At 42.5% G+C, this 72,089-nt stretch overlaps 1 protein-coding gene across 1 annotated transcript; it reads right to left on the bottom strand.

Moving 5' to 3' along the window:
* Nucleotides 1–41,268: 41,268 nt before the first annotated feature.
* Nucleotides 41,269–59,111, bottom strand: timm29 (translocase of inner mitochondrial membrane 29). Its single transcript, XM_061771992.1, has 2 exons — nt 58,879–59,111; nt 41,269–42,315 (listed from the first exon to the last, which is right to left on the bottom strand). The coding sequence occupies exons 1-2, from the start codon at nt 59,030–59,032 to the stop codon at nt 41,708–41,710; spliced, it is 762 nt and encodes a 253-aa protein (XP_061627976.1). The 5' UTR covers nt 59,033–59,111; the 3' UTR covers nt 41,269–41,707.
* Between the last annotated feature and the right edge of the window lie 12,978 nt (nt 59,112–72,089).

Below are 72,089 nucleotides of genomic sequence, written 5' to 3'. Positions count from 1 at the left end.
TGCGGGAAAACGTGCAACACGTCACGTAACGTCATTGCCCCAGACGGCCTCGTTTATAAATACTTCGCCTTTTTTCGATATTGTAGTTAGTTGTTGTGTGCATTTTAGTTATGGATAGTAAAGAATATAATGTGTTTCGTCTGTTTTATTAGTCATTACTAAAACAAAGGCTGAAAATTGGTCAACACTTATGACATGCACCGTGACTGAATCAAGTGTCTTGGTTATTGACTTGCCTCATGTTCCCATGCACTGCAGTTTCTTCATGATAAACATCTGTCACCTGAGCATAAATAGCATATTACTATTCAAAAGCATATGAAGCTCTGGTTCCCGTGAACAAAAAATAAAACTATTGGCAGATAAATCAAAGTAACTGTAATTTGACGACTCTACTATAAAAAGTAACGCGTTAGATTACTTATGATGTCATCGGACCACATTTTTTGAGTGACTCGTTTCTTTGTAACGCGTTACTGGCATCACTGTTTGGAACATCCTGTCACATTCTTGCTTGATGTACAGCTTCAGCTGTTCAACAGTCCGGGGTCTCCGTTGTTGTATTTTACGCTTCATAATACGCCACACGTTTTCAATGGGAGACAGGTCTGGACTGCAGGCAGGCCAGTCTAGCACCCGCACTCTTTTACTACGAAGCCACGCTGTTGTATCACGTGCAGAATGTGGTTTGGCATTGTCTTGCTGAAATGAGCAGGGGCGTCCATGAAAAAAGACGTTGCTTGGATGGCATCATATGTTTCTCCAAAACCTGTATGTACCTTTCAGCATTAATGGTGCCTTCACAGATGTGTAAGTTACCCATGCCATTGGCACTAACACAGCCCCATACCATCACAGATGCTTGCTTTTGAACTTTGCGTCCACAACAGTCCGAATGGTTCTTTTCCTCTTTGGCCCGGTGGACACGATGCCCACAATTTCCAAAAACAATTTGGAATGTGGACTCGTCGGACCACGGAACACTTTTCCACTTTGCATCAGTCCATCTTAGGAGCTCGGGCCCAGAGAAGCCGGCGGCGTTTCTGGGTGTTGTTGATAAATGGCTTTTGCTTTGCATAGTAGAGTTTCAAGTTGCACTTACAGATGTAGCGCCGAACTGTATTTACCGACATTGGTTTTCTGAAGTGTTCCTGCGCCCATGTGGTGATATCCTTTACACAATGACCTCAGTTTTTGATGAGGGATCAAAGGTCACGGGGATTCAATGCTGGTTTTCGCCCTTGCCGCTTACATGCAGTGATTTCTCCATATTCTCTGAACCTTTTGATGATATTATGGACCGTAGATGATAAAATCCCTAAATTCCTTGCAATTGTACGTTGAGGAACATTGTCCTTAAACTGTTCGACTATTTTCTCACGCACTTGTTCACAGAGGTGGACCTCGCCCCATCTTTGCTTGTGAATGACTGAGCAATTCAGGGAAGCTCCTTTTATACCCAATCATGGTAACCACCTGTTCCCAATTAGCCTGTTCGCCTGTGGGATGTTCAAACAGGTGTGTGATGAGCATTCCTCAACTTTCTCAGTCTTTTCTGCCACCTGTCCCAGCTTTTTTGGAGCGCGTTGCAGCTATAAAATTCTTAGTTATATATATGATTATTTGCTAAAAACAATAAAGTTTATCAGTTTGAACATTAAATATCTTGTCTTTGTAGTGTATTCAATTAAATATAGGTTGAACATGATTTTCAAATCATTGTATTCTGTTTTTATTTAACACACGTCCCAACTTCATTGGAATTGGGGTTGTACATTTAAAATAAGATTCATATCTAAAAACCTGTTTTCATGATAAATTTCACTTGTTTTTACTTAAAATAGAAAACCTGTGGTGGTTTTTTTAAAAAAAATTGTTTTTGCTCATAAAAACAAAACTTTCTCTGCTCCATGGACTGACTAATATTCTTGGCAAGATTCAGTTTTTGCAATGAGTGCATGCAGAATTGAGCTTACTTGCACCATTTGCATTTTTATTCATTCATTTTCATGTTTACAAATTAAAATGTTAAACATTTTGTTACTATTGCAATATATTGCGGCACGGTGGCTGGTTAGAGCGTCAGCCTCACAGTTCTGAGGACCCGGGTTCAATCCCCGGCCCCGCCTGTGTGGAGTTTGCATGGTCTCCCCGTGCCTGCGTGGGTTTTCTCCGGGCACTCCGGTTTCCTCCCACATCCCAAAAACATGCATTAATTGGAGACTCTAAATTGCCCGTAGGCATGACTGTGAGTGCGAATGGTTGTTGGTTTCTATGTGCCCTGCGATTGGCTGGCAACCAGTTCAGGGTGTATCCTGCCTCCTGCCCGATGACACCTGGGATAGGCTCCAGCACGCCCGTGACCCTAGTGAGGAGAAGCGGCTCAGAAAATGGATGGATGGATGCAATATATTTATCAAAAATGCTGTTTACGGGTTTTAGCATTTATCATGCTAATCTGTACAATGTAATGATGCTGTTGTAAATAAATGGCACTTTAATGAAACGTCAATGAAGTACTGTCATTGTTTGGATATATCAAAGTATGACATAAAAAAGACCAATATTTAAATATTAAAACAGTTTTGGTACAAATCTGGACCACATCTGGTCTGGAGCTGATCAGGATCGAATTTCTGGTGGAGCGGACATGCCACGCAAAAGATGCCACCCGGCACCCCAGCCTCGCACTACCGCCGGTCCCTGCCGAGGTAGACGTTAAGTCCAGAGTCACACGCAGACTCTAAATGGATCAACACCATAAACTATCTTCAACAAGACACAGACATTTGCTTTGCCATGCCGACGCTAAGTGAATCACGGCTGTCTGGCCCTTCAAAGTGGAGACCCAAGGATGCCGAGTTCGCCCCCCGACGCTAAGTTAATTAACTCCCCACCAGTCGAAGGATTGTACCCACAAAAGCGCCTCCACCTGCCTCTTGGGAGTTGGAACAGGCAACAGCGACACCCACGGGCGAAGGAACGACACTACAGACATGGGTTCATAAGAGTCTATAACTCGACTGGGAGTTAATATTTTAAGAACTTTACATGAACGCCACTAATGACTGTATTGCTGCAAACTTGAATGTCTAACGTCGAATACGTTAACTGAACCAGATGTAATGTTCTCCACACCACACAACATTTGAAACACAACATTACAGGTATAACAGAGGATGAGCGTGGAACAATGCAGGGTGAGGAGATGGTCTCGTTATCTTAAATCCAATAATTGATATTTTATTCCACTGGTTTTAAACCACAAAATAATCCTAAAATGGAAAAATAACGGCAAAAGGCAGTCCACCCCCTCGGAGTTTGCGAAGGTGGTAGAAAAGGAGGGGGGTTAAACCCCCCCTTTTTGACCCGCTCCGGGCATAAAAGGGGCCGGAGCTGGGATCAGAAAAAAAGAAGCTTTTGGGAGTTTTCGTCTCACCCCGACCAACTCGCCGACGACCGGGCCAGGCAGGACGCCCACCTCACCCGAGGTGGCAAGGACACATCGGACGATCCCCGGCTGCAGCTTCCTGCAAGTGTTCCGAGCCACCCTGCTTGGGGGGGCGAACTCAGTCTGAGGGAATGGAGGCGGACGCAACGCAACCGCTCCGAACTTCTGGCAAACAGAGACACCCGAGAGACGTCCTGCCTGAGAACTCGTTGGCCTCCTGATTTTCCTCCTTTTTTCCTTCCTCCCATCAAATCCACCTGTTCCCGGTGCAGACCGGACCGCCTGAACACTCGGGAGCATGACTCGCCTGCCTAAAACGTGTTACAGACACGTAAATCAACATTGCGGTCTTCTAAAAGTACGGATTAGTGCATATTTGGGTTTATATTAATGAGACCAGGAGTCCTCAGCTATACGCATTCAATACACACCCATTCTGCTCATCTCACGTCACAAATCCCTTCCTTCACCAATGTTCGTCTGTACTTTGTTTGTTTTGTGTTTGTCTGTGTTTTGCCCTTTTTATTATTCAATTTTCTATAACATTCACCACTTGCATTAATTATGTGTCTGTTTGCGTTCGGAACGAAACCTCTATAAAGCCTAGAACTCAAGGTTTCTAACATGTAACCACCTTCCGATAAGAGACTGATTAAAAAGGTTTGTCGTCATTTCGCCTCAAGTTAAACTTGTAAAAAATGACGTGGTGCCCCTCATATATATCAAATATCTTGATTTATAACGCTGTAATTTTAAATTACGATAACCCGGAAGTGACACGTCCAACTCATCGTTTCCTTCTAAATTAAGCACAATTCTTACAAATCCCATAAATGCTACAGAGTGGTGAGTGAGGAGTGAGGAGATACTAAGTTTTATTCCTAACCCAAACAGAAAAAAAACTCCCGATATTTTCCAATTAACCAAGACGGCAGCCGCCATCTTGGCAGGGTCATGTCTAGACACGTCCCCTGCTATCTAGATTATGGCTATGTTGTCTAGGTGTGAGCACATTCTGTTACCATAGCGACCAAGGTCCAAGCACTTAGTAACGAGAGAAATGAAGGTTAGCCCTAGTGAAACTAGTTTTGTTGGATTGCAAATGTTATTTGGATATCCGTTTTATGCGCTGCATGCTTTGAACTCTGGAGAGATTCCCCATGTAAAGTTCTGTTGAAAAGGCTTTCGAGGATCGCGAACGGGTCACAAATCCTGTGCGTTCGCACGGTCCTCGTCTTCTTCCCGCTATGCTCTGGAGTTGCTAACCAGACTAGCTATATGCCCGTTGGGGTTTTGAGAATTTTATTCTGAGTTTTGTTGTGTAAATAGGAGGAAGTCACTGGTGTTGAAGGATGGTATCTCTCCGCCAGCCCTTCGCGTGTTCGTTGAATTTCGGAGGATGAGAATGTTAGGGTCCGAATCAGAGACTGGAAATGAACTTCTTTAAGATCTTTATTGCAGAATATTCTGGGTACAAATGTTCTACAGGCAAAGGCTGCAGCTGCACAAAATGTGCTCAAATGTGCGCTTTCTCAGCGTTCAGTGCGAGATTATATACAATGTTCAGGGAGGTGTTTAAAGCTTGAGCAGGGTGGATCCAAGGTCACAGCATTATCTCTTCTTGGGACAAAACATACTGTTTTGCGGCTGACATGTAGTTTTCACAGTTACGTGATTATCAGAACATTTTAATACTGAGGTTAGGTTACACAACATAACAGTGCACAAATAAGTCTATGTATGATCATGACATCAGTATATCACGTGCGAGGACCTTCAATCCCCCTTTCGGACTCGAAAGAGTCCGACACCAGGATATGTTAAATAGTGTGTAAGAGAATGTACGATTACAAAAATATGCCCGCGGGGTCATCGAGCATCTCAGGGGATTCCCCTGAAGACAGGAGTGGCATCATCTGGGCGGGGTTATTAACATCTCTTTTTTCGATAGCTGCTGTAATGAGTCGCTGGCTAAGAGAGCCCAAGCAAGGAATGCAACAACATCCACATGTTGTGAGAAAAGCAGCAAACACAGCAATAGAAATAAAAATAGAAGATACCAGAGCCTTATACCGTCCAAAAACACTCATCCAATTATCCCAATTAGAAGTATCTACCCCTGAATGTACTTTCATTTTTTTGTTTAATGTTCTGAGCCCTTCAATTTCAGAGGTTAGGCTGCCATCAGAAGCTGTGTTATTAGGAATAAAAGTGCAACATTGTTCGCCAAACATGGAGCATTTTTCTGCCTGGAGCATATCTAAAGCTGTGCGATTTTGGAAAGCCATCAGAGAGGTGGCGGCCAGTTGACCATGTACCGCTTCAAATCCGCTTTGTGTCCAATTTCCTAAGCGTTGCACATTGTAATGTATGTAATTAATTCTATCTGTGTTTTTATCTATAGTACACCACCAACAAAATGTGGATTCAAATCCTGCGGCTAACTCTCTTGAGATGTTAATATAATAAAAAGGGTTGTGATGTAACAACAAATTGAAACATTTTCCACTTGCGGGCCATTGTTGGGTGGTGTTTTTTCAGGATTGTTGCTAGAGAGCGCTGTCAGCTTCTTCAGGACCTGGGGTTAGACTACCCGGTCCTAGGTTGAGTCACCGGGATTATTCTGCCCGTGTACCGTGATCTCAACCTTTGATGAGTGATGTCGTCACTGGGATGGGATCTGGTCTGGCGTTGACGTGCAGTCAGTACTTGGGGCAATGATGATCTGTCGGGACGGGGTCTTTGCTGGTCGTGTAGAGGTGAGGTGGTACCACGTCTCCCCCTATCCTTGTAGTCGGACAGCAGACGATGTTCTCTCCGTCACTTTATGAGGATCTGTCCACCTGGGTTCAGACCACTTTCTTTTGATTACTTTCAACCATACAAATTCACTTTCATGCATTACCAAAGGAGCATCGGGTTGTTTGGCAGTTAGTTGCGAAAAAGCAAGCGTTAGTTGTTTGAGCTCCGGAGGGCCGGACACATCTGTTGTCTCCAGTAGAGCTGTTGGAGCCGGAAACGGTCTGTTAGTATGACATTCAAATGGAGTCCAGCCTTTGGCTGAATTGAGTGACATTCGTACATTCATCAAAGCCAAAGGAAGGGCTTGTAGCCAATTGAGATTTTAAGTAGCTAAAGCTTTGGCCAATTTTTCCGTAATGTTCCGATTCATTCTTTCTACTTGTCCTTGGGACTGTGGGTGATATACTGAACCAAATGTGTGTTTCAGTCCCAGGGCTTCCTGCAAATGTTTGTTTTTAAAATGGGTCAAATTATCAGACCTTATTTTATTTGGGAACCCATGAGATGGAATATAATGGTTAACCAAATGTTTAACCACTATGTTTGCCGTTTCTGTTTTGCAGGGATAGGCTTCAGGCCAACCGGAGAAGGAATCCACTATCACTAGTAGATACCTGTAACCGGACACACTTTTAATCATGTCTGTAAAATCCATCGAAACCACCTGCCCAGGTGCCGTCACGTCCGGATCGTGAGTTCCCTGGGGTGGTTTCGTGGTAGGCATGCTGTTATATCTGCTACAGACACTGCAATCCTGTAGTTCATTTTTAACAATTGCTCTCATGAAAGGATGCCACCAGGTGTGGAGTCGTCTCAGTGTTTCTTCCACGCCTACATGGCATGCTCCATGAGATTCGCTTATCAACAGTTTTAATTCCTTCTGAGGTAGTATACATTTTCCTCCTTTTCTCCAAATACCTTTCTCATCTCTCTCACCCCCTTTTGATTTCCACATACTCCTTTCTTCGGGACTCCCTTGTTCCTGCCATATTTTAACTGTCTCTTCTGTTACTTCCTGTCTGTCTTTTAATTCTGTTTCACTTACAACTAGTTGTGAGGTGAGAAGATAACCAGCCGCTGCTTTCACCGCTTTATCCGCTGCATCATTTCCTGCTGATACAAAATCATCCTTTTTAGTGTGTCCTTTACATTTTAAGACTGCCACTGCTTTGGGCATCATTAATGCTTCTTTCAATTTTAATATTTCTTGATAATGTTTTATGGGGACTCCCGTTGCAGTCATGAGATTTCTTTGCCATTCGGCCATGGCTGTATGTACAACTACATGAGCATATGCCGAGTCAGTGTAAATGTTGGTCGTTTTGTCTTGGGCCAGCTGGAGAGCGGCTGTTACTGCCGTTATCTCTGCTCTTTGGGCAGATTGTTGCCCTTTGAGTTTTTCCACTTCTATTGTTACAAATCCTGTATCAGTTAGTTTTGTTACAGAAAACCATGACTGAAGCCCTTGTTCTCCTTTAAAACAGCATCCGTACGTGAATAGTATCAAGTCAGGATTTTGCAAGGGCATGTCATATAGATCTTCCCTAAGTGTGTTATCTGTTATGATTCGTTGGGTACAGCAATGAGGCTGTCCTTCAAAAAGCCCTTCAGCCATGTTAATGCCCTCGTGTGTAAAAAGTATATGTGGCTGTGTGAGTATTACCTCAATTTTCCTTTGTCTTCCTCCTGTCATGGTGAAAACATAGCTTGTCACGTACTGTACTGTACTGTGAGAAGTGCGTACTGTCAATGGATGATGTAAGACAATGTGTGAGGTTTTCTGAATGAGTCGAGCTAATGCAGAGGCAAACGCCGCGCATACTGGATGTCGCTTTTCGTATTTTTCAAGTGGCGTAGAGGCATATAGACAAATTCGTCTTTCTCCTGATTCCCCCTTCTGATAAAGGGCAGCAGATACACTGCTGGTCTTTTCAGAAACATCCAGGAAAAACATTCTGTTGTAATCAGGAATAGCCAATGCGGCAGCTGAGGACAAGTGTTGTTTGAGGTTTACAAAAGAGTTTTCCGCTTCAGAGGTCCAAGTGAGGATATGTGACAATTTTTTCATGCCTTCAATGTTAACCATTTGGCGAAGAGGATGTGTAAGTTCTGCAAAGTCCAGGACATGATGGCGTGAGTAGTTGCACAGTCCTAAGAAGGCGAGCATTTGTTTGACATTGACAGGTTTCGGGTGGTGTAAGATGTCATCTTTCTGTGAGGGAGACATCCCTGTGCCTTTGCATGAAATAAGGCATCCCAAAAAGGAAACTTGTGGCCTTGCAATTTGTAGTTTGCTTTTGGAGCACTTAAGTCCTACTGACGCTAGATGAGACAAGAGTTGCTGGGTGGCTCGAAGACATAAGGACTCGGAAGAGGCGGCCAACAATATGTCATCTACATATTGTATTAAGAGCACACCTTCCGGAAGTTGAAGTGGTGATAAAAGTTGTCTGAGATGATCATTGAACAGTCCTGATGACAGAACAAAGCCTTGTGGAAGTCGGTTGTAAGAATAGTATTCATTATTCCAAGTAAATGCAAAGTATTGCTTCATAGATGGATCAAGAGGAATGCAGAAAAATGCATTAGACAGATCAATGCAAGTAAAATGGGTGTGAGACGGAGAGAGCTGAGACAGGGCTGAGTGCGGATTGGGTACTGGAAGTGTTGGTGTCAAGACCGCTGCATTTATTGCCCTAAGGTCATGTACCATTCGGAATTTTCCAGTATTTTTCTTTTCAACTGGTAGAATGGGTGTATTATACTCTGACTCACGTATTTTGCACAATACTCCTGCTTTTAGCAAGCCTTCAATGGTTTCTGTAATGCCTATTCGACCTGCTTCCTTCATTGGATACTGTGGTATCCAAATAGGATCAGGCTTCATTTTGAATTTCACCGGCTGTACTTGACACAATCCTACGTCTGTTGGGTCTGTAGACCACAAATGTAGAGGCAAAGATTGTACCATAGGATTGGCGAACTCACTGTTAGTTGTTTCTCGTCCATGATGTCTGTCCAACAAGCAATGCTCCAGGGTTGATGTTGGTGTATACGATGCTGACTGTATCCAGTATGCATCGAGAGACCGAGAATATAGCAATGTGTCGTGAAAAGTTGGCTGCCAATCAATAGCCTGTGTGCAGCCTAGGACGAACGGACCCAAATCCTTTGCAGTATGCTGTGGTGATACCATCAAGGACACATGAGGATGACATGGTGGCACAGTGGGATCTGATGGATGAGTCATCATATACCATTTTTGTTGTTCAGGTGTTAGTGAAATTGAAAAAGCCACACCTGGTTTTCCCACGAACAGGTCACCCATTTGTAGTTCCCAGATGTTGCCTTCTACATTTTGGAAAGCCTCGCTGTACACCTCATCTCCCGTCCTGTCATAGTACAGAGTGCAATGCATACAATCAGAAACCATATCTTAGGGTCTGAGGTGACGAACCCACAGCGACCATTGAGTCCAAAAGGTCTCTGCTTCCGTCCATCAGGGTGAGTCAGTGTCCATTTTCGCCCAGTAGATGTCGGCGGTGGCACACGTCATGCTTGGTAGTCGTCGCTCTGAGTCCTGCATGTAGATGTTTGATGTGTCGTCACCGGAACAACAGTAGGTGTGTCCATCAGGAAACTGTAATATCAGTCCATCCGGGCTGCACAGTATTGTTGGAGCTGTTTTGATGAGAAGATCCTTTCCCCACAGGTTGACAGGGCAATTGGGCGCATACACAAACGAGTGTAAAAGAGTTTGTGTAAAACACTGAGTATGTACGGGTGTAGTCATGTGCAGGATGGTTTCTTCACCCCGGAATCCAACAAGTGAAATGCCTTTTGCAGTAAGGGAACTTTCAGGTGGTAATGTTATAACGGTTGAATGTCTGGCTCCCGTATCGACCATAAAAGGTAAAATAGTTCCTCCTACCGTCAGTCCGATCATTGGTTCCTGCAGACCGTGGCATGTGGATTCGGGCCCCATCATTGCGGATACTGGCCCCCAGACGGTGGCAGCTGCTGTTGGTTTGGCACTTGAGGGTAAGACTGCTGCTGCTGCGGCGGATATTGTTGAGTCATATCCTGCTGCTGTTGCTGTCCGTATCCTCTTCCTCTTTGCTGGCCATAACCACGCCTGTTGAATCCTCTAGGCGGGCCCCTTGTTCCTCTGCCTCTGGCCTCCAGGGGACGCGCTCGGCAGTCTATTGCCCAGTGTCCATTACGACCACAGTTGAAGCATTGATTTCTGCCAGCAAACACTACACCTCGACCCATGAATGGCCCTGTTTGATACATCACGCACTCAGAAACAACATTAGGTAGCGAGGCCCCAACGGAAGCCACAGGTGTGATTTTAATATATTCTTCTTGTTTTTTGAGACTTTGTAGTTGCATTATAACTAATTGCGATTCGGTGGTTCTGTGTTTCTCATGCTTTGACTCTTTTTCTTTTGCATGTCTCCTCAAGTGGTGTGTCAGATGTGACAACCAGCGAACATGATCTGCTCCGGGAAGGTCCGGATTCGCCTCCATGGCTTGCACCACAGACTTGGGAACGCCCTTCAGCACTGCTGCACTAAATACTTGAGAGCACGGTCAATATATGCCGCTGCTTCCTCATCTGTTCTAGGAGCAAATACTAAGTCGGAGATGACTAGATCAGGAATGGGAAACAATGCATTTAGTGCAGTGAACAATGTTAAGTAATACTCTCTTGTGAGTGCCTCATTGTCCATTATACTTATCAGACCAGAATTCTTCATCAGTGTTTCCAGTTGGGAGAGAGGACACGCATGTGTCAACAATGCGCGCATGTCTCCTGCTGTTAAAATCTGTCCTGTGACAGGCCTTTATACCGATCTCAGCCAGTTCTCTCCTCCATTCTGCATTGGCGGAAGTTTCTGCATCAAAACACTTAGATCAGAAGGAGAAAGAGGTTTATAAAACATGGCAGTGGCTCCAGTAGCCGGATCAACCTTGGCCAGCATTGGAGCTTGGACAACAGGTTGAGAGTGTGTCATTGGTCGCAGTGGAGTGGATTCAGCAAAAGGGGGCGCACTTTTATTTTCTTGTGTCTGTTGTAACAGGGAGTGTTCCTGACAAAGTCTGCACTTGGCACTTTAAGTCAGCCACCTGATTTTGCAAATATGCGATGTGATAACTGACTGCATGGGGAGGCCCCTTCTGAGCTTCCTCTGCTGCTATCTCCTGTTCCCTTTGTCTGAATATTTTATCTCGTTCCGCTTTTTCACGCTGCATCTGTTCTGTTATTTCAGCGTTAACAGTTTTCTCAAAACGGGAGGCCCGGGCTAAAAGCTGCTCTCTTACCTTTTGTGGCACTTCAGGGTGTCTATTTAATTCCATCGTAAACGCTCCTATTTGGTGTAACTTTTTATTTTTTTATTTTTTTTAAATACAAATATATAATTTCCTTTTTTTTTTACATATAAAAAATCAAGCACGAAGCAGGCTCAAATTATTACAAATGTTATTCAGAAAGAAAAGGGGACAGATCTATTTGGCTTTGTTGCTGTCCAAAAGTGACAACTGACAGTTAAGACGTATACTTTTTTTTTTATTTTTTTAAACTCACTCTCTCGACATCCTTCATCAGTGTAACTAAACAGGCAGCAGTTGATAATGGAGGGAACCAGCCATTCTCACAGCATTCATTCATCCATTTCTTTCCCTGTCTATCTTTTTCAGACAATCCTCCCACACATACATCACATGCATTCTTTACTTGCTCTCTTAACAGTATTTTTTGACCATGGTCTGGAATGACACGCAAGTCGAACCATTCCGATTCTCGATTGAATTCCCCTTCCATTTTTCAGCTGTTTTTTCTTCTTAAGTACTTATTTTTTGTGGATCCACAATATACCTTTATTTCTCATTTCAAAGACACTTGCTTAATAGCCAAACGAAAGCGTCCGAGCCTTAATTTCGCAAAAGTGGTCGAAACTCTTTTCTTAAACAAAAGTACTTGACATTAAATCCAAACAAAAGTACTCGAACCTTAATTTATCAAAACCACTCGATACTTATTCTTCTTATTCTCACCGGTATTTTGTACAGAATTTCCTATACAAGGGTTTACGGACTTTAGGATTTCACTTTAACATGAAACAAGTCAACCTTATATACCAAATTCCACTCGATACTTATTCTTCTTATTCTCACCGGTATTTTGTACAGAATTTCCTATACAAGGGTTTACGGACTTTAGGATTTCACTTTAACATGAAACAAGTCAACCTTATATACCAAATTCCACTCGGTACTTATTCTTCTTCTCTTATCTCTTTGTTACTTGTTTCACCGGTATTTTGTACATAATTTATTATACAAGGATTTACGGACTTTAGGATTTCACTGTAACATGAAACAAGTCAACCTTATATACCAAATTATGTTATTTAAAGTTCATCCAGTCAAACATTCAATTTAGATTCCAATAGAACATAAATTCTTGCCTTGTATCAGTCGACAGACAGAAGATCAATTGGGAGGATAAATGTCCTCTTACCTTACATTCGTGTGGGCCCGATGTTCTGTCTGTCGCCCAACACCTCAGCCCGAAATCACGTCGGGGTCACCAATTGTTGAAGGATGGTATCTCTCCGCCAGTCCTTCGCGTGTTCATTGAATTTTGGAGGATGAGAATGTTGGGGTCCGAATCAGAGACTGGAAATGAACTTCTTTAAGATCTTTATTGCAGAATATTCTGGGTACAAATGTTCTACAGGCAAAGGCTGCAGCTGCACAAAATGTGCTCAAATGTGCGCTTTCTCAGCGTTCAGTGCGAGATTATATACAGTGTTCAGGGCGGTGTTTAAAGCTTGAGCAGGGTGGATCCAAGGTCACAGCATTATCTCTTCTTGGGACAAAACATCCTGTTTTGCGGCTGACATGCAGTTTTCACAGTTACGTGATTATCAGAACATTTTAATACTGAGGTTAGGTTACACAACATAACAGTGCACAAATAAGTCTATGTATGATCATGACATCAGTATATCACGTGCGAGGGCCTTCACTGGTCACAAAAATGTGAAAAATACCGAAAATCCCGTTACATGTCAGTCGAACTCTGAGCTAGAGCACTAGCTCTTTGTGTGTGGAAAAAAAAAAAAAAACACACACACGTGGGACCCACGACGGTCACCATTTTCGCTTTGTGTTAAAATCACAAGCCTCTCACTGAACGCCATTTGGTCATTTATAGACTCAAGGCTTCGTAATTCGTCTTCCTTATTGGAGAGACGTGACGTTGCCAGCTTGGTTTCTTCTTTTGTGGCGTGATCCCTAGCATAAGCTCCGGGTTGTCGTAGAGTCCCCCTCGTGGACATTCGCTCCATCACGCAACTTCCGGCTGTGTGACTGGAAACTTGCGCTGACTAGCTCCGGCTCAAGCCGCTAGTAAGCCATTACCGATCGCGTGCTAAGGCATTGTGTTCATCTGGGGTCGTTGCTTTTGAAACAATAAACATAGGCTTTCATAATAAGCACCGCCGTGTGCTTTTTGCGTGCTGATAAGCTTCGCACACCGCCTTGCATCACCTGTTGCCTAGGCAACCGAACAACCCCGAGAGCTTGCCTTAATTCATGATAGTTGGAAAGAGCGTTTGTAAATTTAAAGCCTCCGTTTTCGCTCGTTTTCGAAACGCTGACGCCGCGATCGTTCTTTAAAGCTTTATGCCTGTTATTTTTAAACAGTTTTGGGATTTACAACGTGAGACTTAACTACTTTCACCACCGGAACGCGGTGGTACTTCTATACAGCAACACCACCACCTTGCGCCAGTAAGCGTGCACAACACCTGTCGAATTAAACTGACAACCGCTTACAGTAACCACAGTTAATTAACGGATTTCTTTTACAAAGTGGAGTTTATTAATTAATAGCTTTGCTGTTTTAATCACTCTGGTTTTAATTTTTTTTTTTTAAAGAAAAAGGAAAACTTGATTTGATTTAACATTTTCCGAAAAACATTTTTCTTTTTTGAAAACATTTGTTTTGGAATTATTTTTTTAAAATTTATTTTAATGATAATTTTTTTTAATCAAATTAATTTTAAATGCTTTTGAAAAAAAACAATTTATTTAGAATTTTTCTCTCTTTAAATCGCTTCTTGTTTTGATGCCTCTTCACTTGGCTTAAAAGCCACACCCGTACTGGCCATACAAGCAACCAATTAATTCACAAGTCTAATCATGTCTAATCATAAGTACATTTGACTTTTACCCAAAGTTAAATGAAACTTATGTGAATCAGTTGAACTCCTAAACGCTTCACCAATTGAATTGACTTGCAGTGATAGCCATCACACACCGGCAAATCAAGTTGCTTAACTAAATTACAACTAATAATAATTTATTTACCCAAACTAAATAAATTAATTGGTTAAACTAGTTTAAAATTTAGTCGACAAGCTGATTCGCCCACTCCACCAAGTGCCCAACTATTATAAATCACCAATTGAATTGCCAACGCTCACGCAGCAATTTAATTCAATCAAATAAATGGACACCGTCAGCACTTTTGCGCTACTCGATCACTGCTTCTATGCACATTCTCAAACACCTTTAAAGTACGTGATCAACCCTCACACCACAATTTGCGAATGCAATTGAAGTGTTTAACACATAAGTATATCGCCTATATTGTGCCTCTATTCCAAACTTGACGCACTGCTCAAACGAGCCTTCATTACAAACAAGTTAGTTGCGTACCTAGTACAAACTACTGCACGCGTAACGCAAATCATGGCGGAACTTCCAGAAAGTCACAGTCAATACGACAATCTTGACACACTGAAAGAGCTCTTCAGCAATTTAACTAGGGACCTTGTCCCGGGCTATGCAGAGTCTGTCAAAAATGCTGGCCTCAAAGTCCTCAATGATAACATTGCACAACTTATGAGTGACGCCGAGCACAAAACCTTAAAAGATAAAAATCCAAGATCGAACTCTTGGCTGCATGGTGCTGAACATGGGGGCCCAACTCAAATGGAGCGACCGCGAGGACGCTCTGGTGAAACGAGCAACTATTCTGCTGCGGCAAGCTTCCGGTGACATTCAGCGGCTCACCGAATGCACCGACACACTCAAAGCGGAACGCTCCAAAGAGATGGAACAGTCATACCTGCTCCAGGTATGACTCTAAGAGACTTAGACAAAGTGGCGCGCAACATTCTGAAGGAACCTGAATTTTATAATCACCTATTACTCTTGAGGTTCCATGTGTGTTCGTTTTGAAAGAACTACAATTATAACGACGTGTTAAAAGTCAACCAATTTATTCCAAATTAAACCTTCTTTCTAACTGTTCCTCCAGCTGCTCCCTGCTTTCACAGCAGATCACGATGTCATCTGCAAACATCATGGTCCACGGGGATTCCAGTCTAACCTCATCTGTCAGCCTATCCATCACCACTGCAAAAAGGAAGGGGCTCAGGGCTGATCCCTGATGCAGTCCCACCTCCACCTTAAATTCGTCTGTCACCCCTACAGCACACCTCACCGCTGTTCTGCTGCCCTCGTACATGTCCTGTATTTTTCTAACATACTTCTCTGCCACTCCAGACTTCCGCATGCGGTACCACAGTTCCTCTCTGGGTACTCTGTCATAGGCTTTCTCTAGAGCTACAAAGACACAATGTAGCTCCTTCTGACCTTCTCTGTACTTTTCCATCAACATCCTCAAGGCAAATAATGCATCTGTGGTACTCTTTCTAGGCATGAAACCATACTGTTGCTCCACTACTCTTTCCCATAACTTCATTGTGTGGCTCATCAACTTTATTCCTCAATAGTTCCCACAGCTCTGCACATCACCTTTGTTATTATTAAATATGGGCACCAGCACACTTTTCCTCCATTCCTCAGGCAACTTCTCACGCACTAGAATTCTACTGAACAGGCTGGTCAAAAACACCACAGACACCTCTCCTAGATGCTTCCACACCTCCACAGGAATGTCATCAGGACCAACTGCCTTTCCATTTTTCATCCTCTTTCATGCCTTTCTAACTTCCCCCTTACTAATCATTGCCACTTCCTGGTCCACCACACTTGCCTCTTCTACTCTCCCTTCTCTCTCATTTTCCTCATTCATCAACTTCTCGAAGTATTATTTCCATCTAGCTAGCACACTACTGGCACCAGTCAACATATTTCCATCTCTATCCTTAATCACCCTAACCTGCTACACATCATTCCCATCTCTATCCCTCTGTCTGGCCAGCCTGTATAGATCCTTTTCTCCTTCTTTAGTGTCCAACCTGCCATACATGTCATCATATGCATCTTGTTTGGCCTTTGCCACCTCTACCTTTGCCCTGTGTCGCATCTCAATGTATTCCTTTCGCCTCTCCTCGGTCCTCTTAGTGTCCCACTTCTTCTTAGCTAACCTTTTTCCTTGTATGATTTTCTGTACTGTGAGGTTCCACCACCAAGTCTCCTTCTCTCCTTTCCTGCCAGAAGATACACCAAGTCCTCTCCTGCCTGCCTCTCTGATCACCTTGGCTGCAGTGGTCCAGTCTTCTGGAAGCTCCTCCCGTCCACCGAGAGCCTGTCTCACCTCTTCCCGAAAAGAGGCACAACCCTCGTCCTGTCTCAGCTTCCATCACACGGTTGTCTTCTCTGCCTTTGTCTTCCGAATCTTCCTCTTCACCACCAGAGTCTCTTACATACCACCATCCTATGCTGTCTAGCCACACTCTCCCCTTCCACTACCTATGTTCATGCCTCTTCTGGAAAAAAGTGTTCACTACAGTCATTTGCATCCTTGTTGCAAAGTCTACCACCATCTGTCCCTCCAAGTTCCTTTCCTGGATGCCATACTTACCCATCACTTCTTCATCACCCCTATTACCTTCACCAACATGTCCATTACAATCTGCACCAATTACGACTCTCTCTCTGTCTGGGATGCTCAGAACTACTTTGTCTAGCTCCTTTCAGAATTTCTCTTTCACCTCTAGGTCACATCCTACCTGTGGGGCATAGCCACTAATCACATTACACACAACACCCTCAATTTCAAGTTTCAGCCTCATCACTCGATCTGATACTCTTTTCACCTCCAAGACATTCTTAGCCAACTCTTCTTTTAAAATAACCCAGACTCCATTTCTCTTCCCATCTACACCATGGTAAAATAATTTAAACCCTGCCCCTAAACTTATAGCCTTACTGCCTTTCCACCTTGTCTCCTGGACACACAATATATCATCCTTTCTCCTAATCATCATATCAACTAACTCCCGAGATTTTCTGTCATAGTCCCAACATTCAAAGTCCCCACATTCAGTTCTAGGCCCTGTGCTTTCCTCTTCTCTTTCTGCCGAAGAACCCGCTTTCCACCTCTTCTTTTTCTTTGACTTTGACCCACAGTAACTGAATTTCCAACGGCGCCCTGCAGGTTGACGGCGCCGGTGGCGGACGTTGTTAACCCGGGCCACGACCGATCCGGTATGGAATTCTTTGGATGAATGCTCATATTTGTTTGGCAAAGTTTTAAGCCGGATGCCCTTCCTGACGCATTTATCCGGGCTTGGGACCGGCCTACAGTTTGCACTGACTTGTGCCCCCCATAGGGCTGCATTTTTTATCTGTACAAATACTTATGCAATTGTCGAATTGAGAACTGGGATCCATGGGAGGTTTGAAGTCCGGGAGCTTCGGCACCGTCGGCTAGGAGGGCGGGAACTTGTCACAGATGACCGCAAACACTTGAGGAGCAAAAGGGGCATATAAAATTTCAGGTTTGACATTATTCAGACCAGACCGTGTCAAAATATTATCCGATTAATGAACCGAAATGTAACAGGCGCGAATCAATCTCACTACGTCAGCACACGCCAGGCTCATGCTGTCCGTCGAGTTTTTCAGCGCCTGGATCGACATTTCACCGCCAGCAGCCAGTCCGGGCAGCCGTTTTTGTAAAAAGTCAAAATCTTTTAAAGACAATTCTTGGTATAGTAACCCACCTTTTTGAATGCAGGCTCGTGCAGAATTGATGGGAGTTTTATTTCCCCTCTACAATTGGTCTGTCATTTCAGCAAAGCCGGATAAAGGGAAGTCACTGGGGGGCCGCTTATGGGCAGGTCCGTAATTGGATTTAGTGGGGGAATTTGTCGTTTTTTTTTTTCTTTTCGTCGGACAGCTCCCATGGCTGTGGACACCACACAAATCTCATGAATTTTTCTCCTCAATTTTTCATTCTCTTCTATCTTCTTATTCAAATCTCTTTTCTCCATCCACCCTGCAGCGTCCAACTTTTCCTTTTTCCACTTTGCCCACACACTTCTAAATCCTGCTTGTTTCTTTCAATGCCAGCTAAAAACTGACCTTCTATTTCAATCCACAAATCCTCCAATGACTTCTGGTAATCACTCTGATACATATCGCATTCAATACCTCTACACTCGACTGTCCAATACACACCACAGGGTTTTGGTGGCACACTCATCTTATTCTAAATTGGTTTTTGGGGGTCCCAAAATCCCCAACGTCTACCGAAACGTTACAATTTGAAACTGCATCCGATTTCAAGTCAGTCTACGACGGGATGAGTAGGTACCTCATTACCCTACTTTTTCCCATGATCTTATATTATCCTGGTCAGTCAGGAACCTTGTTACCCTTAATTCCAATTAACACAACAATAACAACACAACGTCCTAGTATACAACTGTACCACAAGTCTCCCAAATTTCACAATTTCCAATGGTCAGAATTCGTGATTTAATCAAACAGGTTTCCACTCACCTTTATCTCACAGTGCACCCGGGAGATTGGAGTCCAATTGAATATATATTATATATTGAATAATATTGAATTGAGAGCAAACCTGAGGACAAGACTCCTGAGAAAATAAATAATACACCCCCCATACCAGTCACGCTCTCAGGTGAAATCCGCCATATGGTTGATTTCCTGCTGAGAGAGAGGTTTGATCACTGTGGGGGTTATCATGGAAACTAATGCACAAGTGCCTGTCCATCCACTGCGTAGCAAGTCCCACAACAGACCATCCACCGCAAATCAGACCTTGGCTTACTCAATCGGGCCGCATCATAATAGTCAATAGTGTGAATTTACAAAACTGTGGATCCGGGTGGCTAATTGATCGGGAAAGTTTGTTATTGGGGGCTAAAGTTACCTTACTCTTATTTAGAAAGATGCAAGGCAGGGCAGGACCATTTCGACACCATAGAGGGGAGCACAAAAGCAGTCGGGTCTACCTCGAATGTTACCCGAGTCACGGATGCAGGCCCCTCGGACCACAGTGAGTCCGGCAGCGAGTTCAACAGCTGTGCGGCGTCCTCATGGTCCGAGAGCTCTCTGCCATGAAATCGCGCCAAAGTCACATGCTCCAACATTCCCTGTCTACCGTGGCACCCTGAATACAAAAACATTCAGTACTAGGAGAGTACAACACGTTGTATTTGACCTTGTTGCCAATCATTTGCCAAATGGCATTTTCTTACCATGGGTCCCAGTTCTCAGGCTTCATGACCTAGTGCAAGTGCAAGTGAAATGTGTGGAAAAGATGTCGAACTCATCATAAACCACTCACTCTGCTTTGGCGTCAAGGTGGAGGCAGCTGCCACACCTTGCTTCCCTATGTAAATACCTGTACTATTGAGCATCCAGTTTTCATCCTGTATTGACTCAAAGGCGCTTCTGTAAACCAAATTGTCATTTTTATCATAGTACAGTGTGAGATGGAGGGGATCGATTGGAGGGCTGTAGGAAGCAAGAGAGTCGATTCAGGGCTTCCACCGCAGGAAGGCCGAGTTGACGCCGCCTCCCGCCTTTGTTTCTGGTTTAAGTCGGGCCCAATATATTTCAGCAGTCGCTTCCGGAATTTCATGTTGCAACATGTTCCGTGCGGCGGACAATTTTTCACTCTCAGTTCATCACGGTCCCATCGGGAAACCGTATCGTCAGTCCGTCCGGGCTACAAAGGATGGTAGCCCTGGTTTTGATAAGCAGATCTCTGCCCATCAGATTCACTGGAGCTCCTCCCCCCTTTCATCAGGACAAACTGATGTTCATGTGTCTGTCCAGCAATTTCAGTCTTTAATGGTGTCGTAATCGCAGACTCATGGGCACTCCTGCAAAGCTCATTCAGGTGGTCGTCTTCCCTTAGCGGGGATAAGAGGCTCTGCCTTTCCTCCGTCAGCATGCTGCGGATGCTGTTGCCAGGGTGCCGGGCTGTGTCCACCTCTGCCGCGTGGAGCACTGTAGCCTCCTCCACTGCTTTTCTGCTTCCATTTTTTTCTTTTTTTTTTTCTTCAATGTCCACTTTACGGGCCTGGGTCAATTGTAACTTCAAAAGTTGTTCCTGCATGTCCTTTACCTCGTCTGATGATTTGTGTTGTCTGTCGACAAAAAGTTTCAAATGTTGAAACACATGACGATTAAAGTAGCTAGCTCCCCCTTTCATGAGGTCAGGGTCTTTAATAAGTTCAGTCCTAACTTCAGCTGGCAATGTGTCAAGCAAACCAATTCTATCAATAACATTTGCCTCCCGTAAACGGTAGGGATGTGACCTTGTCTTATCTGTCCAAATACTTATGTAATTTTCAAAGTGAGAACTGGGATCCATGATAGGTTTGAAGTCCAGGTGCCTCGTCATCGTCGGCTAGGAGAGCGGGAACATGTCACGGATGACCGCAAACATATGTCAGTACATGCCAGGCTCATGCTTTCGGTCAACTTTTTCAGCCCCTGGATCCAAATTTCACCGCCAGCAGCCAGTCCGCCATTTCTGTAAAAACTCAAAAATCTTTTAACGACAAGTTTTTGTATATTAACCCACCTTTTTGAATGCGGGCTTGTGCGGAATTGATGGGAGTTTTATTTCCCCTCTACAATTGGTCTGTTATTTGAGGAGCTCCCTTGACCGGCAAAGCCGGATAAAGGGAACTCACTGGGGGCCGCTTTTGCGAAGGTCCGCAATTGGATTTAGTGGGTGAATTTGTCGCTCTTTTTTTTTGTTTTTGTTTTTTTGTTTTGTTTTCTGCCAAACAGCTGCCATGGCAGTGGACACCAGACAAATCTCATGAATTTTTCTCCTCAATTTTTCATTCTCTTCTATATTCTTATTCAAATCTCTTTTCTCCATCCACCCTGCAGCGTCCAACTTTTCCTTCATCTTTTTTTCCTTTCAGAATAACCTCTCTTTCTTGCTTCTGAAACTCATCTGCTACATGAAATAACTTACATTCCTTTTTCTTATTCCACTTTGCCCACACACTTCTAAATCATTCTTGTTTCTTTTTCTGCCAGCTAACAACTGACTTTCTATTTCAATCCACAAATCCAATGACTTCTGGTAATCACTCTGACACATATCACATTCATTACCTCTACACTCGACTGTCCAATTCACTCCCCAGGGTTTTGGTGCCACACTCATCTTATTCTAAATCGGTTTTTGGGGTTCCCAAAATCCCCAACATCTACCAAAACGTTACAATTTGAAACTGCGTCCGATTTCAAGTGAGTTTACGACGGGACGAGTAGGTACCTTGTTACCCTACTTTCTCCCAGGATTTTCTATTATCCTGGTTTGTCGGGAACCTTGTTACACAACAATAACAACACAACGTCCTACTAACTAGTGACAATGAAACAACTGTACCACAAGTCTCCCAAATTTCACAATTTCCAATGTGCAGAATTCGTGATTTAATCAAACAGGTTTCCGGGGAGATTGCAGTCCAATTGAATCCCTGTCCACTCCTCTGTCTTTTTATCTAATGCCCTTCCAGGATCACGTACGGGGTCACCATTTGAAGGAACCTTAATTTTATAATCACCTATTACTCTCGCGGTTCCATGCGTGTTCGTTTTCGTGGAAGAACTACAATTATAACAACGTATTAAAAGTCAACCAATTTATTCCTGACAGAGGAGTCTATACATTTTACAGAGCTCTGGGTCAACAGCTATGCTTATCCTAGCCTCAGCAGAGACAGTGTAGACTGAACAAAGCTATCTGTTCTTGCCCCCGACTTATACAATGTTTGAAAGAGGAAGTATGAAATCGCTGTCGTCTGATTGGTCCATGGTCCCATCTGACGTCATCATTGCTCTGCAGAATGATTGCCGCTGGCTCCACAGTCTTGCATCTCATGTTTACAGTGGCTCCCCGCATCCATTGTCTTCCTCGACATCTGGTCTCTGCTGGATCAGTATCCACCCTGCTGGGAGCTTTCATGCATCACACTTCCACACCCTTATCTGATTTACATTATATGCTACACTGCAATAAACACCCTTGTTTACCTCCCAGACCAGTTACGCCATAAAACTCTATATCACCTTCAATCCCCAGATCCACTAGCCTTGGCCTCTTGATCTGCTCAGACTTCCACGACTTCAATATCATGGTCCCCGTGACCGGGACGCCCTGCCCTACCTGGTTGATCCTGCCAGGAGCATATGCTTGTCTCAACGATTAAGCCATGCAAGTCTAAGTACGCACGGTCTGTACAGTGAACCTGCGAATGGCTCATTAAATCAATTATGGTTCCTTTTTATTGTTCCGCCATTACTTGGATAACTGTGGCAATTCTAGAGCTAATACGTGCAAACGAGCGCCGACCTCCGGGGACACGCGCAATTATCAGACCCAAAACCCATGCGGTGCGGACTCCCCGCTCTCCGGAGAGCAGAGCCCGCCCGAGCCCCTTTGGTGATTCTGGATAACCTCGAGCTGATCGCCAGGCCCACGTGGCGGCGACCTCTCATTCGAATCTCTGCCCTATCAACTTTCGATGGTACTTTCTGCACCGACCACGGGTAACGGAAAATCAGGGTTTGATTCCGGAGAAGGAGCCTGAGAAATGGCTAACACATCCAAGGAAGGCAGCAGGTGTGCAAATTACCCACTCCCGACGCGGAGAGGTAGTGACGAAAAATAACTACAGGACTCTTTCGAGGCCCTGTAATTGGAATGAGTACACTTTAAATCCTTCAGCGAGGAAACCATTGTAGGGCAAGTCTGGTGCCAGCAGCCGCGGTAATTCCAGCTCCAATAGCGTATCTTAAAGTTGCTGCAGTTAAAAAGCTAGTAGTTGGATCTCGGGAATCAAGTCTAGATTACAGATGATTCCCCCCCGCTTCCCCCAAAATGTGGTCGAGTGGACCCAAATTATAAATGATTCCTTCCCACTTCCCCCAAAATGCGGTTGTGTGGACCGAAAATGCATTCGAGTGGACCGAAAATGCATTCGAGTGGACCGAAAATTAGCAGTGATTCCTCCACCGGTTCCCAAATGCAGCCGTTTTGGGCCACATAACTATATTTTCGGGCGGGCTCGGGAACAGCGCATTTGACAAGTCACTTTCGGGACACATTGTTACTTTCAGGGGCTAAAGAGAGGAATCACCAAAGGGTTGGACTGAAATTTGGACAAAAGGTTGGTTGATTCCTCTCGACTGTGTCCCATAATGTAGCAAAGTACCCTCTCCCCATCAACCTGGAGTACAGGTGTGTGACTCATCCCCGTGACATTTTTGTCTGTCATTTATGCCGACTCCACTACATTTTTGGGCGTGGACAAAAGTCAGACACTTGCCATGCCAGGGGAGAAAAATTTGGAAAGAAATTAGAAAAAAGTCATTTTAGGAACAGATTGTTACTTTCCGGGGCTTAAGAGAGGAATCACCCAAAGTCAGACTGTAATCTGGACAAAAGTTTGGTTGATTCCTCTCGAATGTGTCCCAAATTGTAGCAAAGTGACCTGTCCCCATCAACCCATTGACCTAGAGTACAAGTGTGTGACTCCTCCAGTATTATCCCGAAATGTAGCAGAGTCCCCCGTAATGACTGGCCTTTATACCAAGGGTTAAATATGTTAATTCCTCCTGATGCTGTCCGAAAATTTAGCAGAGTTTCCGAGATTACCCAGCCAACATAAATTTCACACAAGTGTGGGACTGCTCCAGTGTTATCCCGAAATGTAGCAGAGTCATCCGTAATGACTGGCCTTTATACCAAGGGTTAAATATTTTAATTTCTCCCGATGCTGTCCGAAAATGTAGCAGTTTCCGATAATACCGAGCCAACATAAATTTCACACAAGTGTGTGACTCCTCCAGTGTTATCCCGAAATGTAGCAGAGTCATCCGTAATGGCTGGCCTTTCTACCAAGGGTTAAATATTTGAATTCCTCCCGATGCTGTCCGAAAATGTAGCATAATGCCCGCGACTCCTCTAGTCTTATCCCGAAATGTGGTCGAGTGGACCCAAATTACTGTTGATTCCACACGCGCCCCGAAATGCAGTCGATTGGACGAAAATTACCAATGACCGGTTCCCAAAATGCGGTCGAGTGGACCCAAATTACCGATGATTCCTCCACCAGTCCCCAAAATGCAGCCATTTCGGGTGTGCTCGAGAAAAGGCCGTCAACGGGCAGATGGTGTCGGGGCACTCTTGGCAGGAACCAACCACTTGTACACTGGACAATGTGTTTTAAGAAGAGCGGGGCACTCTGCCACATTTTTGGACACTTGGGAGGAACCAACCACTTGTACACTGGACAATGTGTTTTGAGAAGTGCGGGGCACTCTCCGACATTTTGGGACATTTGGGGGAATCACATTTGGGGCAACTTCCCCTTTAGCCGCTTCTGGAGCCGGGAATTGTGGGAAAATGTATTTCCTGCAGCCGCAGTACTGTACTGTAACCAAGGATCCAGGGACGGCGTTGTCATTGCCGTGCAGTAGCCTCATTCCCATGCAGTATCCCCATTCCGCCAGAGGGGGCAGCACCTCAATGTGATGCTCATCCGCCCATCCTCCACTCTTGCGACCATCCCCCACTCTGCCACCCATCCCCTACTCTTCAGTCCATCGCCCACTCTGAGTCTCAGAGAGCCGAGTGGCCCCAGCCCTGCACAAGTGACAAGTGGTTGATTCCTCCGGAAGTGTCTGGAAAAGTAGCAAAGCGGCCCATTCGGGTTACCCGTCCCACTCGCCCTAGGCAAAAGGCAGCACTGATGTCTGCCCCGGGGAAGCTTCGCCCTCAGCTGGAGATCCAAGTGACGAGCAGCAAGAGTGGGGCACCGAGGCTTCTGGAGCCCGGAATTGTGGGAAATGTAGTTGACTGCAGCTGCAGTGCTGTAGGCTGCCATCGTTCTTGGGGGGCGCTGTTCTTGCTAGGCCGGAATTGTGGGAAATGGAGTTGACAGCAGCGCCAGTACTGTAGGCTGACAACGCAATCACAATCCTCGTTCGGACAGAGGGGGCGAAGATCGCTCCGCAGCACCGCATCCCCCACTCCACTGATTGCACAGTGCTCTGCGGTTGCCCACCCCAACAGGTGTTTTTGGCGGGACAGCATCTTATTTCCCTTCATAATGACCGCCGACACCAATAAAATGGATAAAACGCATTGCCATGCGTGCGGCGAACGAAATCTCATCTGGAAGGCCCAACGGGCGTGGAATTAATTATTAAGGCATTCAAAAAAGGCCGCCGACACGGATAAAATTGATACAAGTGGTTGGTTCCTCCTGAAGTCACTCGTCATGTAGCAGAGTCTCCCGAGCCACATCGACCAAAGTGTAAAAGTGGTTGGTTCCTCCTTAGGTGACCCATAATGTAGCAGAGTCCCCCGAGCCACATCGGCCAAAGTGTACAAGTGTGTAGCAAAGTCCCCCGAGCCGCATCGGCCAAGGTGTACAAGTGGTTGGTTCCTCCCTAAGTGGCCCATAATGTAGCAGAGTCCCCCGAGCCACATCGGCCAGGGTGTACAAGTGGTTAGTTCCCCCTGAAGTGGCCCAAAATGTAGCAGAGTCCCCTGAGCCACATCGGCCAAGGTGTACAAGTGGTTGGTTCCTCCTGAAGTGACCCATAATGTAGCAGAGTCGCCACGAGCCACATCGGCCAAAGTGTACAAGTGGTTGGTTTCTCCTTAAGTGGCCCATAATGTAGCAGAGTCCCCCGGCCATCATCGGCCAGGGTGTACAAGTGGTCGCTTACTCCTGAAGTGGCCCAAAATGTAGCAGAGTCCACCGAGCCACATCGGCCAAGGTGTACAACTGGTTGGTTCCTCCTGAAGTGGCCCGAAATGCCTGCCGCCACGACAGGCACCGACCACCCTACGGCTACAGCCTCAGCAATGGAGGCGCGGAACATGGTCCACTCGGACGACCACAAAGTCCAATAACAGAACACCGCTAGGGTTCTGATCGGGGGGGCCGTTCCTCCCAATCACACCCTTCCAGGTCTCACTGTCATTGCCCACGTGAGCATTGAAGTCCCCCAGCAGAACAATGGAGTCCCCAGCGGGAGCGCTCTCCAGCACCCCCTCCAAGGACTCCAAAAAGGGTGGGTACTCTTAACTGGTGTTTGGTGCAAAGTGTTGGATTAATCTTACCCAACATTATAATAGACACAAAAGGAATGAAGACGCTTGTTACTTTTTCTCATGAGGAGGGCGTATGGGAGATTGTTCAGATCACAGTCTCTCAACACGCTCTAAACAATCCCCCCCCCTCGCTCCTGTATTTATTTGAAATAGGAGGGATTTACAATCATAATGTTCTAAGCAATAAGACACAACACAGAATATTTGATAATAAGAGGGTTTTTTCCCAGACATAGTATTTTAAGCAATAAGACACAACACATAATATTTGATATTATTCTAAGTAATAAGACACAACACAAAATATTTGATAATAAGAGGGTTTTTTCCCAGACATAGTATTTTAAGCAATAAGACACAACACATAATATTTGATATTATTCTAAGTAATAAGACACAACACAAAATATTTGATAATAAGAGGGTTTTTTCCCAGACATAGTATTCTAAGCAATAAGACACAACACATAATATTGGATCAACACCTGTCACGACCCGACCACATCCGATCACGTCCTTGGTCCAAGCGTCCTTCCATGGATGATGCTGAGTCTTCTTTTTGAAGGCGAAACATCTAAAATTGTCCATCATACTAATGCAAGCTAAGCAAATAAATGATAACTTCTATAATATATTTAACATTTCCCTCCTGTTTATCATGTATTTGCACAAATTCTCATATCATCTTACAGTCACTTCATTTCGATTTTTAACTGTAGAATCATTTTTATGAAACAAATACATTTACACTCAGAGTAAACCTGTCATATATGAATGTTGTAGTTTAAATATCGTAATCATCTGTATCAGGAAACAAATTAGTTAAAGCAAAATCATCATTATCATCATAATCATCATTTTCATCATTATCATCATTATCATCATACAGTAAGGGATACATAAGCTCCAGACGATTCTCCATGGGGGTTATGGCTGTGGTGATTAATTTACTGATTAATGACCGAATGCATGGGATACAACAACATCCACATAATGTCAGAATGGCTGCAAAAACAGCAATTGATATCAATATTGGTGATATTAGGGTTTTATATCTACCAAAAACGTCCATCCAGCTGTCCCACAAAGAAGTGTCCACCCCAGAGTGGTTCTTCATCTTGTGATTGAGGGTCCGTAGACCATCGATGGCTCTGGTCAAGCTCCCATCCGAAGCTGTATTGTTTGGAATGTATGTACAACATTGTTCTCCAAACATACCGCAAACACCTCCCTCTCTTGCGAGGAGCATGTCGACAGCTATGCGGTTCTGGAACGTCATTAAAGAGGTAGCCTTGAGCTGCTCATGCACAGCTTCCAACCCACTCTGAGTCCAATTACCTAATCTCTGTACATTGAAGTGGATGTAGTTTATCCTATCAACATTTTTATTAATCGTACACCACCAGCATATGAAAGACTCAAATCCTCCTGCAACTTGGTCAGCCAATTTGTATTGATTTGGCACCCCACGAGGAACTCCTATGGCGTCTATGTATGTTGGATTATTTTGCCCCTGCCAGGACAAATCTCTTTTTTGTCTATGTTCTAGATTGGACAAAAACATTGGTGTCCTTTCCATTAAATTTTGAACAGGAATAGGGTATACTGACACATGCAATATCAAAGTAATAATAGCGCATAATCCAGATTTATCTTTAGGTAATCTATCAAACAGTCTATCATCTCCGCACCACCACCAGATGTCGCTCCGTGATATTGGCACAAAATTTGGTTTGACTTTTAAGATTACTTTACACTGTGTGTCGTTCAGTGGTCCTAATTTTTTTCCTTTATTAATCATGTTTATACAAGTGAAATTATTTGGTGCTACTAAAGTAGAAAACATTGGTTTGTGTTTATCTGCTTCTGTTACGGGATATATAGGATCCCATGATTTACACCTCTTTGTTGGTACAGTAGCGTTCATTAATGGAATAATACAATCTTGTGATATTTGTGCCGGAACTATGCGCAACAAAGGCCTGGGACCCATGCAAACTACACAATCTTTTCTCGTTACATTTGCTGCTTGTTCCACCAATAATAACCAATTATTATTTTGTCCTGAAACTCCTGTGACAACAAGAAACCAATCATCAGTAGTTATTTCGTTAATCGTTAAAATGTATCCACCTTTATTTGAAGTTTCTGATGGCATTTCTGGTTCGACATGGTTCCCATAACACAATGATACTTGGAAGTGGGGATCTTTTCCGCCAGTATATGCCCACAAGCTCACCGTCAAACACATTGGTTGATTTGATTCGTATTTCAATATTAAATTATGGACCGTTTTGCTTAAGTTAAATTTCTTTCTATGTTCTTTTGCTGTTCTTTTTGACCAACTGGACCAATCATAACCTGTTTCACCAATAAGGTCTTCCCATTTAAAGCCTATAGTTGCATACCAGTCATATTTATATCCCCAATTTTGCCCATTCTCTTGAGCGTCATTTGTGAGAGCCGCATATGGAATTATGATTAAAGCAGCTTGATTTTGGGGGGCACAAAATATTAAACCCTTTTGCCGTGTTTGGAGGCCATGCCCACAAACTTGATCATCAGTTGTACCCCTTTTGACACGAGTTAATGATTCAATTTTTTTTATTATTGGGTTTGTCATATTGGTCCAGTTGGTAGGTGATTTTCCATCAAAAAAATGGGTTCTATCATTTAGGGTGGGACGTCCCATGTACCACAAAAACAAAACCAACACCATAGTAGCCGAAATTACTACGTATCCACTTATCAAATGTCGTAACCAATGTGGGTGTGCCATTCTGCTGAGTTCTCACTAAACGGGTTGGTGTCTTTTTTCTTCACTGACCAGCAAGCGTTTTCAGAATCTACACATCTGCTCCCGCTCCGTTATCAGACTTTAGCTCACCTTCCTTATTTGAGTACTCAGCTGAAATGACTCTTTTACAGTGTGTTAAATGAACCCACGTATTTCTTTCTGCTATTTTTAGGGCTGTTGGTGTTGTCAATAACACTTGATACGGTCCTTCCCACTTTGGTGAATGCCAGTGCTTCTTTTTGATGCTTCGAATTAGGACCCAGTCTCCCGGTCCAACCAACTTGGTTTCCTGCTGGGAAACATATTTACTTTTAGCAGATTCTTTTAAAACATTTTGTTTCTCTAACAACTTTCTCATGTAATCAGCTAAGTTTGTTTCGTCATCAAGTTCCCATTTTTGTTTAAATAACGGAAGTCTATAAGGTCTTCCAAACAACGCTTCGTAAGGTGTTAAACCTGTGGTGCTTGTAATGTTGATGTACATTTTAACGAGGTCAAGACACTGTGTCCATGACCTTCCTGTCTCTTCCATACATTTTTTCAGTCTATTTTTTATTGTCCCATTCATTCTTTCCACTAGACCTGCACTCTGAGGGTGGTAAGCACAATGGTTTTTTAAATTGATGTGGAACATGGTTCCTATTTTATTAATTATTTGGTTTACAAAATGAGTCCCATTGTCACTGTAAATGGTTTCAGGTATGCCATATCTTGGAATAATGTCTTTACATAGTGCTTTTGCCACCGTCAGAGCATCAGGTGATTTTGTTGGGAATAATTCGATCCATTTAGAAAATGCATCTATGATAACCAAGCAGTACTTCTTTCCTTCACTTTGACTTAATTCTATGTAATCCATGTGAATGCGTTGAAAAGGGTATGTAGGCACTGGGAATGTACCTCGAGTAGGTCGCAATTGCCCTTGCGGGTTATGTCGTGCACAGATCATGCATGCTCTACAATAATTCTTTGAATATAAATTGAAACCATAGGTTGTAAAGTGTCGATTTATCTGTGCCACCATCCCTCCAGTTGAGACATGTGATATTCCATGGCTCAATATCGCAGCCCATTTAAATAGGTTTTTTGGAAGTATTTGTTTCCCTTCTGTGCTAATGTAAATCTCATTTTGTAGTTTTGCACCTTGTTTTTCCCAATTATTGCGTTCTTGTTGTGGACTTTGTTGTTGCATATCTTTTAATGTTTGGTCATCTAATGTTTGTTGTTCAATCTGTTGTTTTAAACCTAAAAATGGTTTAAAGGCTGCTTCTCTCGCGGTTCTGTCAGCGAATGCGTTTCCTTTAGAAACCTTGTCTGTGCCTGATGTATGCGCAACACATTTACAAATTGCCACTTTTCGCGGATGTTGCACTGCCTGTAATAATTGTTTAAGTAATTCAGCATGAGTTACTGGCTTCCCTGTTGACGTAATCATTCCTCTGTTATCCCAATATTGCGCAAACACATGAACTGTGGAATAAGCATATTGGCTATCAGTATAGATTGTAACATCTTTATTTATCATTAGTTTGCATGCTTCGGTTAATGCTACTAATTCAGCAGCTTGGGCAGAGTAATGTGATGGTAGTGACTCAGCTTTTAGTATAATGGTATCAGTTACCACCGCGTATCCTGTTTTTGTCTTACCTAGTTCATCTTTTTTCGAAGAACCATCTACATATAGAACCTGTCCATTACTTAATGGTTGATCTTTCAAATCACATCTACATTTAGCAGTTTGTTCAGCCAATTCCTGACAATCATGCTGTGTGCCTTCATCAGGTAATGGTATTAGTGTGGCTGGATTTAAGGTTGTGCATCGCTCAACAGTCAAATGTGGTTGTGACAGCAAAATGGCCATGCAAGATAAATGCCTTGCAGGTGATAAAAATGCCATATTGGTTTGCAATAGTAGAGCAGACACTGTATGCGGCACTTTAAGAGTTAATGGATGAAATAACACTATTATGGAACTGCTTTCTATTGCCATTGAAGCTGCCACAACTGCTCTGACACAATGAGGTAATGCACATGTCACGTTGTCTAATTTAGTCGAAAAATAAGCTATTGGTCTTAGCTTATCACCGTATTGTTGTGTAAGTACGGAGGTCATGTAATAGTTTTTACAATCTACCATTTGAATGAATGGTTTATCATAATTTGGAAGGGCCAGTGCAGTGCTGGACACCAAATGTTGTTTAATGTCACAGAAGGCCTTTTCTGCCTCTGTATTCCATTGAATAGGTGATGTCATTTTAAGGTTTGTTTCATACATCAATTTTGACAATGGTGCAACAATTTCTGCATAGTTTGGAATCCATGCTCTACAATAATTTGTCAGACCTAAAAATGACATCATATGTTTCTTTGTCTGTGGTTTAGGGGCTTTTAAAACTATAGCTTTTCTGTCCTCTAATATAGTCCTTCCTCCTTCACTTAAATTATGGCCTAGATATTTGACTTGTTTTTTACACCATTGTAATTTATTTTTGTTAACTTTATGTCCCTCTCCTGCTAGATGATGCAATAAGGCCAATGAATCTTTGATGCATGTGTCTTTATCTAGAGATGCCAGCAGCACGTCATCCACATAAAGTAAAATTTGGCTCCCTCCTGGGGGAGTGAATTTAGACATGCTTGTTTTCATTATTTGTGAATAAATGGTTGGACTTTCACAGTAACCTTGTGGCAATCTAGTAAATGTGTATTTTTTCCCTTCAAATGTGAATGCAAACCAAAATTGACTTTTCTTTTCTACTGGTATAGAAAAGAAAGCATTACTTATGTCTACCACTGTAAACACTTTAGCGCTTGGTTTCAATGAATTTAACAATGTGTGTGGATCTGGTACGCATGCTGCTCTCTGAATTACTGCAGAATTTACTGCCTGTAAATCTTGCACCATTCGCCAACCAATTGAAGGTGGGGCCTTTTTTACTGGAAAAATGGGTGTGTTACATGGTGAATCTGGACAATCCACTATAACTCCTGCCTTAATTAGTGCTTCAATTACTGGTTTTATTCCTTCATGTGCATCTGGTTTTAACGGATATTGACGAATCCCTGGTCTATATTCTGTTTTGGGTTTAATTTGTACTGGTAAAGCCCCTTTAATAAGGCCTATATCAAATGGTCCCGTGGACCATAATTCTTTGGGGACTTTTTTCAATGTTTCTTCATCAATTTCAGTGAGAATCATTTGGTCTAATCAAACAGGTTGCATGTGTTTCCCTTCATCAACCTGTATTGTCCAAAACACCGCCTTTCTAATTAGACCAGTTGATGCACTGTATTCCAGTTTGTTTTCTATTTGCTGCCAATCATCTATCTCTTGTCCTTGTTTTACTAATGTTCCCATATGTTTCCATTGTGACTCATAATCTTTGCACAACGAAACATGTGGGACACTTGTATTTTTATACAGTTCCTTTAATTTGTCTGGTAAAATAATTCCTGCCGCGACTTTTGCTTCATTATCTGAGTATAGATAATCTACAGTAATCTCATTAGGTGTCGCATGTCGTAACTTGTTTTCATATTCTAGGTCTGGCCCTTGTGTGTTATTGTACCACAGAATTATATGCAGCTGATCACATTGTTTTTTATCTTCAAATTCTGTGATAAGCTGCAAGGCTGCAGACACTAGGGCCTTCCCCATGTTTAACGGTGGTTTGTTTGTGATATCGATTGTGTAATAGAATGTATTTTCTTTGTTTTCCAGTGTTAAATAGAGGTCCTCTCTCTTTAATTCATGTTTTCGTTTCACTACAATATTTCCATTTGATGATGGAATGAGTACAAGTCCTAATTGGAATAAGCCATCTCTTCCCAACAAATTCACAGGGCACTCCGGGACTTCGAAAATGGGCATTCTACAAGTTTTTCCCTGTGGGTCTCTAATCCACACAGGCTCAAGTTCCATGGCAAAAGTAATTTGTCCATTTGCAGATCTCACTAGTGCCTTATGTCCCGATAATCTGGAACCTGGAATCTTTTCCCGACATGCAGTCCTACATGCCCCTGTATCGCAAAGAAATGTCATTTGTTTACCATTTACTGATAAAGTTATTTCAGGTTTTTCAGTGTCCAAACTCAGAATGTCCTGTAAATTGAAATCCACCTCCTCATTCTCTGTAATGTTTACACAGGAGGATTTGTTGAGTTGGGAAGCAGGCTGGCTTAGTCATGCAGTAGTTTGTCCGTATTCTCTTTTATTTTTATTAGGGCAATCACGCGCAATGTGGCCTTTGTTTCCACAGCACCAACAGATGTTCTTATCACAATAATTTCGATTTCTATCATTTCTTACTCTCCAACGGCCTCTGCCGCGTCCCCTAAAATTATCTCTTTCTCTGCCTTGATAGTATATTTCTGATCTTTCGTCGAGGAAGACATAAATTTTTTTTTTCTTCTTTTTCTCTAACACTCTCTCTGCGTGGAGGGCATGATTAACATATTCCTCCAGTGGGCCAGTTGCTAGGTTTATCCAATGTTTATCTACCCATCTGTTAATGTGTTCTTTTGAATTCGCATGTAAAGCATTTTTTAACTGCTGTTGGTAAGGGCCCTGAGGACTAGCATCCTCATTCAAGCCGCTGTTTGCTTTAAAACAAGCAGTCATTCTAACTCTATATTCTTCAAAAAGTTCGTCATCCTTTTGTTTCACTCTATTAATTTCCGTGTAATTTGCTCTTTTGCGGAACCTGGCTGTGGTTCTCTCTATCAAACCCCTAACTCTATATTGTAATTCTTTGTCATCATGTGGCATTATAACACCATGGTGCTTTGGGTCCCAATCCCCTCGGCAAAGATGCCAATCAGGTCCCATTGCCGTCATCCAAACTTGTTGAGTCTCTGTCCCATTTAAATGATAAGATTGTCTAAGATTTTCTATTTCCTCAACAAACTGGACAATGTCTACTTTGTAAGGTGTGATGCCGGCTACGGCCTTTTTCACATCCTCATTTGTCCAGGTCCTATAGACCAAAAGAGTTTCTCTGCGATCTTCTTGTACATTCGGATTTGCCACTTCAATCATCGGAAATAAATCCATATCTCCCTCGTCTGAGGTTATATTTGTTATTTTGGGAGTGGGAGAAAATGTTTCTCCCAAATTTCTAGACCAATTTGTACCCCTCCCGATCGTAAAATTCGTTGTGTTTGTGCCTCTTGAGTTGGAGGATTTTCATGAGGTGGCAAAACCGGGTACAATGGTGCTGATGCTTTTGTTTCCTTACTTTTTTTACAACTTTCTTCAATTATCTTTTTCTCGCTTGTTCTTATTATTGGTCCTGTCTCGTCATCTTCCTGTCTTTGAAACAACATATTTTTATGTCTACCTTCCTGCTCTTTTTGTTCATTTGTTAAGTGTTTCTTATTCTCCCTTCCTTTTTCTCTTTTTGACGCCATGTTTAACCAGAAGAGTAAGTCGTCAAATCCATCTTTTTGTATTTGTGATATATCATTTTTGTGTCGACACTTTATTTCGTTTTGAAGTTTCACTATTTTTTGCGAATTTAGCTGGCCAGCGAAACCGTATTTGGTTATCCACGTGTTTAAATGTTCTATTTTGGAAGGGTTTTGGAGTTGAACATATTTCCAATCTTTACATGTTAGGCCTATTTTTGGATCCGGTTTATTGTTGTTATTTCCCATTTTTGTGAATTTGGAAGTCAGTTCATTTGCACCTAGAGTGACCTAAATACTGACTTTATTCAAAAATGACAGGGTGACAATTAATGTCTGAGTTTTGGTAATTCTCAAGCTTCTACCCTAATTGGGGCGGAGAATTCTTGCCTTTGCTTCCAAACTCAGTTGTCACTTACAATCCTGTCTTATAAATTCATACTTTTACACATACACACGATATTAATAACGTTTTTATAAACACACGAAAACACGGAAACACAGAAACACAGAAATACAGAAATACGGAATTTAAGTACGTACAGGACTCCGCCGTCCCCACGGATTTTATCGGATTCCGTCCTCCATCTCACTTGCCAGTGACTAGTATTACACAAGGTTTATTCTGCCGCAGACTTCTTCGTCGCGCAATTCATTCACTCTTTTATTCCTTTTTCCTAAAAAAAATTTTTTTAAATTTAACTCACCAAAGTCGTCTTCAATCCTGTGGATTGTCGTCAACCTCCAGATCCCAGTTGAGAAGTCCGAAGACCAGTCCCGGAAAGGGTCTCAAATGCCGTGGCCACGGTCTCTTAACTGGATGTCGGCTCCACAACTGGAATCTTCGGGTGTGTTGACATCCGGCTCGAAGGACCAATTTATGTTGGATTAATCTTACCCAACATTATAATAGACACAAAAGGAATGAAGACGCTTGTTACTTTTTCTCATGAGGAGGGCGTATGGGAGATTGTTCAGATCACAGTCTCTCAACACGCTCTAAACAATCCCCCCCCCTCGCTCCTGTATTTATTTGAAATAGGAGGGATTTACAATCATAATGTTCTAAGCAATAAGACACAACACAGAATATTTGATAATAAGAGGGTTTTTTCCCAGACATAGTATTTTAAGCAATAAGACACAACACATAATATTTGATATTATTCTAAGTAATAAGACACAACACAAAATATTTGATAATAAGAGGGTTTTTTCCCAGACATAGTATTTTAAGCAATAAGACACAACACATAATATTTGATATTATTCTAAGTAATAAGACACAACACAAAATATTTGATAATAAGAGGGTTTTTTCCCAGACATAGTATTCTAAGCAATAAGACACAACACATAATATTGGATCAACACCTGTCACGACCCAACCACATCCGATCACGTCCTTGGTCCAAGCGTCCTTCCATGGATGATGCTGAGTCTTCTTTTTGAAGGCGAAACATCTAAAATTGTCCATCATACTAATGCAAGCTAAGCAAATAAATGATAACTTCTATAATATATTTAACACAAAGGCACAAACAACAGTCAGGACCCGTCCCCCCACCCGAAGGCGGAGCGAGGCTACCCTCTCGTCCACCGGGGTGAACCCCAATGTACAAGCGCCGAGCCGGGGAGCAATAAGTACACCCACACCTGCTCGGCGCCTCTCACCGTGGGCAACTCCAGAGTGGAAGAGAGCCCAACCCCTCTCGAGAGGGTCCCTCCCTTTGTCTGGTCCCTCACCTAGGACCTGTTTGCCATGGGTGACCCTGCCAGGGGCATAAACCCCCAGGCAACTCCTAGGATCATTGGGACACACAAACCCCTCCACCACGATAAGGTGACGGCTCAAGGAGGTGTCCTGGAGGTCCCCCGGACGGTTCCAAAAATGGTACCAAAGTGCCCTTCCTGGACCTCCGGAGAGAACCTGGATTTGTCCCAGAACATGCCCCAGAGATGTCCCAAAGAGCCCCCTTGGTGGCTCAAAATGCACCAAAGTGTCCTTCCTGGAGCTTCAGATGGATCCCAAAATGCACTAAAGTCTCCTTCCTGGAGCTCCGGATGGATCCCAAAATGCATTAAAGTGTCCTTCTTGGAGCTCCGGATGGATCCCAAAATGCATTAAAGTGTCCTTCCTGGAGCTTCGGATGGATCCCGAAATGTGCCAAATTGCCCGCTGCACCGTAGCAATCTCCCCCGTATCGGCGCACCCCCTAAAGACGCGGTCTGCAGCGCAACCTAGTGCATCAGTGTGGAATTAACCAATTAATTCCTCTAAAGTCGCCCTAAATGCAAAAGTAGCACAAATGGGGGATCCCCAAGTGGCCTCAATGTACAACCCCAATTCCAATGAAGTTGGGACATTGTGTTAAACATAAATAAAAAGAGAACACAATGATTTGCAAATCATGTTCAACCTCTATTTAATTGAATACACTACACTACAAGATATTTAATGTTCAAACTGATCAACTTTATTGTTTTTAGCAAATAATCATTTGAGAATTTAATTTTTCCAAAAAAGCTGGGACAGGTGGCAAAAAAGACTGAGAAAGTTGAGGAATGCTCATCAAACACCTGTTTTGTCAGATTCAAACAACCTAGAACATTTAATAAACAATAAACAAGGAAGGAAAACAAGAGACTGCTTCTTTTTACTCGCGAGGAGAACGGACAGAGTTGTACGTAGTTACAACCTCCTACCACTCTGAGCAGTCTACCGATCCCTCTCTTTTTATTTCCTTAGGGTGGTTCCTAGTTACACAGCTGTTGCTGCTGCTATCTTGAGATAAGGACACACACAGTAGCAACGTGAAACAATCACAGATATGACTCATTGTGCAGATGATAATGCAGATGTGTTCTTCATCAGCGCTGATTGTTTCAACCATCGACCGCAAAATGTTCCAGCCACTATCTTTTGATGAGGGCACAGTCCTCTTCACAGACAACTTCAACTTTCATGATACATTCAACATTATACTGCTGAATGAATGCTTTGATATAGTATTAGAGTAAACATGAGATAACTTATGTAAATTTATTTTAACATGTTTTGAACATCCCACAGATGAACAGGCTAATTGGTGGGTGCCATGATTGCGTATAAAAGGAGCTTTTCTGAATTGCTCAGTCATTCACAAGCAAAGATGGGTATAAAAGGAGCTTTTCTGCATCTCTGCCTGTCTCTGAAACACATATGCAAAAGCAATGCCTTATAAACTGAAAAAATGGGAGGGGAATGAGAAAAGAAGAAAGAAGAAAGAAAGACCTCACAGGCCACCCATGAACAAAGGACTATTGAAGTAATAAAATCATCACACACAAAACTATTGGCTATAATAATACAATAAAAGAGTATATAGACTATATACAGGGGGTGCCAATATTTTTAAGCACGACGATACATATTATATATTCATATGTTTCGGTGACACGGCACACACTTTTACATAATATGCAGTATTCCTATATATTGTGTGCCCCTCACTCGAGTAGCTTTATAACACGCCACACAAAAAGTCTTTGCCATGTCTGTTGGCTTGTCATATAGGCAAAAGTACAGACAACAGTACTGAAAAATCTTTTGTTCTCTTGCTGCCGGTTGAGGTCCCGATGGCCCTAGGAAAAATAGTTGGCAACGCAGTTGGTTTCAGCCTCTCCCTAACGACACCTGTGTATCCAATGCTTTCTATTCAGTCTTTCTCAAAACATGCCGGTTCGAAGTGATCGGCTACCAAGCGAACAGGCCTGCGGATGATGCAGTCAACATGGGACTGCACTTCATCCTAGAACACCTCGACAGTGCAGGGACCTACGAGAGGATCCTGTTCGTGGACTTCAACTCAGCGTTCAACACCGTCATCCCTAAAGTCCTTTCATCCAAGCTTCTCCAGCTCAGCGTCTCACCTGCCATCTGCCAGTGGATTTACAGCTTTCTGACGGGCAGGACACAGAGGTCAGAGCATATTACTCCAATTTCAAAGTCTTTACACTGGCTTCCAGTCAGCTTTAGAATATATTTTAAAGTTCTGCTACTGGTCTATAAATTACGAAACGGTTTAGGTCCTGAATACATGAATGAAATGGTAATGGAATATAAACCCAGTAGGGCTCTGAGATCGACAGACTCAGGTCAAATAGTGGAGCATAGAGTCCAAAGCAAACATGGTGAAGCAGCATTTAGCCATAAATGCACATAAATGGAATAAGATGCCAACAGAAGTGACATCAGCCCCAAGTGTGCATGTTTTTAAGTCCAGGTTGAAAACTCTTCCTTTTCCCCATGCTTTTTAGAGCATTTCCACTTTCAAATGATATTTATTGCACTGTATGCTGTTTTAATTGTATTTGTATTAAATTTTATTTCTATTAGTTTTAAATGTTTATAAGCTGTTTTTTCTTTGTTTTTAAATGCTTTTAATCATGTAAAATCAGTCCAAGAAATTCTAATCCATTCTAATCTGTAACATATATTTCATTACAATTAAAAGCGTCCTTGGCATAAATCATAACACCTCCTCCCTTAGAACCCTGTCTGTCGTTTCTAAACAGTTTATAACCAGGTTGTTAAATATATTGTAGAAGTTATCATTTATTTGTTTAGCTTGCATTAGTAATATGGACGATTTTGAGAAAGGAAGATGTCTCGCCTTCAAGAAGATGACTCAGCAGGAATCATCCGATAGAAGGGCGCCTTGACCAAGGACGTGGCCGGGGACGTCGCAGATGTTGGTCTCATGTCTTCACCTTGGAACCCTCCCCTTAGTGTGTTGTGTCTTGTAAGCTTAGTATGTTATGTCTTGTAAACTCAGAAACCTCCCTATTTCAAATAAATACAGGAGCGACGGGAGAGATTGTTTAGAGCGTGATGAGAGGCTGTAATCTGAACAATCTCCCATATGCCCTCCTCATGAGAAAAAGAAACGAGCGTCTTCATTCCTTTTGTGCATTTTTATAGGTGTTGAGTGAGATAGATCCAACACAGGTACAGATAGGATTGCTGAGGGCGAAGATTCATGGAGCCATGTCTCAGATAGGCAGAGGAAGTCAATATTTGAGTCAGTGAGAAGGTGATTGACCTGATCACTTTTCGTTAAAATGCTTCGTATATTTAAGTGTGCACAAAGAATGCCTTTTGGTTTACGTGTTGAGTCCCATATTAATTTAGAGTTATTAACGGTTTGGAACACCCTGCATTTCCAGTGCTTTAGTATTGCGCGGTTTGGCAGCCCCCTGTTTCTTTTATTGGCAATGTTTGCATATAGCTTTACGCTGCCAGCTTCCGCATCAGCCAGCAGTGGAGGAGGCCCAGCTAGCAGAGGTGGAAGCCCAGCCGGCAGAGGTGGAGGTACAGCTAGCAGAGGTGGAGGCCCAGCTAGCAGTGGTGGAGGCCCAGCCGGCAATGGTGGAGGCCCAGCCAGCAGTGGTGGAGGCCCAGCTAGCAGTGGTGGGGGCCCAGCTAGCAGAGGTGGAGTGGACTGTAAGTGTGAATGGTTGTTTGTTTGTTTGTGCCCTGCGATTGGCTGGCGACCGGTTCAGGGTGAACCCCGCCTCCTGCCCAATGATAGCTGGGATAGGCTCCAACACACCCGCGACCCTAGTGAGGAGAAGCGGCTCAGAAAATGGATGGATGGATGGATGGATATATATATATATATATATATATATATACATATATACATATATATATATATATATATATACACAGACACACAGTATATGTGCAGCCTTGCGATTGGCTGGCAATCAGTCCAGGGTGTACCCCGTCTCTCGCCCAGAGAGAGCTGGGATAGGGTTCAGCACCCCCGTGACCCTCGTGAGAATAACCGATACGGTAGATGAATGAATATATATGTGGCTGGCAACCAGTTTTCTCCGGGTACTCTGGTTTCCTCCCACATCCCAAAACATTCACGGTAGGTTAATTGAAGACTCTAAATTGTCCGTAGGTATGAATGTGAGTGTGAATGGTTGTTTGTTTAAATGTGCCCTGCAATTGGTTGGCAACCAGTTTCGGGTGTACCCCGCCTCCTGCCCGCAGATAGCTGGGATAGGCTCCAGCGACCCTAGTGAGGAGACGCAGTGCAGAAAATAGATGGATGGATGTTAACATAGCTATTGGTCATTAAGATTTAATTTTTTATGCAGGATTGTCTTCGTATGCCATTCTGTACTTTTTTTTTTTTTTTTACATTAAACTTCACAAAGAGCTCAAGTAGGAACAAAGAATTTGATTGGTGCTAGATCAGCACTATTCCCTCCCAGTGCCAGCTCATTGAGTTTGATGGGAGAGAAAGACAGATACAATTAATTCATGAGTATGCAGGGAGCAGGCATGCCAAAATAAAATAGCGGTAAATACAGAAATAAATATGGAACTATTGAAATAAAAGAAACACAAATAAATTCTTCTTGACACATTTGTTTAATTTTGGCATTCTTGGTTCTCCATACTGAACATGTTCCAATTAAGTAAATTCAAAGGACTATTTATTCAGTGGACTTTATCCCCAACTTAAAGGGCAACTTAAAGACATGAGCGTCATTATTTTAAAAAAGTACAGACAACACAATTCATACACAAAGTGCAAAATCTGTATAACTGTATAAGTCAAAATTAACATTCCATATTAAGTGAAAGTGGACGTGTGAAAGGCGTGATTGTACAATCTGCCTTTAATTCACCACCTCATCAATATAAAAAAAGTCAGACCTATCAAACGATGTGGACCCACAGCAAGTCCTTTGATTTACTTATTACTTAGAGGAGAGGAGGGGAAATTACATCTGTTAACCACATTTTAATCATGCGCAACCAATGATCAAATTAAACTTTTTTTTTTTTTCAGTGCACAATGGTTTCTTTCTCCTCAGCTTCCAACTTCAGTGCAAACCAGGACTCTTTGTGCAGTCGCTCATTTGATTTCACCACCTGAACAGTGGCTGGTGATGCTAGCCGCATATGCACTGGTAGGTACATGAACTCATCTTCATTAACATCATAGTTGGTCATCTTTGAGTCCAGGATCCACCAGTGGCCAGCAAAGCCGACATCCATTACACATCTAGGGAACTCTCTCCAGAGAACTGACAAACTCGAACACTGAGCTTCATACAGTGTGCTGTCAGGGGTATGGTCAACACAATGAACCAAAGAGAGCATTCCCAGGTTGACATGGCGCAGACGGCCCTCATTGCGAAGCTTAAGCAGACTCTGCACATGGCTGTCAGAGGTTGCATTGCGGACCCATGATGACAGCAGACACAGCTGATTGGAGCACTCAAGGAGGGCAACCTCAAAAGATGAGTAATCAGGCTTTGAGAAGAAACCGATGAAAGCACCTCCAAGCATGGTCATGTAAATGGATGATTTTACAAGATGCTCCCGGATGCCAACTACCATAGCGAGACACGCCTCTTTGTAGTCAGATGTCAGACTGCAGCTCCATATACCTTAACAGAATGAAAGATGCAGAATAACATCAAATCAGACCTGCAATGCATGTTTCAATCCAAATAAGGACTATAATACATTCTTGACCCACTTAAACCACAATGGGTTGAATGTTTTTTTTGGGGGGGTGGGGGTTTGGGGGTTCGAGACTAAAAACAAAATCAATAAAAGATCAATCACATCTTTACAGACTAGCAAAAAGACTGAAGACATTTTACACTGTGGACACTCAAAACAAAAAGCTGTAATTTTATTTCAAATTGTTTTAATTACAAGATGCTATGTTTTTTTTTATTGTGACAACATAAAATCCCACAGAATTTAAAATAATAAATTGGACTCTTTACTCATAATAATAAATACTAATGTCAGGTTCAAGACACCTAAAACACTTGTAAAAATCAAGACAGACACAGAGGTAGTTCAGTTTTCAGACTTGCAAGGAGAAATGGCCAAGAGTGTACTTAGTTACAATCTCCAACCATTTCTGAGTTCATTCTGCCGGATCCTCTCTTTTTATTACTTTAGGGCAGTTTCCTTGTTACATATGAGTTACAGCGTCAAAAAGATGGGGGCATACATGCTTGTTGCAACTCATGTAACTGTTGCAACTCATGTGTCACATAACACTCTTTGTTGTGGTTGAGACAGTAGAAGAATTATATACTTCTTATCAAGACACAGGAAAACTCCTCGGCTCAAGTTTGTCCTTGCACCTGCAAGCACATGACTCATCCTGTTGGAGAAAGCTTTGCACGCAGTGATAAAACATTTCTCTAACTAGAAGCAAGCAGAAAAGCACAACACATAACTTATTTACATTTTTCCATCATTTCCCTCCTGTTTATCATGTTTTTTGCTCATGTTTCACATCACTAATTTAGCAGCCGCTTCTTCTGATTTTTGGCTGTAAGATCATTATCATGAACACAAGACATGAAATGCTTTATTTGATCTCCTCAGCTGAATCAAACAATGTCCCGATCTCCATTTCGTTATCATCATCGTCATCAGAACTATCCTGGTTCTGTTTTGTTAGAAGGGGGTACATTTGTTCTGCACGATTGCTCATAGGTTGGATTGCGGTGGTGATTAATCTATTCAGAAGTGCTCGTAAACATGGAATACAGCAACATCCACACAATGTCAGTATTGCAGCAAATACTGCTATTGATATTAAAATTGATGTGTCCACACCAGAATGCTCTTTCATCTTGCGGTTGAGGGTGCGCAGGCCATCAATGGCCCTGGTCAGGCTGCCATCTGCAGCGGTGTGTACAGCGCTGTTCTGCACACACTCCTCCTCTCTCCGCAAGCAACATATCTAGTGCAATTCTGTTCTGAAATGACATTAAAGATGTGGCTGCCAATTGTTCATGTACGGCCTCAAAACCGTCCTGTGTCCAATTTCCCAAACGCTGTACATTGTAGTGGATGTAGTTTATTCGGTCTACGTTTTTATTGGTTGTACACCACCAACAGATTGTAGATTCAAACCCTGATGCTACTTTCATCCATCCATCCATCCATCCATTTTCTGAGCCGCTTCTCCTCACTAGGGTCGCGGGCGTGCTGAAGCCAATCCCAGCTATCATCGGGCAGGAGGTGGGGTACACCCTGAACTGGTTGCCAGCCAATCGCAGGGCACATACAAACAAACAACCAGTCGCACTCACATTCACACCTACGGGCAATTTAGAGTCTACTTGATCTACTAATTTGTATTCATCAGGTACCCCTCTTGGAATTCCAATTGCATCTATGTAAGTTGGATCTGCCTGGGAGAAGGTTTTGATATATGTTTAGCAGAAGGTACCTCTGGCCTTGGGTGTTATCAGAAAAGGGAGTCATCCTAAGAACATCATTCTTCAGTAATCTACCTTGGGTACTATAAAGAAGAAAAGGGAATCATCCTAAAATGTGGGCACCCCTCTTTCTGGCCTTGGATGTTTTGGAAATGGAACTTATTTGTTAAAGAAAGGAGTACAAATAGAACAATCCAACAATTCTCCTGTTTACATAGTGGAACTATGTAACATACCCTAAGCAGTACTACTCTATGTGGAAGGCTTATAAGAGGATATATAAACAATGTAGTCATGAGCTAAGCATTCTTCATAGGGCAGTACTACTCTTGAGACAGGCCAAAAACCTCCCCATATATTGATTTGAGGAGGGAAAAAGACAAGTCCCGTAACACGTTAAGAGAAAAGACACTGTATATTCTTCATCAATAATTCATCCATCTGGACACGACGTCGTCTTGTGTGAGCAGAACTTCAGGAGTAGGAGCTCCTTCGAAGGTCATCAACATCTGTGATTCCGGCTGGATCATATTCTTTCCCGTGACCATCTTGACACACAGTCTCCTCGTACATGGAATAATACATCATCCGAAAACCAATAACAAAGTAACAGCAGTAACAATCATGTCAAGGGCCATGCGGTATAATGTCTTTACATAACGCCTTCACTACTGTTAGTGCGTCGGGATGTTTTGTGGGGAACAGTTCTATCCATTTAGAGAATGCATCAACGATGACCAAACAATACTTTTTCCCTTCACTTTGGTTTAATTCAATAAAGTCCATGTAAATTATTTGAAAAGGGTATTGAGGTGCAGGAAATGTACCTCTCCTGGGCCTCAAATTGCCTTGTGGATTATGCCTAGCACAAATCATACATGCTCTAAAATTTTTTTTTAATAAGAATTAAAACCATAAGTTGTATAATATTGATTTATCTGTCTTACATATTGATTTATCTGTCTTACCATCCCTCCTGTTGAGACGTGTTGAACCATGGCTCAATATTGATGCGCATTTATATATAAGTTTTTTTTTGTAAGACAGGTTTACCTTCAGGTCCTATATATATATATATATCAATTCTTACATTATTTTTAAGCCACTGTTCTTTTTCTTTCAGTGGGCTTCTTGCATATCTTTCTAGTTCCTTATTATTTTTATAAACGCTTTTTCTGCTTCCTCATTCCACTGTAATGGTGATGTCATCTTTAGGTCTTCACTGTACATGAGTTTGTTTCAAGGTGCAGTTATTTCTGCATAATTGGGCACCCATGTCCTACAGTAATTTGTTAGTCCCAAAAATGACATCTGTTTTTTTGTTAGTGGTTTGGGAGCTTGTAAGATAGCTGTCTTTCTATCTTCTATTATTGTTCTTCCTCCTTTACTCAAATTATGGCCTAAATATTTAACTTGTTCTTTACAGAATTGGAGCTTATTTTTGCTCACTTTATGTCCCTCGTCTGTCAAGTGTTTTAGGAGAGCCAAAGTATCACTTTCACAGGTACGTTTGTCTGGGGAGGCCAGTAATATGTCATCTACGTAGAGTAGGATTTGAATTTCCCTAGGGGTTTGGAATTTTGCTATACTGGCACTCATAACCTGTGAATAGATAGTTGGGTTTTCACAATATTTTTTGGTCGTATTTGTACAGGTAATGTTCCTTTCACTCGCCCTACATCAGTGGTGCCTTTTGACCACAATGTTATAGGCAAATCTTTAAGTATTATCTCTTCCTCCTCGGTCAGGAGAATATGTCATTCTGGGCTTTTATGTAGGTGTACTCCAATTTTGATTCTTACGCACCAGAAGAGTGCTTTTCTGGTGAGACCTGTGTTTGCAATGGTCCAAGTATTTACTGATGTAGCTACCCAATCTCTAGCTCTTTCGCCCTCTTCCACCATTTTTGAAAGATCTTTCCACTCACTGTGGTAGTCTTTGTAAAGTGATACATGTGGTGGTGTCCATTCTTTATGTAATGCCTTTGCTTCCGGACTTAGCGTTACTCCGGCTACGGAGGTGCTTTCCGCGTCCGAATAGACATATGTAATTGTGATTTTATGTGGTGTTTTCCTAAGTTTGTCTTCATACTTAGCGTCTGGTCCTGGTCTGGTCTTGTACCACATTGTCACATGTAAATTGTCGGGTGTCATTCTATCTTGTGCGTCTGTGATGGCTTTTCGCCTCTCTGTTAGGAGGGCTGAGCCTGTCTCACACAGAAGTACATTCAACACATCCAGTGAGTAATAGTACAATGGCAAACCTATTCCTTGTATTACATCACACAGAAAGGTTATAGGTTTGCCATTTACTAATAACGTCACTTCTGGTCTGTCTGTCTGCATAGTCAGTATTTCTTGAAGATTTAGAATTTCTTCAGTACTGTCATATTCTAAAGTCAGTTCCATTTCCCCTCTGTCTCGGTCTAGTCATGCATTTGTAGTTTTTCTGTCTGGACAGTCTCTTGATATGTGTCCTTCCTTTCCACAACACCAACATTCCGTTCTGTTCTGTCTGAATCCCCCTCTACCATTTCCTCTAAAACCTCCTCTCTGCATTCCTCTACCTCTTTGTCCTCTTCCTCTCCCTCTGTCGTTTTGATAAAACACTTCCTCATTACTGTCTATGTGGAAAGTATCAATTCTTCCCCCTTTCAACTTTCCCTTTATAACTTTTTCAGCATGGAGAGCATGGTTTATGTACTCTTCCATGGTTCCTGTAGACAACCCAATGTAATGTCTGTCTACCCACATGCGAATTCCTTCTCTGCACATTCTGTCTTTCTTTTCACATTCTTCTTCCTTTCTTATTGTCTACATTCTCTCTGTTCTCTCTCTCCCTCTTAAATTCTCTTTCAGTATTCTGTTTCCTCAAAATCATTTTCCTTCATTTTTTAAGGTTTTTCTTTTTTTCTTCTTTTTTATATAATTTGATTCCTGCAACGCGGCTATTTTTTGTGTATTTAACCAACCATTAAAGCCCTGTTCAGTTATCCATGTGCCTAAATATTAAATTTTACCAGGATCCTGTTTTTTTTTATTTAATTTAATGAACTTCCAATCTTTACACTGCAGTGTATCCCTGGGTTTTATTTTACTACTTCCTTTCCCCATTTTAAATAATTTGGTCCAGTTTGTCACCTAGGATGTTTTAAAAACTGGTTTCTTATCAGTGGGACAGCAACTCAAATTTTCTGTTGTGGTAATTTTCTCACTTCAACCTTTTCAGGTGGAGAATTATTGCCTTCGCATCCACACCAGTCTGCTGTTTACAATCCCACTGTTTTGGTATGGAATGAAAAACCTAGTGGTTTCCCATTTCCCGTTTACACTCTCATTCAAACAGTTTTCATTCACACTGGCTCGTCAGAGGACTCCGCCGTCCTATACAGAATTTAACTACGTCTGTCAACAGCTCGTTAGAGGACTCCGCCGTCCTATACGGAATTTAACTACGACGCCACGAAACTTTCCTAGTTTCTTTTCTGACCCGCCATTGACTAGTATTCACAGGGTTTGTCTCAGGTTTCGCAAACCTTTTTCTTATTCATTCATACCTTTTTAAATGAAAACTCAACTCACCGGTCTGTCTTCTCAGAGTACCGTCAACCTTTGGATTCCAGCTGGCGGGCCGATTTCAGTCCCGGAAAGGGTCTTTTGGACTCACTTTAAATGGAGTCCGCCATGGCCATGGTCTTTATACTGCAATCCACCCGCCTGCTGGATTCATCGGGTATGTTGGCATCCGGCTCGAAGGACCAAGTAAATGTCAGGTTCAAGACACCTAAAACACTTACAGACACAGAGGTAGTTCAGTTTTCAGACTTGGAAGGAGAAACGGCCAAGAGTGTACTGAGTTACAATCTCCAACCATTTCTGAGTTCACTCTGCCGGATCCTCTCTTTTTATTACTTTAGGGCAGTTCCCTTGTTACATATGAGTTACAACGTCAAAAAGGTGGGGGCATACATGCTTGTTGCAACTCATGTGACTGTTGCAACTCATGTGTCACATAACACTCTTTGTTGTGGTTGAGACAGTAGAAGAATTATATACTTCTTATCAAGACACAGGAAAACTCCTTGGCTCAAGTTTGTCCTTGCACCTGCAAGCACATGACTTATCCTGTGGGAGAAAGCTTTGCACGCAGTGATAAAACATTTCTCTAACTAGAAGCAAGCAGAAAAGCACAACATATGATAACTTATTTACATTTTTCCATCAACCAAAGTTCAAGTATTTAATATGTAGACCCAACAGCCATCACAAACATTTACTCAATAATTTAAAAAAATAATTTGGATTCGAGTTGCAAAAACATACCAAAGAAAGCTAAACTCATTCTGGGAAAATAAGATGTGAACAGATGAGACTAAAATAATTTAGTTTTAAATTGTTTTTTGGGGAAATACAGTACAACAGTCAAGCATGGTTTTGGGGTTTATTTGCTGCCTCATGGATGGGATGTCTTTGAGGATCATTGTGCTTTGCATAATGAAATCTGAAAAATGGATAGTAGTAGTAAGGCAGGGGTGTCTTCTTCCAAGGGCCACAAACACTACAGGGGAGGGAAGAAGAGGGTGGAAAAAAAAAAATTTAAATCGAAGGACGCGAGGGCCTTTGCCATTTTTTTAGCTTTATTTGCCATGTTAAAACCAATTCATCATTGTAAGTAAAGATTCACAAAGCAATCCTAAAACAGCTAGGTGATAAAGCAAAAAGTGAAGACTTTCAGAATTTTTGTGTGTCCAGTGGCCCTGTATCCCACTATTAGTGCCGGTTTCTGATATGTGCGCTATGTGCAGCCGCACAGGGCAGCATTTTCAGCAGGGCCCCGCAAGGGGGTCTCGCACAGAGCACCATTCAAGCGAGGATCATTTAGAAACAAAACAAGAGCAATTTGTACAAAGCTGACCTTGAAACGTAGCAGAAAATGGAGCAAAGTATTTCAATTCCGAAGCGCATCTTGCCGAATGATGTGTAAAGTCTGTGAAAACGAGGACATGAGGAGTTGGAACAAATTTATTCTTCTCCTCTCCTGTCTTGCCACCCATTGTAAAAAGCAAGTTGTAGACAAACATGCCGATTGTTAATTATAGTACCCAGGCCGATATATAATGGACGGTGGGCCGTAGTTGGGACACCACTGGGGTAGGAGTTAGGCTTTGGAACTGGAGGGTACGGGTTCAAATCCAGCTATAGAGAAAAATAAAATACAGCTAGTTGGAGAGATGTTCACGTACTTACTGACAACCGTTGAAGTAGGGCTGGGTGACATGACCTAAAATTCATATCACGGTATAAATTTAATCTCTTCAAAGCTTCAGTGTAAAAAATAATGGGAGCATTTATGAATGGGTTGTTGTTTTTGTTAATATAATAATTGTAGTTTTGTGTTGCGGTATCGGTTGTACAAAAAGATTTAAGATTGATACGAAGAGCTTTTACTGCATCCCAAAACTAAGTCACAGCAAGTAAAATGAACAAATGGAACCTACTGAAAAAGACCGATTACTTTCAACACTATGTGTATGGTAAGACAAATAAACAAATAATATATTAGATATTATATTAATCGATAATTTCACGCTTGAGACTATGTGAGTCCTGGGATGCATGTCATGGAAACAATGAATCCCAGCCCTGGAACAATATGTCCCTACAATTTATCATCACAGAATACAGATACAGTAATCCTACCCTATATCACGGTTCTTGCTTCGCGGTCCCAATATCGTGCACAATTTTATTCGCAGTTGTTACTCTCTTTTATACTGATTGTACAATATTTTTGTTATCCGTTGCTCTTGATCTCTGTCAAATATGTTCTGTTTTGGCCTGTCACGATAATTTTTTTAGAATAATTTTCCCCCAAAACTCCCCGATAAACAATAGTATTGTGGATTTTTTTTTTTTTAATGCCACTGATATAGTGATATTAGACCACAATAAAAAATTGTACACATCTTACAAAGTCTGCCCAGGTAATCAAACATATGAGCACAACTGTGTAATGTTCTCTCATTTACTAAATAAAAGGGCTGCATTTCACAAGAGCAAGTAAATAAAAAAAGTTATGTGTACAAATAAAGTGCTTAACTTTAAGTAAAATAAAATGAATGTCCCCTCTTCTGTTTGGCATCTTGACACAACAGTGAAGTCTCAAACATCCATCCATCCATTTTCTGAGCCGCTTCTCCTCACTAGGATCGCGGGCTTGCTGGAGCCTATCCCAGCTATCGTCGGGCAGAAGGCGGGGTACACCCTGAACTAGTTGCCAGCCAATTGCAGGGCACATACAAACAAACAACCATTCGCACTCACATTCACACCTATGGGCAATTTAGAGTTGTCAATTAACCTACCATGCATGTTTTTGGGATGTGGGAGGAAACCAGAGTGCCCAGAGAAAACCCATGCAGGCACAGGGAGAACATGCAAACTCCACACAGGCAGGGCCGGATTGAACCCCGGACTTCAGAACTGTGAGGCAGACGCTCTAACCAGTCTTTCACCGTGCCGCCAAGTCTCAAACAATTTTACATATTTTAACGTAACAAATCTTAACAACTGAACCGTTTTAGAGGTTGTCTATCCATCCATCCATTTTCTTACACTTATCCAAGGTCGGGTCACGGGGGCAGTAGCTTTAGCAGGGAAGCCCAGACTTCGCTCTCCCCAGCTCTTCCGGGGAGATCCTGAGGCGTTACAAGGCCAGCCAGGAGACATAGTCTCTCCAGCGTGTCCTTGGTTGTCCCCGGGGTTTCCTCCCGGTGGGACATCCCCGAAATACCTCACCAGGGAGGCGTCCAGGAGGCATCCTAATCTGATGCCCGAGCCACCTCATCTGGCTCCTGTGGAGGAGCAGCGGCTCTACTCATAGCCCCTCCCGGATGACTGAGCTTCTCACCCTCTCTCTAAGGGAGAGCCGGACACCCTGCGGAGGAAACTCATTTCGCTTGTATCCGAGATCTTGTTCTTTCGGTCACGACCCACAGCTCGTGACCATAGGTGAGGGTAGGAATGTAGATCGACCGGTAAATTGAGAGCTTCGCCTTTCGGCTTAGCTCCTTCTTCACCACAACAGACCGATACGAAGTCTGCATCACTGCAGACGCTGCACCGATCCACCTGTCGGTTTAGAGGTTATGTTTGTCCAAAACTTTTGTTTTGGTTCATAGTGGTGTTTCACATAGATACACTTTTAATAAGTGCTCCCATTAGGAAGTAAAAACATAAACGACACTGATAGTTCAACTTTAAGCGCCATTTGTTAAAAATGTTCTCTTGCGTTATCGGTCATTTTCTGATCTTTCTCTGTCTTTTATACTCTTATTTTTTGGTTATGATGTGAGTCCGAATGCAGCCCTATGGGGGGCACAAGTCAGTGCAAACTGTAGGCCGGTCCCAAGCCCGGATAAATGCAGAGGGTTGCGTCAGGAAGGGCATCCGGCTTAAAACCTTGCCAAACAAATATGAGCATTCATCCAAAGAATTCCATACCGGATCGGTCGTGGCCCGGGTTAACAACGTCCGCCACCGGCGCCGTCAACCTGCAGGGCGCTGTTGGAAATTCAGCTACTGTGGGTCGAAGTCAAAGAAGAAGAAGAAGAGGTGGAAAGCGGGTTCTTCGGCAGAAAGAGAAGAGGAAAACACAGAGCCTAGAACTGAATGTGGGGACTTTGAATGTTGGGACTATGACAGGAAAATCTCGGGAGTTGGTTGACATGATGATTAGGAGAAAGGTTGATATATTGTGTGTCCAGGAGACCAGGTGGAAAGGCAGTAAGGCTAGAAGTTTAGGGGCAGGGTTTAAATTATTTTACCATGGTGTAGATGGGAAGAGAAATGGAGTCGGGGTTATTTTAAAAGAAGAGTTGGCTAAGAATGTCTTGGAGGTGAAAAGAGTATCAGATCGAGTGATGAGGCTGAAATGTGAAATTGAGGGTGTTATGTGTAATGTGATTAGTGGCTATGCCCCACAGGTAGGATGTGACCTAGAGGTGAAAGAGAAATTCTGGAAGGAGCTAGATGATGTAGTTCTGAGCATCCCAGACAGAGAGAGAGTCGTAATTGGTGCAGATTGTAATGGACATGTTGGTGAAGGTAATAGGGGTGATGAAGAAGTGATGGGTAAGTACGGCATCCAGGAAAGGAACTTGGAGGGACAGATGGTGGTAGACTTTGCAACAAGGATGCAAATGGCTGTAGTGAACACTTTTTCCGAGAAGAGGCACGAACATAGGGTGACCTACAAGAGCGGAGGTAGAAGCACACAGGTGGATTACATCTTGTGCAGATGATGTAATCTGAAGGAGGTTACCAACTGTAAGGTAGTGGTAGGGGAGAGTGTGGCTAGACAGCATAGGATGGTGGTGTGTAAGATGACTCTGGTGGTGGGGAGGAAAATTAGGAAGACAAAGGCAGAGAAGAGAACCATGTGGTGGAAGCTGAGACAGGACGAGTGTTGTGCAGCTTTTCGGGAAGAGGTGATACAGGCTCTCGGTGGACGGGAAGAGCTTCCAGAAGACTGGACCACTGCAGCCAAGGTGATCAGAGAAGCAGGCAGGAGAGTACTTGGTGTATCTTCTGGCAGGAAAGGAGAGAAGGAGACTTGGTGGTGGAACCTCACAGTACAGGAAATCATACAAGGAAAACGGTTAGCTAAGAAGAAGTGGGACACTGAGAGGACTGAGGGGAGGCGAAAGGAATACATTGAGCTGCGACACAGGGCAAAGGTAGAGGTGGCAAAGGCCAAACAAGAGGCATATGATGACATGTATGCCAGGTTGGACACTAAAGAAGGAGAAAAGGATCTATACAGGCTGGCCAGACAGAGGGATAGAGATGGGAAGGATGTGCAGCAGGTTAGGGTGATTAAGGATAGAGATGGAAATATGTTGACTGGTGCCAGCAGTGTGCTAGGTAGATGGAAAGAATACTTCGAGGAGTTGATGAATGAGGAAAATGATAGAGAAGGGAGAGTAGAAGAGGCAAGTGTGGTGGACCAGGAAGTGGCAATGATTAGTAAGGGGGAAGTTAGAAAGGCATTAAAGAGAATGAAAAATGGAAAGGCAGTTGGTCCTGATGACATTCCTGTGGAGGTATGGAAGCATCTAGGAGAGGTGGCTGTGGAGTTTTTGACCAGCTTGTTCAATAGAATTCTAGTGCGTGAGAAGATGCCTGAGGAATGGAGGAAAGGTGTACTGGTGCCCATTTTTAAGAACAAAGGTGATGTGCAGAGCTGTGGCAACTATAGAGGAATAAAGTTGATGAGCCACACAATGAAGTTATGGGAAAGAGTAGTGGAGGCTAGACTCAGGACAGAAGTGAGTATTTGCGAGCAACAGTATGGTTTCATGCCTAGAAAGAGTACCACAGATGCATTATTTGCCTTGAGGATGTTGATGGAAAAGTACAGAGAAGGTCAGAAGGAGCTACATTGTCTTTGTAGATCTAGAGAAAAGCCTATGACAGAGTACCCAGAGAGGAACTGTGGTACTGCATGCGGAAGTCTGGAGTGGCAGAGAAGTATGCTAGAATAATACAGGACATGTACGAGGGCAGCAGAACAGCGGTGAGGTGTGCTGTCGGTGTGACAGAAGAATTTAAGGTGGACGTGGGACTGCATCAGGGATCAGCCCTGAGCCCCTTCCTTTTTTCAGTGGTGATGGATAGGCTGACAGATGAGGTTAGACTGGAATCCCCGTGGACCATGATGTTTGCAGATGACATTGTGATCTGCAGTGAAAGCAGGGAGCAGCTGGAGGAACAGTTAGAAAGATGGAGGCATGCACTGGAAAGAAGAGGAATGAAGATTACCCGAAGTAAAACAGAATATATGTGCATGAATGAGAGGGGTGGTGGGGGAAGAATGAGGCTACAGGGAGAAGAGATGGCAAGGGTAGAGGACTTTAAATACTTGGGGTCAACCGTCCAGAGCAATGGTGAGTGTGGTCAGGAAGTGAAGAAACGGGTCCAAGCAGGTTGGAACGGGTGGAGGAAGGTGTCAGGTGTGTTATGTAACAGAAGAGTCTCTGCTAGGATGAAGGGCAAAGTTTATAAAACAGTGGTGAGGCCAGCCATGATGTATGGATTAGAGACAGTGGCACTGAAGAGAAAACAGGAAGCAGAGCTGGAGGTGGCGGAAATGAAGATGTTGAGGTTCGCTCTCGGAGTGACCAGGTTGGATAAAATTAGAAATGAGCTCATCAGAGGGACAGCCAAGGTTCGATGTTTTGGAGACAAAGTTAGAGAGAGCAGACTTCAATGGTTTGGACACGTCCAGAGGAGAGAGAGTGAGTATATTGGTAGAAGGATGATGAGGATGGAGCTGCCAGGCAAGAGAGCTAGAGGAAGACCAAAGAGAAGGTTGATGGATGTCGTGAGGGAAGACATGATGGCAGTTGGTGTTCGAGAGGAGGATGCAGGAGATAGGCTCTCATGGAAAAGGATGACGCGCTGTGGCGACCCCTAACGGGACAAGCCGAAAGGAAAAGAAGAAGAAGATGATGTGAGTCCGTATGGGACTGTTTCTGGGTCCAGACGCGGAATGCAGTCCGCCAGTTAGTGACCTGCTTTAAACGATCTCACCACCGTCGAGTGAGCCAGAGCGTGCTATTAAGCTCCTTTGCACGCTAGCAAGTTGGCTCCCGGGCTAGAAAAGTGTTCAGTTGTGTGCATTTACAGATCTAAAGCCGTTCCACCAGCGGCTCGCTGTGTAGTGAGCAGCGTGCCATGTGTTACCACACCAAGGAAAACTTATCCAGAGTCCAGAAAAAGAGTCTCTGTTGTATTTATGGAACATTAACCTACCCTCCTCTCCCTCTGACTGGCTAGCACCAAGACAGGACTCGTACTTTTAGTGGACAATAATTCGCTGAAGCACTTCAGCAACACACGCACGCATGCATGCACACGTAGGTAAGCAATGTTGTGCGTCTGTGGACGCAGATCATGCTTTATGCGTCCCTGCTAGGCCTGACACGATAATTACTATATCGACTTATCGTTCGATAAATAAAATGGACACAATACTTTTTCCAGACTCGATAAATTGTCATGGTGAGCCGGCAGAGTTGGACGACTGTCATTAGCCGCTAGTGGGATCATGGAACGCTGGTGGACCAGTACATTCTTGCCGGTGTTGGCACAGCCTTGCTCCATATGCAGTGCGCAGATTTATACAACAGAGACACTTAAGGGAAAGTTAACATTTGTTGCACGCTAACGAGTTTGCTCGTGAGCTAACAAGCAAGACTGCAAGCTAACGAGCTAGTGGGTTGAGCTAAACAGCTCGCTCCACTGTGGGGATGTCATTTAAAGCATCCGCGTTTCTGTCTGCGTTCTGTGTTTTAGTCCCAATTAACAGAAACACAGGAACGTTAACTGTTTAAGCATAACCTCAGTGGCAGACCTTATTCAGCCAGTAGTTGACTACAGCAAACGTCAACATAGGGCTTGTCTTCAGCGGAACAACCACACAGTAGCCAGGTTTACATGGAGACTTTTTTTGTTATTCCGATTGAAGATTTCTGGTCAACTGCTTACACATGACATGATATATTCTGTTCGGGTGTATACATGGTGTGCATTACTTTTAATCGGAACAGCCGTGTGACATGCACACTTCGTCATGAAAGTCAGGTCATTTATCAGGATGGCGGTCCGTCGTCCATTTAGCATAGTAGTTGGGATTGTTTTTATACATTTATTTAAAAAAAAAAAACGCTTAATAATAACAACTTATCAGAATTAAAATCATATTTATTTGCCAAGTATGTAAAAAACGCAGGAATTTGTCTCCGGTAGTTGGAGCCGCTTTAGTACGACAATAAACAGCCATTTTGACAATAAATACTTTTGAGACATAAAAACACAATACGCAGAGTCACTGAGCAATTAAATGTTACCGGTAATGCTGATATAATTACAGCTTACAAGTAGTCAAAAACAAGATCTCCGTTGCATATGAGCTCCGTTGGGAGCAGCCAAATTTACGCCGCGCGTAAACGAGAACGTCACCGCGCATTTACGTTGAGACAAAGCATGTGCAGACAGAGCTTTCCCAGTCTATTCCGAATGGCGAAGATTTACTTCTGAACAGTTTGGCAAAAGGAATATTCCCCCCCTGTGAAACCAAATGAAATTCCATTCGGATTCGGCATGTTTATTCCAGTTGAGGTTTTTATATGGAGCATTTCCATTCAGTTTGGGCTTCTAAACCGATTATAATCGGAATAGAAGGCAGTCTTGCAGCTCTTTATTTCAGACCCACGGGGATCCGTATCATAGAGTGAAGAAAAACAATTTAATAGAGAAACAAGAAAGGAAATTATAATAACAACAATAATACTGATTTAAAAGGAATCAAATAAAATCCATCTATCCATTTTATGAACCGCTTAGCCTCACTAAAGGGCGGGCCTTATTTTTCATGATTTCAGAAGCATAAAAAAAAAAAACATCGTATATCGTGGTAGTTTCCCAAAAACTATCAGAAAAAAATTATATTGTTATCTGCTAATGTTTGTGCGTCTCAGACGTGGGACACACAAACGAGATCCCTGCATATACTGTAGTTGTTTAATTTTTATATTAATATCTTTGTCTAAGTGGAGGGAGACTACCAAAGTAAGAATTTCATTGTTGTGTTTTCACTGTGCATATGACAAACATCTTGAATCTTTAATATTTTTCATATTTGGCGCAAATAGCAATGACAAACACAGCCTTGACAACACTAGATATGGAAATATAAAATATATAATCTGAAAGTGGCGGCACGGTGGCCGACTGGTTCGACACAGTTCTGAGGACCCGGGTTCAATCCCCGGCCCCGCCTGTGCATGTTCTCCCTGTGCTTGCGTGGGTTTTCTCCGGGCACTCCGGTTTCCTCCCACATCCCAAAAACATGCATTAATTGGAGACTCTAAATTGCCCGTAGGCATGACTGTGAGTGTGAATGGTTGTTTGTTTCTATGTGCCCTGCGATTGGCTGGCAAACAGTTCAGGGTGTACCCAGTGTCCTGCCCGATGACAGCTGGGATAGGCTCCAGCACGCCCGCGACCCTAGTGAGGAGAAGCGGCTCAGAAAATGGATGGATGGATCGATAATCTGAAAGCAAGTTACATTTGGATTTAATTCATGATGATTTTTCTTTTTTGCTAGGCCTGTACAAATCTTTTTCAATAAAACCATACACAACATCAGTCTGGATGCTCCAGGATGGACAAGAGTTGGGGTTATATTTGTCATTAATTGCATAAGGATCAGAAAAAAACCTGGGTGCCAATGTTGTATAGAAGGTTTGCTGGATATCTTTACTTGGCATTAGCTGGTAACGAACTTTTGTACTGTGAAAAAAAACTAGGTGATGATGCATCTTTATCTTGTTAATTACTTCTTGTCCTCGTGTAGTGTTAACAATATTTTGACAAACATTGCTTGTTACCCGCCATGGAGGCGAGGATTAGGAAGTATACCAGTGTGAAATCCCAGACTTTTTTTTCCTCCTCCCAATTTCCGCGCTGCTCTTCACAAGCTAGCATTCATTCCCAGTCCTTTCTTTCTGAGCAGCTGGTAAAGCAGGAAGTAATGTACATGGTCTCACTTGTCTTTTAACCGGCTCGGAGCTGGTTTTAAAATAAATAAATAAACAAATAAAAAATAAATAAACGCCGCTGCCTGGGAGCTCCGTGACCAGACATGCATAAGACAATTTTATATACTGAGACAGATACGATGACGTCATCAATAAGCGTTATAGCGATTGATCGGTTAAGTCCAAATCTGTACCTTCATCCAAATTTATACCTTCTACCGGCGATACTGTTGATACTGTGCACCCCTATGTTGAAGGGCCTTCAAGCGAGGCACTGAGATCACCCCCATCACTCAATTTAGGGGCATCTTTTGCACATCCCATCACTCTGACAACTCTTCTTTCATGCCTTGATTTGCGTAGTCTGCTTCTCAATGTGGTGTGCAACAAAAATTTATAGCAGAGTAGGGCTGCGCGATATTTTGTTTGAGTATCATCATCGTGATGTCCGACCGTGTGCGCAATAGTCACATCCCAGCGTCTGCAGCGATGGGTTCAGGGACGCTGCGTAAATGGTGAAAGAGTGAATGTGTTCTTTTGTGCTGAGCTGGGTGGCGGCAACAATAAAGGCAAGAAGCACCGATTTGCTGCTTTAATGGCTTTAGTAGCTCCTCTGCACATTCAACGCTAATCACTACTCTTCCCCAGTCGTCGTCACTACACTTGCCACTGTACACACTCGCACCTGCGCGCACTACTTCCTCCTTCACAGTCCCGCCGGACGACGCCTGCGCAGTCCCGTCTCACTCACACATCGACGCACATGGCCACACACACTGAGCTTGCTGTCACAATCACGTGGGACAATACCCGTAACAGAAGTATTTCGACGTAAATTTCAACTTTTAACGGTGAAATCCGACTTATGCGGAAATTCTGTTTACGTCTCCAGCGTAGGAACGGAACTCGTTCGTAAATCGAGGACTTCCTGTATTCAGTCTTTTTGAATATGAAAAAGCTTAACATGTAAATAAATATTCGGTGAATGAATAGTACCAGAAGCATGCACTTTAATTTCAGAGTATTTCGATGCATCTGTCGTGAACGGAACAAAACAGAAAGCTCCGTATTATTACACGAGTAGGTGCCTGACGTGCCACCTTATGCAAGTTAAAACGTAAGTCATGTACTTCTTGGCATACGCAGTTTCTCACCTGCTTTACTATTTTTCAGTTTTTCCCAGCGACTCTTGGAGTGACGAGAGATTGAGGTTTCTCCTATAGCACTAAACATCCTCCTGGCCATCAAACGGAACGCCATATCTAGTACAAATCTTTTTTCGATCAGACTGGCAGCAGTAAGTAGCATGTCAAACGGGTTGCTTGGAAATCAACACTGCGCATGTGTAGACCGGTCCGACAGCCATCTGCATCATCTTCTTCATCTTCATCATCTTCTTCTTCCTCCTTGTTGGCGGGTGGTATCAAACGTTCAAGATGCATTACCGCCAACTACTGTGCTGGAGGGTGGACCGGAGTACGTCTCTACGTATGTATCGTATTAGGTAGGAAGCAAAATAAATAAATTACAAACTTTAGACTAGATTCTCTTTATTAATCCTGTTTCATTTAAAAACTGAAACAAGCCTTTGATCTTAATTTATTCAGTGTTCAGTACATTTCTAAGATTAAATACTGGAACCCCACTTTTCTTCAACTCATCCCTAGCCTCTACTTATTTCATACCTTTGACAATAACAAACATGTTCAACACTCCTCCTTCACTCCACATTCACAAAAACCTGTATCATGCTTCCTAATTAAATGCATTGTCCCATTTAGCCCTGTGATGTCCTCATCTTAATCTTGTTGTAAATGTTTGTTCCCTTCTATTTCTACCCACTGCCTTGATGCACCCCACCGTCAGCTGTATTTTATAAAAATGCCGTCCTGTGTGACCTCCATTCCAAAGTTTTTGCCAATCTGTTTTGATTATGTTTTAAATATAAGCCTTGACCTCACCCATCCCAAAAGATATTCCCAACCATTCTTCTCGTGTAAGTGTTTGTTTTGCAAAATAGTGAACTTTTTCATTCCCCTTTATTCTTTATGTGCTGGAACCCACATAAACCTGACGCTCATCTATAATTTACTTAATCTATACAATGTCTCATAAATTTCAAATAACACATCTGACCTACTTTGTGATAGCATGTTCTTTAAGGACAATAATGCTGATGACAGACTATAACCCGCTTCAACCTGTTTTCTTCAACCAACTGTAGTGCCATCATGATTGCAAGCAATTCCACTGTATATACTGCTAGTTATCTGATGTCCGTTCCTGAATGTTTATCTTTAAATCTGGAATGACACATGCAAATGCTGATCTTCCATTCAAATTATCTTTTGAACCATCAGTAAAAACAGTGGTGTACAATACATGTGTTGTTCTAAGTCTCTTTTCTACTACTTCCTCCCAGTTTCATTTTCCTTTATCACTGTGTACTCTCTTGTTTATGAAGATCTACTTCCACCAGAGGGTATATCCAAAAGGGTGTTGCTGTATGTTTTTGCTATTAGTCCCATTTGATTTGCCAATTTATTTGCTGTCCACCCATAACTATCTATCTTGGTTTTGCCACTTTCCCAACATGGCTGAAGAACTTTCACAGTTGGATGCTGTTTATCTTTGTGACTTTGCAATTTTGCCGAGTAGTTCATAATAAGCTGTTTAAATCTTAATTGTAAAGGCATTTCTCCCATCTCAACCTGTACCGCATTAGCTGGAGATGTCTTTAAAGCTCCACAACATAATCTTAATGCATAGTTCTGCATGACTTCTAGTTTTTTCAATAATGTTTTTGCTGCCCCTCGATAGACCAGGCGTCCATAGTCCAATGCTGATCGCATTAAACTAACAAATGTTTTTTAACACAATCTGACCCCATAAAGACTTCTCCATCCATCCATCCATCCATTTTCTGAGCCGCTTCTCCTCACTAGGGTCGCGGGCGTGCTGGAGCCTATCCCAGCTGTCATCGGGCAGGAGGCGGGGTACACCCTGAACTGGTTGCCAGCCAATCGCAGGGCACATAGAAACAAACAACCATTCACACTCACAGTCATGCCTAGGGGCAATTTAGAGTCTCCAATTAATGCATGTTTTTGGGATGTGGGAGGAAACCGGAGTGCCCGGAGAAAACCCACGCAGGCACGGGGAGAACATGCAAACTCCACACAGGCGGGGACGGGGATTGAACCCCGCACCTCAGAACTGTGAGGCTGACGCTCTAACCAGTCGGCCACCGTGCCGCCTAAAGACTTCTCATTATATTTAAAAGTATTTTGCATTTTTTTTCTCAACATTGTTTATATGATCACTCCATGTCATCTTTGAGTTAAATACAACACCTAAAAAAGAACTTCTTCTAACTGTTAAGCCTCTGTCTGGCCAACCTATATAGATCATTTTCTCCTTCTTTAGTGTCCAACCTGGTATACATGTCATCATATGCCTCTTGTTTTTCTTCTTCTTAGTATTATAATTGATATTTATTGAGAATCAGATTCAATCAGTCGAACAGAACAAAGTTTCTAGAGCGGAGTGAGAGACGAAGACAAAAGTCACTAATTGTAAACAAGATGGGAAAAGTAAATCATTACATATCTAGAACAATGAAACATTAGATATGAGTGTTGTATGGGACAGTAGTGCCACACCCAGGAAGGACAGGACAAGATAGGACAGGAGAAGAAGCATGCAGGACAAGGGTCTTGAACCAGACTGTACAACTGAAGTGTGGTGGGAGTGACTATGTAAATTATAAAAGTCTATAGGACGTGAGTGTGAGTGAGAGCAGGACGCTCCCCCACCCCCAACCCGCATGGCCCACATTGCAGCCAGTCCCCGCTCTAGACTTCTCATTATATTTAAAACCATTTTGCATTTTTTCTCAACCTTGTTTATATGCTCCCTCCATGTCATCTTTGATTCAAATACAACACCTAAAAAGCAACAACAAAAAGGAAATTCTTCTAATTGTTACTCCTCTGTCTGGCCAACCTGTATAGATCATTTTCTCTTTCTTTAGTGTCCAACCTGGCATACATGTCATCATATGCCTCTTGTTTGGCCTTTGCCACCTCTACATTTGCCCTACGTCACATTTCAATGCATTTCTTTCGCCTCTCCTCAGTCCTCTCAGTGTCCCACTTCTTCTTAGCTAACCTCTTTCCTTGTATGATTTCCTGTACTGTGAGGTTCCACCACCAAGTCTCCTTCTCTCCTTTCCTGCCAGAAGATACACCGAGTATTCTCCTGCCTGTCTCTCTGATCACCTTGGCTGTAGTGGTCCAGTCTTCTGGAAGCTCCTCCTGTCCACCGAGGGCCTGTTTTACTTCTTCCCGAAAAGCTGCACAACACTCGTCCTGTCTCAGCTTCCACCACATGGTTCTCTTCTCTGCCTTTGTCTTCCTAATTTTCCTCCCCACCACCAGAGTCATCTTACACACCACCATCCTATGCTGTCTAGCCACACTCTCCCCTACCACTACCTTACAGTCGGTAACCTCCCTCAGATTACATCGTCTGCACAAAATGTAATCCACCTGCGTACTTCTACCTCCGCTCTTGTAGGTCACCCTATGTTCCTGTCTCTTCTTGAAAAAAGTGTTTGGGATGGTATGGTATGACCATGATGTGACAAGTAAGAAGTGGATGAGAGTGTATTTTTGTGTGTTACGAGTGAATCACGAGGTGTGTATATGCAGGATTTGATTGAGTGTGTGCGGGGATACGGCAGTGGCAGCTATAAATGTTTTCAACTGGTGGTATGGATGTGGCTAAAAGTGTATGTAAAGGGGGAATTTGCTTGGTGTAAAGGAGTTTTTGAAGGTCCGAAAGGGGGAATGCAAAAGACAATAGTCAGCGGTTACAGAATTACTTTAATGTAGTGCCGAAGGGATTGACAGTAAAACGCACAGAAGTTTAATATCCGACTCGTGTGATGACAATGATGTTAGTTAGTAAAGGGCTTGGCGGTGAGCTCAGTTTAGTAGTGATAAATTGAGAAAGGATTGGTAATGTAAATTGGATGGGGAAAATTTATTCCTTAGAGAGCACTTGAGATGATCGTTGTTCTTGCTTGTTCCTAGAAGAGGAGCTTTGACATATGTTGCAAAATAAAGAAAAATGTGTTAACTTGCACGTCAAAGGGAGACATTTTTTGTGTTACGGAGTGACACACAAGTAAGCGGCTGGGAGACTGTAATGAAGGATAATAAAGTAGGTAATGAGGGAAGAGCATGTTTGGAAATATAAAAGCGCCTTCGGGATTATATTAGGCTGTCTACCAGTCTATGCTTCATGAAAATTTGGGAATATAAATAAAGTCGGTAATCATCGTCAGTAGATGTTCCTGTTTGTGGCAAACTGGATTAAGAAATTTACGCAAGGGACACCAGTCGACTAAAGACATCCTTACAATATTAAATTGATACAGTGTAATTAATATTAATACGGTATAGTGAATTCAATCCTTTCCATTCACAGAAGTGGGCGCATGTGTCAAGTTGAGTTGCTATTTACTTAACAGAGGGACTTGTCAGTTAGGAAGGAAGGAAAAAACAATAGATGAGAATAGAGGGAGTTAGGGTGTTTATAATGACCAGCTACATATGCCATGAGACAGTGCCTAATTTGCATCCTGTACAAGGGAAATTATGTGGAGTACATGTCTTTGAGAATGACTACGTTATTTGGTATGAGGGTTAATCTGTTTGATTGTCTCCCCAGATTCTGCATTAGAGCAGGGAGGACAAAGAGGATTTTTCCATCGGTCTGGCAAGTAAATTTTACGGAGGTTTATTTATTTGCATTCTGTCTCCTAAATCAGGCTCATAACATAATTTGGGGGACAAGCGGAGAGCTACTTTTTGAGCAAAAGGGACACATTTATCAGGGTTCGTATTCTTAGATTTTGAAAAACTTAAGTCGGTAGGGTTAGGCATGGCCTGTATTTGCGCAAACCCGATTCGGTTAAGAGGTTGTGGAGGAAAATATATTTGTAGGGATTAGATAGTCTCCAAATTCTGAACATCCATTTGTCTAGCAGTCCACCGCTTAGACTAGACTGAACATGTGACTCTGGGTTCTTTATAACCAGTGTCACTGTCCAACTGGTGAACTCAAAGGCAATGTGGGTGAACCTAGCCCAGTTGACTTCATAATCATTAGTTAAGGCTCGAGTTTAAGATAACATTGTTGCTACAGTTATTTGGGACTGGTTCACTCCAGCGGTTGGGGAGGCTTATTCAAGGCGTTGATCATGTGTGACATAAAGTTATAATACATTAAAGGGTATTAGTAAAGCACAATATATAGATTAATAATGACTAGTTAGGCTTCTTGAAGAAATATCTGACAGAATAATCTGGGAAGTCCTGCTGTGCCCCAGAGCCCTCAAATCATAGGGAACTAGCACCAAATTGTTTATGACAGGACACAGGCATCCCAGCGAGGGGGCCAGCTTTACAACTGGGTGCATGTGCGAGGTTTACGATAGGCAGAGTTTATGGCTGAGCGTAAGGGACGGGGGTCAGGATGGCTGCAAATCAGGGACCACTGTAAAATGGAGAGCAAGAATAAAGGTTAGTTAGACTTAAAAATCTTCAACTAACTTAGGTGAACAAGCTAGAAAGTAAGCGGCTATAAGAAGAATTTAGAAGGTATGCACTAGACAGAAACGCCGTTTACTGAACAGGTGACTATGGGAGGCCCAGTAGTGTTAGCTTGAATTTATTGAAAAGTGAAAACCCAGTGTGTCCCCTCTCATATTCTGTTACAGTGGCTGGTCTGTCAACGGTTTCGGCTTGGCCAGGCGAGTAAAGACCACCCTTGACAGCAACAGAGACTAAAGCAATGCTGTGCAGCCAGGAAGGGGGGCCCAGCTGTTAATCCATGTGGATTGGAATAATATGATTAAAAGTCTGTTTCAGTGGGGGACAAAGTGGACACGACGAGAAGCCATCAAGGATGCCGTGTGGCTGAGGTCGGAGTCGGTCGGTGCTCAGTGGCTCTTCGGAAAATGGTGGGGACACACTTGAGGTAATTTGGTAATTGGTATTAAGCAGGTCACCTGCCCTTGAACAGAAATAAATGGTAAAGGCTATACCGTACATATATTTAGGAGTTTTCAGTATAAGGATGATTAAGTTTTACTGAGAGTCTCACCCATATCAAATATAGCATCCGAAGATGTTGAGAGCTGGAGGTCAAATTATGTACTCTTGTGCCATGACCCTATATTAGGAATTCGAACCTTTAGTTCTGGCATGATTGAAGCATCACTGGGTCAAATTCACTCATGTGGAGAAGGCTTCGATGCACTTTGTGGGGTCATCTGAGACTAATATGTTTATGACGACCGAGGACAGTGTGACTGACAAGTGGGTACGGTCTACACAGACTGTTGACTAACTGACCTTTGTGACTGTGTACATGATGACGAGGGGGAGATTCTGATTTGTGGACGTAACCTTATTTTTCAGGACAGCCCAGGAGGATGCAGCGTGACAGTGTTGATGTATTGCAGGTTGTTGGAGTGCTGACTTAACGCTGATTCTTATGTGATTCTTGGTCTATTGACATTGACACTTTTGTGAAACATGTTAACAATGAATAATCAGTGTTAAGATATGATTTATTTATTTATGGAAATATGAATATTTGGTGACCATTGCCGACTTGTCCCTTCTCTGGAGTATGTATGTAGGAATGATGGAGTCGACCCCCTTGGCAGAGCATCTTTTGCAGAGGTGTGATTCATTTATTAAAGGACTTGTTTGCAGGACTTGTCAGCTGGGCCTCTGTGACGGGGAAGATGACCTGTTTAAATGTGGATGGTGTTTTGTATTCCTGTTGTTGTCTATTTGCTGGGCGAGTAGCCTCTAGGAACTTTGCTGTACTGACTCCGACCCGTAACATCTACTGTTGGGTGGACCAGGGACAGCTGTCGACAACACATTAAAGTGGACACATTGATTCGTAATGTAACGGGAGGTGAGTATTCCAATTCCGAACTTTTATTCAACACTATACCATTATTGGAGGTTTCTAGTTTAAGCAGGTTCATCACAGGAGGTTGGATGGAGGAGAGAAGCTGTCTCCATGGGAGGACGGTGGATAGATGAAAGCTTAGGAAGATATGGTGCATGCATGACTGGCGGGATACAGAATATGACCAATATCGGAATGTCAAATGTAATACTGCCGAGGAAGTTCACATGATATGGTAGTAAGTACATTAGTGCCACACTGACGGTGCGTATGATATGATTGAGGGGTAATGAGTAATAAGAAACATCAATTGACACCCCTGCAGAGGTTATGATTCGTAAAGTGGCAGATATATGGAAATTGGCATTAACAATAAATATAGAGTAACTATGGTATAATAAGCTATTAGAGTCTGGTGTCTAATATGGACTAGATGACGCAGTCGGGTCCGAACTAGGGTCTATAAGATGTACGGGACTGTTGGATTTATCTTACCCAACATTATAAAAAATAGACACAAAAGGAATGAAGACGCTGGTTTCTTTTTCTCATGAGGAGGGCGTATGGGAGATTGTTCAGATCACAGCCTCTCAACACGCTCTAAACAATCCCCCCCCTCGCTCCTGCATTTATTTGAAATAGGAGGGATTTACAAATCATAATGTTCTAAGCAATAAGACACAACACAAAATATTTGATAATAAGAGGGTTTTTCCCAGACATAGTATTCTAAACAATAAGACACGACACATAATATTTGATAATAAGAGGGTTTTTCCCAGACATAGTATTCTAAGCAATAAGACACAACACAAAATATTGGACCAACACTTGTCCCGACCCGACCACATCCGATCACGTCCTTGGTCCAGGCACCCTTCCATCGGATGATGCTGAGTCATCTTTTCGAAGGCGAGACATCTAAAATCGTCCATAATACTAATGCAAGCTAAGCAAATAAATGATAACTTCTAGAATATATTTAACATTTCCCTCCTGTTTATCATGTATTTGCACAAATTCTCATATCATCTTACAGTCACTTCATTTCGATTTTTAATTGTAGAATCATTTTTATGAAACAAATACATTTACACTCAGAGTAAACTTGTCATACATGAATGTTGTAGTTTAAACATCGTAATCACCTGGATCAGGAAACAAATCAGGTAAAACAACATCATCATCATCATCGTCATTATTATCAACCTCCAATAAAGGATAAATCTGCTCCATACGGTTCCATGTGGGTTATGGCTGTGGTGATTAATTTACTGATTAATGCCCGAATGCATGGGATACAACAACATCCACACAATGTCAGAATGGCTGCAAAAACAGCAATTGATATCAATATTGGTGAAATTAGGGTTTTATATTTACCAAAAACGTCCATTCAGCTGTTTCACAAGGAGTGTTGATTGAAGGTCCGTAGACCATCGATGGCTCTGGTCAAGCTGCCATCTGAAGCAGTATTGTTTGTTCTCCAAACATACCGCAAACACCTCCCTCTCTTGCGAGGAGCATGTCGACAGCTATGCGGTCTTTGGAACGTCCTTGAGCTGCTCGTGCACAGCTTCCAACCCACTCTGAGTCCAATTTTCTAATCTCTGTACATTGAAGTGGATATAGTTTATCCCATCAACATTTTTATTAATCGTACACCAACAGCATATGAAGTATTCAAATCCTCCTGCAACTTGGTCAGCTAATTTGTATTGATTAGGAACCCCACGAGGAACACCTATGGCGTCGATGTATGTTTTATGTTGGATAATTTTGCCTCTGCCAGGATAAATCTCTTTTTTGTCAAGTATGTCCAAAACACACAAGGAATTTGTCTCCGGTAGTTGGAGCCGCTCTAGTACAACAGACAGTCAATTTACAGAACACTTTGGAGACATAAAGACATTGACAAAAAATAATTGTGCAAAAAGATGCAGTCCTCTAGCAGCAGTTTGAATGACTAATATCGCAATAGTCCGGTGCAAAGATCATTGTGCAAAGGGCGCTGAGACTTCAAGGAGTGTATGCGGTTTAAAGTGACGAGTAGTGCGATAATCTGGGACAATGGTTGTGCAAATGTTGCAGATGCTCCTCAATCAGTGTGCAAATGGAATAATACAATCTTGTGATAATTATGCCGGAACTATGCGCAACAAAGGCCTGGGACCCATGCAAACAACACAATCTTTTCTCGCTACATTTGCTGCTTGTTCCATCAATAGTAACCAATTGTTATTTTGTCCTGAAACTCCTGTGACAACAAGGAACCAATCATCAGTAGTTATGTTGTTAACCATTAAAATTTGTCTACCTTTCTTTGAAGTTTTCAATGGCATTTTTGGTTTAACACGGTTCCTATAACACAATACTACTTGGAAGTGGGGATCTTTTCCACCAGAATAGGCCCACAAGCTCACTATCAAACACATTGGGTGACTTGTATTTCAATATTAAACTATGGGCCGTTTTGCTTATGTTAAACTTCTTTCTTTGTTCTTTTGCTGTTCTTTTTGACCAACTGGACCAATCATAACCTGTTTCACCAATAAGGTGTTTCCATTCAAAACCTATAGTTGCATACCAGTCATATCTAAATCCCCAATTCTGCCCATTCTCTTGAGCATCATTGGTGAGAGCCGCATATGGAATTATGATTAAAGCAGCTTGATTTTGGGGGCACAAAATATTAAACCGTTTTGCCGCATTTGGAGGCCATGCCCACAATTTTGATCATCAGCTGTACTCCTTTTGATACGAGTTAATGATTCAAATTTTTTTTTGTATTATTATTATTGGGTTCGTCATATTGGTCCAGTTGGTAGGTGATTTTCTATCTAAAAAATGGGTTTTATCATTGAGGGTGGGACGTCCCATGTACCACAAAAACAAAACCAACATCTTAGTAGCCAAAGTTGCTACGTAACAACTTATCGAATCTCATAACCAACGTGGGTGTGCCTTTCTGCTGAGTTCTCACTAAAAGGGTTGGTGTCTTTTTTCTTCACTGACCAGCAAGCGTTTTCAGAATCTACACATCTGCTCCCGCTTCGTTATCAGACTTTTGCTCACCTTCCCTGTTTGAGTACTCAGCTGAAATGACTCTTACAGTGTGTTAAATGAACCCACGTGTTTCTTTCTGCTATTTTTTAGGGCTGTAAAGTGTCAATCTATCTGTGCCACCATCCCTCCGGTTGAGACGTGACACAGCATGTCTCAATATAGCAGCCCATTTGAATAGTTTTTTTTTTTTTTTTTTCCTGTGCTAATGTAAATTTCATTTTGTAGTTTTGCACTTTGTTTTTCCCAATAATTGCGTTCTTGTTGTGGAATACTCATATTGGCTATCAGTATAGATTGTACCATCTTTATTTATCATTAGTTTGCATGCCTCGATTAATGCTACTAATTCAGCAGCTTGTTCAGCCAATTCCTGTCAATCATGCTGCGTGCCTTCATCATTAAGGGTATTAGTGTGGCTGGATTTAAGGTTGTGCATCGCTCAACAGTCAAATGTGGTTCTGATAGCAAGATGGCAATGCAAGATAAATGTCTTGCAGGTGATTTGCAATAGGAGAGCAGACACTGTATGTGGGACCTTTAGGGTGAACTGCTCTCTAGTTGAAAAATAAGCTATTGGTCTTAGCTTATCACCGTATTGTTGTGTAAGTACGGAGGTCATGCAATAGCTTTTACAATCTACCATTTGAATGAATGTTTTATCATTAAATTTGGAAGGCCTAGCGCAGCACTGGTGACCAAATGTTGTTTAATGTCACAGAAGGCCTTTTCTGCCTCTGTACTCCATTAAACAGGTGATGTAATTTTAAGGTTGTTTTCATATATTAATTTTGACAATGGTGCAACAATTTCTGCATAGTTTGGAATCCATGCTGTACAATAATTTGTCAGACCTAAAAATGATTATTATGTTTCTTCGTCTGTGGTTTAGGATTTTTTAAGACTATAGCTCTCCTGTCTTCTAATATAGTCTTTCCTCCTATACTTAAATTATGGCCTAGATATTTAACTTGTCTTTTACATCATTGCAATTTATTTTTGTTAACTTTATGTCCCTCTTCTGTTAGATGATGCAGTAAGGTCAATGAATCTTTGCATGTGTCTTCATCTGTAGATGCCAGAAGACATGCGTGTTGTCATAACTTGTGAATAATTAGTTAGACTTTCACAGTAACCTTGCGGTAATCTAGTAAATGTATATATATATTTTTTTTTTTTTCTCAAATGTGAATGCAAACCAAAATTGACTGTTATTTTCTATTGGTACTGAAAAGAATGCATTAATGCATTAATGCATTAATGTCCACTACTGTAAACACAGTAGCGTCTGGTCTTAATGAATTTAACAATGTGCGTGGGTTTGGTACGCATGCTCTGTATTACTGCAGCTCATCACATTCTTTTTTATCTTCTATTTTTGTGATAAGCTCCAAGGCTGCAGACAACAGCCTTTCCCACGTTTAACGGTGGCTTGTCTTTTATTTTTTATATAATTTGATTCCTGCAACGCGGCTATTTTTTGTGTATTTAACCAACCATTAAAGCCGTGTTCGGTTATCCCTGTCTCTAAATATAAAATTTTATCAGGATCCTGTTTCTTTTTTTCTTTTAAATTTAATTTAATGAACCTCCAACCTTTACACTGCAGTGTATTCCTGTTTTTTATTTTACTACTTCCTTTCCCCATTTGAAAGAATTTGGTTCAGTGTAATACTACCTAGGGTAGTCTAGAACACTGTTTCTTTTCAGTAGGACAGTGATTCAAATTTACTTTCTGTGGTAATTCTCACTTCAACTCTTTCGAGTGGAGAATTCTTGCCTTTGCATCCACAAAAGTCCACCGTTTACTTTCCCACTGTTTTGGTATGGAATGAAAAACCTAGTGGTTTCCCATTTCCCATTTACACTCTCATTCAAACAGTTTTCATTCACACTGGCTCGTCAGAGGACTCCGCCGTCCCATACGGAATTTAACTACGACGCCACGAAACTTTCCTAGTTTCTTTATTCATTAAACACGGAATTTAAGTACGTACAGGACTCCGGCATCCTCGCGGAATATGTCGGACTCCGCCGTCCCTTACTTGCCAGTGACTAGTATTACACAAGGTTTATTAAACACGGAATTTAAGTACGTACAGGACTCCGCCGTCCTCGCGGAATTTCTGGACTCCGGCGTCCTTTTTCCTAAAAAAAAATTTAAATTTAACTCACCAGTCGTCTTCAATCCTGTGGATTGTCGTCAACCTTCAGATCCCAGTTGAGGAGAACGAAGACCAGTCCCGTAAAGGGTCTTACTTGCCGTGGCCACGGTCTCTTAACTGGAAGTCGGCTCCACAACTGGAATCCTCGGGTGTGTTGACATCCGGCTCGAAGGACCAATTTAATGTTGGATTTATCTTACCCAACATTATAAAAAATAGACACAAAAGGAATGAAGACGCTGGTTTCTTTTTCTCATGAGGAGGGCGTATGGGAGATTGTTCAGATCACAGCCTCTCAACACGCTCTAAACAATTCCCCCCCCTCGCTCCTGCATTTATTTGAAATAGGAGGGATTTACAAATCATAATGTTCTAAGCAATAAGACACAACACAAAATATTTGATAATAAGAGGGTTTTTCCCAGACATAGTATTCTAAACAATAAGACACGACACATAATATTTGATAATAAGAGGGTTTTTCCCAGACATAGTATTCTAAGCAATAAGACACAACACAAAATATTGGACCAACACTTGTCCCGACCCGACCACATCCGATCACGTCCTTGGTCCAGGCACCCTTCCATCGGATGATGCTGAGTCATCTTTTCGAAGGCGAGACATCTAAAATCGTCCATAATACTAATGCAAGCTAAGCAAATAAATGATAACTTCTAGAATATATTTAACAGGGACTAAAAGGGGAACGGTGGGAAAATTAAGGCAAATTTAAGTTACAGTACGACTGAGGGGTAAAACATTACAAGCAGCTGCAGGTTGTTAGGGGAGCGTGCCAAGACTCCACTGGATTGGGGAGAAATCAGGAGGGTCTCATAGTGGCACCCCCGGACCTTTTTGGGTCAGTTAATTCAGGAGGCGCATGGGCTAGCCCATGACGCAAACGGGGTGTAAAGCGAAAGATTATGAAAGAATATGGGTTTGAGCACCATATGGGCTGGAACAAATTGACTATATTACAGGCAGATGGTGGCACGGTGGACGACTGGTTAGAGCGTCTGCCTCACAGGGGTTCAATCCGCAGCCCCGACTGTGTGGAGTTTGCATGTTCTCCCCGTGCCTGCGTGGGTTTTCTCCGGACACTCCGGTTTCTTCCTACTTCCCAAAAAAAACAAACA

This window comes from Phyllopteryx taeniolatus, chromosome 4 (genome assembly GCF_024500385.1).
Source record: "Phyllopteryx taeniolatus isolate TA_2022b chromosome 4, UOR_Ptae_1.2, whole genome shotgun sequence".
Classification (NCBI taxonomy): domain Eukaryota; kingdom Metazoa; phylum Chordata; class Actinopteri; order Syngnathiformes; family Syngnathidae; genus Phyllopteryx; species Phyllopteryx taeniolatus.
Note: the sequence above shows the minus strand (reverse complement) of the source record. Positions and strands in the feature narration are given on the sequence as shown.

What these genes read in the sequence shown, in the direction of transcription:
- timm29 (XM_061771992.1), bottom strand. Translation starts at nt 59,032, where the DNA reads ATGCTACTTACTGCTGCCAGTCTGATCGAAAAAAGATTTGTACTAGAT. An exon ending in ACTGAAAAATAGTAAAGCAG is followed by an intron (nt 42,316 to 58,878) that starts GTGAGAAACTGC and finishes CATTCTGTTAAG; the next exon opens with GTATATGGAGCTGCAGTCTG.